Source organism: Prionailurus bengalensis, chromosome A2 (genome assembly GCF_016509475.1).
Source record: "Prionailurus bengalensis isolate Pbe53 chromosome A2, Fcat_Pben_1.1_paternal_pri, whole genome shotgun sequence".
Taxonomy (NCBI): domain Eukaryota; kingdom Metazoa; phylum Chordata; class Mammalia; order Carnivora; family Felidae; genus Prionailurus; species Prionailurus bengalensis.
The window spans coordinates 128,135,023-128,207,111 of NC_057348.1; positions in this window are offsets into that span (position 1 = coordinate 128,135,023).

Sequence of the window (72,089 nt, forward strand, 5' to 3'; positions counted from 1 at the left end):
ATGAAAATTTCTTCATGTTTTTTTTTTCTGGCTCCATCCTGACCTTTCTATAATCTAGTTCCTACCAGATATTTCTAAAGCATAATTCTGATTACTTTAGCTGCCTACTAATTACCAGAGTTTGGTATATAGTAGGCACTCAAAAGTTGGTGACTAATATTGTTATGACTACTACTGCTACTACTAACTATTGTTATTATTACTATTATATAATTTTTCAAATCTCCATATCCTGGGATTAATGAAAAATCCTTACCCGTGTAAAATGGTGAAATAATATTTTTTTCTAATTTATTCTTCAATTTTCATTTAGCTTTCTCTAAATTCTACTGATTTTTCTGTGTATACCTCTCTGTTATTTTTTCCTTACTAGCTTGTGCTGGGTGTTGTACAGAGTATTTCGGATCATTGGATCATTGGCCCTCTTTTGGTTTTTCTTTGGTTTAAAAGCATTTGTAAGGTTTAAGGGGAACTTTTTCAAGTAGAGCATGGCCAAGATATCTGGCAGTAAACTAACTGGAATATTAAAATTAAAATAACCTAACTATGGTCCTATTGGAATCATTTCCTAAGCAAAGAAATTTAACCAGGCCAGCTGAGTTAGAAATACCTGTTCTCGACTAATGTGACTATACTGTGATTTACTGAATGTGCTGGACTATATAAAAATTCTAAGCGGAGATTGTGCTTTAAAATATTTTGTGTTTTCTAAACACAAAACCATGCTTCTAAAACCATGCTATGTATGTGGGAGATAATAAATATTTAATTGATGATGGATTGTTATTCAGGGACTTGAAGTAATTAAAGTGTATCCAGAGAGGACTTAACTCATATTTTAAAGAAAGTAGCTTGAGTACTTGTAAGTAATCTAATTTGCTTGTTATACATTCTGATCAGAAGCTTTTGGATAGAACCTTTCTCTTTATCCATTATACTCCCACTTACTGTCAAGTACAAACTCTTTTCTAACACATATTATTCTGTCTTGCCATTATTTGTTTACATGTCTCCTCTACTCTTTGAATGCACAGAAAGTGTCTTATTCATATTTTTCCCTTCTCCTTGGTCTTCCAAGGAACTCAAATGTTTGTTGAATTAATGAACTAATTAGTGTATGATTTTTTTTAAGGCTGAATCAGTGCAGAGGGGAATAAATATATTTCATTGGAAACTTTCAGGATGATGGAAACTTTACCCCTCAAAAAAGAGGCCAATAGTATCACAAATTAATATTGGTCTGTTAAACCCAAAGTCTTGATAGTCTGATGTGTTTTGTTTATAATAATATGTGAATGTTTTTAGAGGAGGTATTTTTCTGGAAGCAGCAATCAGTATCTCTCAGCCTTCGTATAACACAAGTTCAATAAAACCTAGGTGTATTAAATACTCTTGAATATAATTTCTTTAAATGCTATGGCTCTGTGATTGGGATGTTATTAGGATTATTAATAACTGAGTGCAGGGGAGTGCAAGAGGAGAAAATCATGAATCCAAAAAACATAGCTTTTTACCATAGGAAAGCTCATGGTGCTTGGAAGGTAGACACAAGAGGGTAAGGGAGGGGTTTTGGCTCAGTAACAGCACTTACAAACACTCTGTTCACTCCCCCAATAGTTCAGCTTTTCACAGTGCAGCCTAGAGAGAGAGACTCTTTGAAACTAAATGGAATTGTGTACTCAAATTACAACATACACCATAGGGAAAAACATAGAGATTCATGGCAGGAAGAAAAGACATACTAGGCAATGGTCATGTGGAAAAATAATTTAAGTTTCTGAGATTTGAAGAGAAGGTGAGATATTTCTAAGGCCATGTAGAATCATATTAACCCAAATTACATCTTCTGAATACCTATTATGAGCTATATGTTGTGCTAGAAGCCCTCATATGCGTTTCCGTATTAATCTAACTCTGATAGAATCCTAAGTATTAGATTTGGGCGGAAGCGTAATACCATATCAAGACTAATCTTTCATGTCTTCAACTGGTTCTGGAAAAACTATTTTACGTGAACAATTCTTCTGGGATTAAGGAGAGTCTACTTCTGTTGGCCTTCCTACTCAACCCTAGTTGAGTGAGAGGTGATGCACACTTAAAATCAGAGCAGTTCGAGAAAAGAACAGAGAGGGATATTGGTAAAACAAGTAGCATGTTAGTCTTTTGCATTACCTTCCTTGATGTGCATTTGTGAAACTATTATCCTCAGACTTTTGTAGTAAGAGACAAGGACTGAAATAATTAAATTGTAAGATTTTCCATAAACAAACAAACAAACAAACAAATAAATGTAAGATTTTCCTCAAAACTAACAACATAACAACTGATTTAACACTACTATATCCCCTGGTCCAGAATCAAAGCAATAATAGACATTATTCCTAGAAGGGGAAACTGAATCACAAAATTTGTCTCTTTGTCAATATCAGATTGGACCAGAGGGGCTAGGATGAACCTACTAGATGGTTTAGAGGACAGATGAATGACTCTCAGCAGAGGCACAATGGTTTAATGTCAGCACCAGTGGTTATAGTGGTCCATGTGCAAAGGGCAAAAGAAGAGAATCAGACGAGCGAGAAGAATGGCACACACCTTAAAAGAAAATCAGAAACTAGAGTTACTGTGTAGTTCTTTGGTATCAAGCTTGCCATGCTTAAGTGCCAGTTAATTTGAAGCCCAAACTCTCCTCCCGGGTTCCCTGAGATTCTCTTCAAACAAACAAACAAAACCAAAAAACCCTGCCCTACCCTTGTTTGAATGGCATTTCTTTTTCCTTCAACCCAAAAAGACCCTGGCTAAAACAAGCTCATTATCTCAAAAAAAAAAAAAAATCTTTCAATCTCATATCAGAATATTAACACATCAGTTTATCAAGTATCTAATGTTTAAAAAGCTTCAGTAACAGTCAGAGGGTTGTTACTCTCTTCATTTTTGTGTCTGAAAACATAGATCTAGGTCCAGTTGTACTGATCAATGTAGTTATTTGCTAAGAGTCTTTCATTACTAAACTTCTGAGGTTTTGATTGTTAAATCTTTGTTATAAGCAAACTTTATTTAATCTGTAACTGATCAATATTGATTTACATTTTGACTTTGGGGATGTGCTATTTTATACTTTGTCTGAACTTCAAGTTCAGAAGCCTGAACCATTTTAATCAGTGTACTGCACCTAGAATTTGTGATTGTTTTGAGGATATTTTCCCCAATTTAGTTAGTCAAACTCTCTACTTATTTTCCTGAGATGTCTTTATTTAATATTTGACATATCAGAAACCATGTATCTGAATTTCTTTCTTTCAACATTTGGATAGGTCATGTCCTCTTGATGGCTTGTTCTCAGGCCGAATATGTAGTTTTCTTTTTTGAATATGAAGCTAATATAACTCTGGATAATCTGTAAAGGATTTGGTATATCTGAATTAAAATTTAGATTTTTTTTGCATAAGCCATTTACCTTTTCTGCTAAGTTGACATGAGTTATATCTTTGTATTAAGAAAAGATTCTCTTGATATTTGAGATATGAGTAGTGCACTGCTGAGAGACTTTTTCTGAGCCATTAAAAATGTCAGTGTAAGAGGATGTCAAAACTGGAATTTCAACTTAGGCATCAAGAAGCAGTAGTAGTCACTGAAGGCACCAGGTCAGTATTACAAAAGGAATGAAAAAAGATTTGGATCCAAGATTCTCAGGAAACCCTCAGGCAAAGGCATAAAAAAAAGGTATTAGATTTGGAGAAGGCAAAAGATTTCTTAAGAGAGTGTGTGTGTGAGTGTTCTGTGTGTGTAAAAGAACTGTTGTCATGCTTTGAATGAAGATTGAAATATTGATTAATATCTTACACTGAACACTTCTAACCTCTAGATTGAGACCATGTTTTATAACTTGAGATAAATCTTGAACAATTTATTACTCTAGATTCAGCCCAAAAGTCATAGAGCACACATTTTCATCCAGTGAAAGGAAAAATAAGCTGCCCTGGTGAATAAAATTTAAAAATAAAATTATGTTTTGTTTACATCCATAGGGTATACTTTTTCAACAAAATGGCTACATAGATGTTTATTTAGATAAAATATGCTGTTGGAGAGTTATCTCTCGTGTTTCATGTATCAGGTGATCAGGAAAGGTCATTAAAAATAAAACAAAACACAGAACAGATGAACATAAGGGAAGGGAAGCAAAAATAATATAAAAACAGGGAGGGGGACAAAACATAACAGACTTTTAAATATGGAGAACAAACAGAGGGTTACTGGAGGGATTGTGGGAGTGGGGGATGGACTAAATGGGGAAGGGGCATTAAGGAATCTACTCCTGAAATCATTTTTGCACTACATGCTACTAATTTGGATATAAATTTAAAAATTAAAATTAAAAGAAATAAAAAATAAAAATAAATAAAAATTCCTTAAACTATAAAAAAAATTAACAAAATTTAGATTGGTCTGTAGCAGATAATCACTCTTGCTGTAATCCACATTTTATCAGAATATCTTATTTTGTGATTGATAGAATAATAAGAGATGTATTCCTTAAATATCAGTAATTTTTTTCAAATGACTTGTTCCTTTTTGAAAGCATAGTTGAGTGGAACAGGGTATATAAATGCAATATATTGGACTCTTGAAGCAAAGGAATTCAGGTTGGGGTTGAGATTTTTGAAGACAGCACAAGAAATAAGATGCTCCAAGGAGGCCCAAAGTAGGAAAGTTAAGTATATTTCTGTGAGGAACTGAAGAAAATAGAACTCCAATAATTCCAGTACATGAAAAAAGAAAATGCTAAAGAAAGGACAGGGATGGAGCACCTGGGTGGCTCAGTGGGTTAAGCGTCTGACTTCAACTCAGGTCATGATCTCACAGTCCGTGAGTTTGAGCCCCGCGTCGGGCTCTGTGCTGACAGCTCAGAGCCTGGAGCCTGCTTCTGATTCTGTGCCTCCCTCTCTCTCTGCCCCTCCCCTGCTCATGCTCTGTCTCTCTCTGTCTCTAAAATAAATAAAAACATTAAAAAAAATCTTAAAGAAAGGACAGGGAGTACCAGTAGGTTCTGGGGAGTTATGAAGAGAAGCCAGTGAGGGTAGATGAGTTTGTCATTATAGTTAAGCCCAGTTAGTCGACAGAATAAGAGACAGAAGGAGAGAGCAGCTGCCACCACTAGAAAAGAATGTCCTAGTGCTAAGAGACAATTATCGAGACACTGTTTTCATTTCACTGAATATACCATTCTCTCAAAAAGCCATTTTAACAGCCCATGGTTGATTTTATATGGGTCAGAATTGATATAACTAAATTGACGGAAGAAATAGACAATAATAAAAATAGTGCCCTTTTATCAAGTTTGCCATCATTAAAACATCTTCATGCAGTATAATGCCATAGTTGACAACAGGGATCTGAGAAGCTGTGGATAAATGGAGAACCGCCTTAGTAATAAAATGTAAGTGAGCTATTGACAACTGCATACCATTTATTTGAGAAATAGAGTCACATAAATTCAGGACAATTAACGTTTTATATTTCACTTTTGGGTTTCATAGCCTGACTATGTGGCACTGGATTCATAGAGCACCCCCACCCCGCCTTCTCCTCCTCCTTTCTGTTGATGGCCACTTTTCAATCATTTCGCTTCATGTCAATAGGTCCATCACAGTGTGGGAGGAGAATGACAGAGAGGCTGTAAAGCCAGAACCAGTTTGTATTTGTAATTGCTAATAGTACTGTTAAGAGCTTACATGGAAACAGATTCAAAATACTAACTAAAATTACATTAGGGTGTTATTTGTGGCTTTTAATCATCCATGCAATTTTTGTCTGTCATTACCACATATAATTGAGAAATGGCCACTCGTGAGAAGACAATAAAAGCAAAAATTCTTATCCCTTATGAACAGTAGAAACAAAACGTGTTAGCTAAGACTGTACCAGTTTTCGTTTGTAGAAATATCCCCTTTCTATTACATTAATGGATATTTAAATGTAAAGAAACCCAATTATTTCTGGAAAGCAGATAAAATTTATTGCATTCCTTCCATAGGCATACAATATTTTTGAACATTATGCAGGTGAATTTGTGAAGTCATTTTCCATGAATCCACAATTGTAAAATTAATTTATTTTATTTTGTTATAAAAAGGAACAGTCCTACAACTGAAAATATAGAATTTTCCCTTTATAATAGCATCCTTTTCAATTTTACTTCCTAGAGATAACCAACCACGGTTAACAATTTAATATGTAACTTGCCAAAATATTTTCCATGAACATAAAACATGTAATCATCCTACCTATGGGTAACCTGTTCATCAAAGAGTCATAATTCATTTGGTAAAACATAATGTGGCTTTAATCTTATGGCTTCTGTTTTCATAAACAATGTGTTTACATCACCCTGTGTCCAGTACCTCTTCCTTTAAATTTCTGACTACTTTTACTTATTAAAGTTTAAATCAGCATTCAGTACATATTAAGATTCTAATATCACATTTAATAGTTTTCCTTTCTCTAGCTTTCCTTACTTGTATTTTTCTTTCTTGTTTTTTGTTTGTTTTTTTTGGGGGGGGTTGTTTTGTTTTGTTTTGTTTTGTTTTGGTGAAGGGAGCAGGGAGAGGGGAAGAGAGGTTGTAGGACTTAAAATTGGAAGGAAAAGAGACCATGGCCTGCTCTTTCACTCCTGGTCCTGACCCCCTGCCCTGGGTCTAGACCCTCTAGGAAAGGAATGGGGTATGGGAAAAATAGAGATCAGGGTTTTTACTATGAATGGGAACTCACCACCAGTAATAGGTTGGTTTGCCCTGTTTCCTTCAGGTTTTCTCTTTTACTGGTGGCCTCCACTGGTTTGTAGTTTATGAGTTCACTATACGTCTGATATCTTGAGATGGATTTTAGCCTCACTCGCCATTGTAGATGTCATCTACAAACACCTGAGGGAGAACAACCTATGCTTTTGACCCTAACTGACATCTGTATCCTCTGTACAGGGCATGACTTCCCTGGGCATGAACAGCTCTTACCCCTACTCCAGGCTTCATGCTTCTTTGTGAGACCTTTTTTATTCTCCGGGAAGCACAGAGATTGATCATGGGAGCCTGTTGTCCTCATCTCAGGGATACTATCCCAAAGATCATTTTCAGCCTCTCTGTGGCTACTTCCAACAACCTCTACCTTCAGAAACCTCACGTAAAATGTAGTCTCCAGCCTCAAAATTCATAGTGACTTCCAAACTCAAGAAACCTCTGTTTGCACAGATAGTTTTACCACCATGTTTTGCTGTTTTGGCCACAAAAGAGAGGCCTGAGTTTTAGCAGTTGAGCAAGCACGAAGCAAGAAGGAAGAGAGGTGCTTATCTCATAGAAAGGCACTGTCCATGTTTACCAGTCAGTTTCTCAGAGCTATCCTTGCATTTGGCGTTGAGTGAAGTGGGATAGCAGGTGCAGCAGGTTCAGGGGAAGAATTTTGAGTGGAGATAACATTTTCAGAATTATTTTTCTCTTTCCTCTTTGTAAGCCTAAGAGAAGGATCTGGATCTAACCATCATTTGGGGTTCACTAGGAAGTGAGCCACCTAGCACAATGGTCCACAGATGTACACACTGATACACACATACACATGCATTCATGAGTACAATAGACATTCACTGTACTACCCACTTTGTTGTGCAAATTGGTATTGTTTAACATTTTATCAGTATTTCCTTCTCTATAAATAAAGTGCCACACATTCTGTTAATAGAATGAACCTGAGCCATCTCCTGGTCAGGATATTTAATTGCTGGTGACAGATCCTCCAGGGGTGTCCCCTCTGCCTCAGTGACTGGCAGATTTGAAATAACAGCTGCTCCATCAGGCAATGCCCTGAAGCAAGGAGATATGGAGACTTGAGGCATTAGTAATAAACAAACCTATGCGTTAAAAAACTCTAAGGTTTGGGGATGTTCATTATTACACCATAGCGTTTCCTATTCAGACACAATAAAAGCTGCAGTTATTTATTATGTCATTACATTTAATGTGTGCCATTTATTTCATTTCATTGACTCTTGCACTGTTTCAATGAATATCACTCTACATTTATCTTTGTACTTATGAATTGCTGGACCAAATATTTAAGCTGTGTTGCAAAGTGTTAAATTTGTCTCTAAAAGACATGATTTATACACTCACCAACAATATTTCAGGATATTTACCCCAAATATTATGAATCTCTTTACTAGGCAAAGAAGTATCTCATTTTAATTCATATTCTCTGGATTATTAGTAAGATTTAGTTCATTGGGAATACTTTGGTAAATTTTTCTTTGAAACCGTTTTCTTTTTTTCTATTAGATTGTTTTTCTTTTCCTATTTAGAATATTATAGAAATTATTTGAAATTATTTGAAAGTAAGGTCCTTTACCCTTTGTCTTTAAATAATTTTTAATACTTTCTCCACTGTAGATCATTGGAAAATTTTCAGGAATATTTTATTATATAAAACTTGACAATTTTCATAAGGTCATATCCATCATTCATTTCATCATACATGTTATGCCATGTTTCAGAAGGCACCTTGTGAAGGTTTTTTTATATTTTTCTTCATATGTCAGAAGCTCAACACTGACTGCTCATTATAATCATTAGGGGGGATTACCTTTTTCTTTTGTTTTAATTTTAGTTAGTTAACATGCAGTGCAACATTGGTCTCATGAGTAGAATTCAGTGATTCATCACTTACCTATAATACCCAGTGTTCATCACAACAAATGCCCTCCTTAATATCCATCACCCATCTAGCCCATCCCCAGCTCACCTCCCTGCATCAACCCTCAGTTTGTTTTCTATCATTAAGAGTCTGTTTTATTGTTTGCCTCTCTTTTTTTCCCCACAATGTTCATCCGTTTTGTTTCTTAAATTCCACATATGAATGAAATCATATGATATTTGTCTTTCTGTAATTATTTCGCTTAGCATGATACATTCTAGTTCCATCCACATCTTTGCAAATGGTAAGATTTCCTTCTTTTTGAAGGATGAGTAATATTCCATGTCTTCTCTATCCATTCATCAGCCAGTGGACATTTGGGCTCTGTCCATAGTTTGGCTGTTGTTGATAATGCTGCTATAAACATTGGAGTGCATGTAACCATTTAAATCTGTATATTTATATTCCTTGGGTAAATACCTAATAGTTCATTGCTGGATCATAGCGTACTTCTATTTCTAGTTTTTTGAGGAATCTCCCTACTGTTCTCCAGAGTGGCTGCACCAGTCAGTTTGCATTCCCACCAGCAATGAAAGAGGGTTCCCCTTTTCTCCACATCCTCACCAACACCCATTGTTTCTTGTGTTGTTGATTTTAACCATTCTGACAGGTATGAGGTGGTTTCTCATTGTGGCTTTGATTTGTATTTCCCTGGTGATGAGTGATATTGGGCATCTTTTCATATGTCTATTAGCCATCTGGATGTCTTCTTTAGAAAAGTGTATATTCCTGTCCTCTGCCCATCTCTGAACTGGGTTGTTTGTTTTTTGGGTGTTGAGTTTGATAAACTCTTTGTAGATTTTGGATACTAACCCTTTATCGGATATGTTGTTTGCATGTATCTTCTCCCATTCCATAGGCTGCCTTTTAGTTTTGTTGATTGCTTCCTTCACTGTGCAGAAACTATATTGATGAATTCCTAATAGTTTATGTTTGCTTTTGTTTCCCTTGCTTTCAACAATGTGTGTAGTAAGAAGTTGCTGCAGTCAAGGTCAGAGAGGTTGCTGCCTGTGTTCTCCTCTAGGATTTTGAAGGTTTCCTGTCTCACATTTAGGTCTTTCATCTGTTTTGAATTTATTTTTGTGTATAGTGTAAGAGGTGGTCCAATTTCATTCTTATGATTGTTGCTGTCCAGTTTTCTCAGCACCATTTGTTGAAGAGACTGTGTTTTTTTTTCTTTTTTTCCATTGGATATTCTTTCCTGCTTTGTTGAAGGTGAGTTTACCATATAGCTGTGGGTCAATTTCTGGATTTTATATTGTATTTCATTGATCTATATGTCTTATTTTTGTGCCAGTACCATACAGTCTTGATGATTATAGCTTTGTAATATAGCTTGAAATCCGGAATCATGATGCCTACAGTTGTGTTTTTCCTTTTCAGAATTACTTCGGCTATTCAGGATATTTTGTGGTTCCATACAAATTTTATGTTTGTTGTTTATGTTTGTTCTAGCTCTGTGAAAAATTCTGGTAGTATTTTGATAAGGATTGCATTAAATGTGTAGATTGCTTTGGGTAGGATAGGTATTTTAGCAATGTTTGTTCTTCCAATCCATGAGTACGGAATGCTTTTCCATTTCATTGTGTTCTCTTCAATTTCTTTCATAAGTGCCTTATAGTTTTCAGAGTATAGATCTTTTACCTCTTTAGTTAGGTTTATTCCTGGGTATCTTATTGTTTTTGGTACAATTGCAAATGGGTTGATTCTTTGATTTCTTTTTCTGCTGCTTTGTTATTGGTGTATAGAAATGCAACAGATTTCTGCACATTGATTTTATATCCTGTGACTTTGCTGAACTCATGTATTAGTTCTAGCATTTTTTTGGTGGAATCTTTGGGAATTTCTACATAGAGTATTATGTCATCTGCAAATAATGAAAGTTTGACTTATTTCTTGCCAATTTGTATGCCCTTTATTTCTTTTTGTTGTCTGATTGCTGAAGCTAAAACTTCCAGTATTATGTTAAATAGTAATATTCAGGTGCCTGGGTGGCTCAGGTTAAGCATCCCATTCTTGATTTCAGCTCATGTCATGATCTGAAAGTGGTGAGATCAAATTCTGCATTGGACTTCAGGCTGAATGTGGAGCCTGCTTTAGATTCTCTTTATTTCCCTCTCCCTTTACCCCTCCCTGACACTCTACTCAAGTGAGCATGTTCTCTCTCTCTCTCTCTCAAAAAAAAAAATAAATAAATAAGTATGGTGACAGTGGACATCCTTGTCTTGTTCCTGACCCTAGCAGAAAGGCTCTCATTTTTTCCCTACTGAGGATGGTATTAGCTGTGGTTCTTTCATATGTGGCCTTTATTTATTATTTTTTAATGTTTATTTTTGAGAAGAGAGAGAGAGAGAGACAAAGCACAAGTAGAGGAGGGACAAAGAAACAGGGAGACATAGAATCCAAAGCAGGTTCCAGGCTCTGAGTTGTCAGTACAGGGCCCGACATGGGGCTCAAACCCGCGGACCGTGAGATCATGACCTGAGCCGATGTTGGTTGCCCAACCGACTGAGCCACACAGGCATCCCATATGTGGCCTTTATGATGTTGAGATATGTTCCATCTATCCCCACTTTGTTGAGTGTTATTGAGAAAGGATGCTATGTTTTGTCAAATGCTTTTTCTGCATCTATTGACAGGATCATATTTTTTTTTTTTTTTTTTTTTTTTTTTAGTGTTTATTTATTTTTGAGACAGAGAGAGACAGAGCATGAACAGGGGAGGGCCAGAGAGAGAGGGAGACACAGAATCTGAAACAGGCTCCAGGCTCTGAGCTGTCAGCACAGAGCCCGACGCGGGGCTTGAACTCACGGACTGCGAGATCATGACCTGAGCCGAAGTTGGATGCTTAACCGACTGAGCCACCCAGGCACCCCCAGGATCATATGATTTTTATCCTTTTTTTTTAAATTAATAAATGTGGTGTATCACATTGATTGATTTATGGATATTGAACCAGCCCTGCAGCCTAGGAATAGATCCCACTTGATCATGGTGAATAATTCTTTTTATGTATTGTTGAATTCAATTTGCTAGTATCATGTTGAGAATTTTTGCATCCAGATTCATTAGAGATATTGGCCCGTAATTCTCTTTTTTTAGTAGGGTCTTTGTCTGGTTTTAGAATCAAGGCAATGGTGGTGTCACAAAATGAGTTTCGAAGTTTTCCTTCCATTTTTATTTTTTTGGAACAGTTTGAGAATAGGTATTAACTCCTCTTTAAATGTCCAGTAGAATTCCCTTGGGAAGTCATCTGGCCCAGGATTCTTGTTTGTTGGAACATTTTTGATTACTGATTCAGTTTTTTGCTGGTTATCAGGCTGTTCAAATTTTCTGTTTCTTCCTGTTTAATTTTGATAGTTTGTAAGTTTCTAGGAATTTGTCCATTTCTTCCAGATTGCTCAGTTTGTTGGCATATAATTTTTCATAGTATAATCTCTTATAATTGTTTGCATTTCTGTGATGTTGGTTGTGATCTCTCCTCTTTCATTCGTGATTCTATCTATTTGGATCCTCTCTCTCTCTCTCTCTCTCTCTCTCTCTTTCTGTCTCTCTTTACTTCTTCTTTTTCTTCTTCTTCTTCTTCTTCTTCTTCTTCTTCTTCTTCTGGATAAATCTGGCTAGGAGTTATCATTCTTTCAAAGAACTAGCTCTTAACTTCATTGATCTGTTCTGTTTTTGTTTGTTTGTTTCTTTCTCATTTATTTCTGTTCTAATCTTTATTACTTCCCTTCTTCTGCTGGCTTTAGGCTTTATTTGCTCTTCCTTTTCTAACTCCTTTAGGTGTAATGTTGGAGTATGTATTTGGGACCTTTCTTGCTTCTTGAGATAGGCCTGAATTGCAATATACTTTCCTCTTAGGACTGCCTTTGCTGTATCCCAAAGGGTTTGGGCTGTCATATTTTCATTTTCATTTAGTTCTTGTATTTTTTTTATTTCTTCTTTAATTTCCTGGTTAATCCATTCATTATTTAACAAGGTGTTCTTTAACATCCCTGTATTTGAGGGCTTTCCAAATTTTTTCTTGCGGTTGACTTCAAGTTTCATAGTGTTGTGATATGAAACTATGCATGGTATGATCTCCATCTTTTTGTACTTGTTGAGGGCTGATTTGTGACCCAGTGTGTGATCTACTCCAGAGAATGTTCCATGTGCATTCGAGAAGAATGTGTATTCTGTTGCTTTAGGATGAAATGGTCTGAATACATCTGTTAAGTCCATCCAATCCAGTGTACCATTCAAAGCCATTGTTTCCTTATTGATATTCTGCTTAGGTGATCTCTCCATTGTTGTAAGTGGGGTATTAAAGTCCTCTACTATTATTGTATTATTATCAATGAGTTTCTTTATGTTTGTTATAGGTCGATTTATATATTTGGTTGTTTCCAAGTTGGGAGCATAAATATTTACAATTGTTATATCTCCTTGGTGGGTAGACCCCTTAATTATGATTAAATGCCTTTCTTCACCTCTTGTTACAGTCTTTGTTTTATTTTATTTTTATTTTTTATTTTTTTACACTTTTTGTTTTAAAATCTAGTTTGCCTGATGTAAGTATGTCTACTATGGCTTTCTTTATATCCATTAGCATGACAGATGGTTCTCTATCCCTTCACATTCAATCAGCAGGTGCCTTTAGGTTTAAAATGGGTCTCTTATAGGCAGCAGACAGATATATCTTGATTTTTATCCATTCTGATACCCTTTGTCTTTCAACTGGGACGTTTAGTCCATTTACATTCAGAGTGATTATGGAAAGTTATGAATTTAGTGCCATTGTGTTACCTGTAGAATTGGTGTTTCCGGTGATGTTTTCCAGTCCTTTATAGTCTTTATTGGTTTGGTCTTTTTTTTTTCTCTCCACTCAAAGAGTCCCCTTTAAAATTTCTTGCAGGGCTGGTTTAGTGGTCATGAACTCCTTTAGCTTTTGTTTGCATGGGATACTCTTTATCTCTCCTTCTATTCTGAATGATAGCCTTGCTGGATAAAGAATTACTGGTTCCATATTTTTCCCATTCAGCCTGTTGAACATTTCCTGTCACTCACTTCTGGCCTCCCAAGATTCAGTGGACAGTCTACTGCTAACCTTCTGTGTCTATCCTTGTAAGTTAAGGACCTTTTGTCCCTAGCTGCTTTCAGAATTCTCTCTCTTTCTAGTTTGCAAGTTTCACTATATGTCATGGTGTTGACTGTTTTTGTTGATTTTGAGATTTCTCTGTGTCTCTTGGCTTGAATGCCTGTTTCCTTCCCCAGATTGGGAAGTTCTCAGCTAAAATTTGTTCAAATGAAACTTCTGCTCCCTTTTTTCCACTCTTCTTCTTCTGGGACTCCAATGATATGGATATTGTTCAGTTTTATGAAATTGCTGAGTTCCCTAAGTCTACATTTGTGATCTAATATTTTTCTTTCCCTCTTCTTTTCAGCTTCATTATTTTCCATAATTTTACTTTCTCTACCACCCATGCTCTCCTCTGCTTCTTATATATTCATTGTGGCCATATCAAATCAATTTTGCATCTCAGTTATAGCATTTTTTATTTTAGCCTGACTACTTTTTTGGTATTTTGTCTCTGCAGCAAATATTTCTTCTATGCTTTTTTTCAAACCCAGCTAGTAGTCTTATGACTGTTATTCTAAATTCTTGTTCAGATATATTGCCTATATCTGTTTTAAGCAAGTCCCTGGCTCTGATTTCTTCTGGACTTTCCTTTTGGGGACAATTCCTCCATCTTATCATTTTGGCTAAGCTTCTGTCTTTCTGCATGTTTTGAAAGCTTGTTATATTTCCTGCACCTGAGAGTAATGCTATATTAAAAAAGCATCATACTCTGTCCAAGGCCTGGCACTTAAGTGTTTCTGTTGTATGCTGTGTTGCATTTTGTCTGCTCTTTCCCACTGGCCAGTCCTCTGCAGAGCTCCTCCTTGTTTGCAATGGGAAGTGTTTGGAACTTTGCTATCTTAACTCCTTCAGGAGAGATTTTAAAAACATTGATATTCTAGTTCCATTCCCAGATATCCTGATTTAATTAGTCTAAGAGGATCTAAGAGGTGCTTTAGGGGTGTTCTGTGAAGACCAGCTGCCCAGCGCATTTTTCCAGTTATGTTTTCCAGTCCTTTATAAGACTGATGAAGTGTTTCCATTGTAATGAAAGAAGAAACACCATCTTGTGGGAAGCTTGCAGGTGCATCCCCCACCATGGGGGCTACTCAGATTTCAGCTCAGTTCTGTAGTTGTCCAGGCAACCCAGAGTGAGGTGACAAGACCATTTTCAAACATTTATGCTCAGGTTACAAGAACCTGGATTGAAAAAAAAAAGTGAAGGCAGAATTAGAAACAGATATTAATGTAGACAGGATCCTAGTAAGCAAGAATATGTATTACTAAGACTTAATAGTCGTAAGATTTTAAAATATGATAATGGTTTTGTTGCTGTTATTAGAAAGAAAACCTATGCAAAGATATCAATGTTTAAAATGTAGAGAGGGGCACCTGAGTGGTTCAGTCAGTTAAGCGTCTCAGTTTCAGCTCAGGTCGTGTGTTGTATATGCAAGGGATTACTACCCAGAAGTAAAAAAGAATGATATACAGACATATATTCTAAAATGTATAAATTGCAAAAGAGTTATGCCAGGTGAAAGAATAAAAAAACTTAATTCTGTATAAAATATGATTGCATTCATATGAAGTTCTAGAAAAGGCAAAGCCACGGTGGCAGAAAGCAGATCAGTCATTATCACAAGTCAGAGCTGGAGGGAGGGAATTATTGTAAGATGACATGTAGGGAATTTTTGGGTAATGGAACTGCTCTATGTCATGATTATGGTAGTGGTTGCATCACAGTGTGTCAGAAGGTTTAATTGTACAATTAAAATCTGTGAATTTTTATATATATAAATTGTACCTCAATAATACAATTGTTCAAATTAAAAAAATTTGTCATTTCTACAATTATGAATGAAATTAAAGATTAATCATATTTATTAGCATTTCATATTTGAAAAATTTTTTTAAATATTTATTTTTGAGAGAGAGAGAGAGAGGGCATGAGCAGAGGAGGGGCAGAGAGAGAGAGGGAGACACAGAATCTGAAGCAGGCTCCAGGCTCCAAGCTGTGAGCACAAAGCCCGATGCAGGGCTCAAACCATGAAGGGTGAGATCATGACCTGAGCCAAAGTCAGATGCTTAACCAACTGAGACACCAAGGTGCCCCTAGCATTTCATATTTTTTAATGAATTACTTTGTCATCTCTTTTGTCTATTTGGATGCTGTTTTAAATCTTAAATGATTTAAAAGAGTGAAATTAAAAATTATTTAAGTAATTTATTTTCCTGCTCAGCCAATATAGGCTATACCTCTGAAAGACATTTCTTATGAAATGAGTATGTGGTCAAATATATTACTTTGATTCATTATTCTCTTGCTTCTATTCTTAATATTTTTATTCTGATTCTTTTATAATGTCTATCTTTTAAACTTATCTCTGTGGCTGTCAGATTTAGAAAATAAAAATATATAAGACACTGCTAAATTAAATCTTAAGATAAAAAGCTGATGATTTTTAGTGTATATTGCATAGGATGTATATTACAACTTTTGTTGATTACCAGAAATTCTAATTAAATTATATGTACTGTACTTTATCAGACAAATCTATTTCATTTTGGAATTATTTGAGAAATTTGGTCATAATGATTTCTTCCAAAAATATTTAACCAAATGTGCCACCGATACAATTTTTAATAATAACTCTACTGATTTAAATTCCACCTTCATCGAAAAACAGCAACAATGTCTTTTATAGCTATATTTTTGGCTCTGTATTTTATTATTCTTATTTTAAAATAAATACTTTTAAGCTTTAAAATATCTCAAACATTATTAAAGTTGGAACAGCTTTGATTATATGCATTAATATGAAAAAATTATATCAATATTGAATTGCATACAAAAGGATGTTGGTGTCTTTACCTTTATTCAATCTCCTTTATAATTCTTATTAAAATTTTATTGATTCTTTTGTTCTGCCAATCAATGCTCATCTTAAGTTTATTCCAATGTTTGTGTGTGTTTACAATTTTCAATGTAATAGTAGTATTACAAGTATGTAAAAAAGCTCTTTCTATGAAGTTGAAAACTTAAAAAAATTTTTTTAATGTTTATTTTTTTAGGGAAAGAGAGAGAGAGACAGAGCACAAGCAGGAGAGGGACAGAGAGAGAGAGAGAGAGAGAGAGAGAGAGAGAGAGACGGAGACACAGAATCTGAAGCAGGATCCAGGCTCTGAGCTGTCAGCACAGAGCATGATGCAGGGCTCGAACCTATGAACCATGAGATCATGAACTAAGCTGAAGTCAGATGCTTAACCAAATGAGTCACCCAGGTGCCTCTGTGGAGTTGAAAATTTAAAGTGCCCATGAATAAAATTCTATGGAATTAGTCTTATTTATAACAGTTCAAATTTGATAGCTTTAGAATTTTATTTTATAGACCATTTTTTCTCATGGGAATATAATGCTCCAATTTTTTTTAGAATTCCACACAGTATTTTTTTTTTTTAATTTTTTTCAACGTTTATTTATTTTTGGGACAGAGAGAGACAGAGCATGAACGGGGGAGGGGCAGAGAGAGAGGGAGACACAGAATCGGAAACAGGCTCCAGGCTCCGAGCCATCAGCCCAGAGCCTGACGCGGGGCTCGAACTCCCGGACCACGAGATCGTGACCTGGCTGAAGTCGGACGCTTAACCGACTGCGCCACCCAGGCGCCCCATATTATCCATTTTATGTTCAATTTATATGTACTCATTTTTCTTTGATTTTTAAAAATTATTTGTCTATTGTTTTACTTAACAAAAAACATAGCCTTGGAGTTACTTATTCATTTTATTTTTATAATTCCTTATTTTCTATGATTAACTTGATTGCTCATCGTGTTTCCCAAAACCTTTGTTTCAGAGTTTCTGATTTTCATACTCTACAGAAATTCTCTTTAAGTTCAACCATATCATCACTTATTGTAAATGCTTAATGACACTATAAACAACTTTATCCTTTCATTGGAAGGTGAAAATTTAGAGATATAATAATTATGTCACCTTTAATTATTTAACTTAATTTATCTATGTCATTAATTTTTCTGCTTAACTATTAAATACTGGGGAAGGTGTATTAAATTTTTTTAATGTTTTCTGTGAGTTAAACGACTCATTTTACACATGTAAATTACATATAATATAGTTTATCATAACTTTTGTTTCTCAAGTAATAAAACCTCCACTTAGTAGATTTACTTCAGAGTCTATTTTGATTTGCATTTATATTTTGATTTCTGCTTTTCCTTATAAGCCTTTGGCGATGTATATTTTATTCTATATTTACTTAATTCTTTTGGTCTTTGTGGAAATGGTGTTTGTCTAAATTTTGGTGTTGTATGTTTTATTGAGGCTTTTAAATAATTTAAATTTATTGCCAGAACTCATGATAATTATTGGTTTATTTTCTACTCATTTCGACTCAAGGAACTCTACCAGCTCCTTGAGGCTTAGAATTGTGGTACTTGTCTGTACATCCTAAAAAACTTATATAATAGTTCTGATTCAGGGGCACCTGGCTGGCTCAGATGGTAGAGCACACAACTCTTGATCTCAGGGTTTTCAGTTCAAGCCCACATTTGGCAGACAGCTTACTTAAAACATACAAAATCCTGGGGCACCTGGGTGGCTCATTTGGTTTAGCATCCAATTGTTGGTTTCAGCTTAGGTCATGATCTCATGGTTTGTGAGTTTGAGCCCTGCATTGGGCTCTGTGCTGATGGCGCAGAGCCTGCTTGGGATTCTTTTTCCTTCTCTCTCTGCTTCTTCCTGAATTGTGCTTGCTCTCTCTCTCTCTCTCAAAATAAACTTAAAAAAATATAAATATAAATATAAATATAAATATAAATATAAATATAAAATCCTGGTCCATAGACCATATTAAAATTCTCAAATGAATGAGTGGCCTTCTATTTCTTCATTTTCTGTTTTTTAATTTAGACTATGATCCCAGTTTAAGTGTCAAAATATTCCATTTTAGTCCTCAAAACTTCCAATTTCACATGGTTTTTAATAGGAATTAGTTCATAAAATAGATCATTAAACACATTTCTAGTTGTGTATAAATGCTTAAATTGGTAATGCCAACATTTTAGAGTGTTTTATAGACTAGTATAGAAAATTTACTTTTAGAAGTATAAGCTTTAAATTTTTCTAAAATCATTGACCAAATCACTGGAAAAGGTGTTTATTTGGTAAAATAATAAGATTAGTTACTATTTATCCAAAAAATGATCTTACTGAGCTGCTGAAATGTAATAAATTCTGTTAGAAATCAACACTCTGGAAGTTTAGACACATAACTTAATGGACAAGTTATTTTAACATTCATTTAAAATTTAATCCTTAAACTAAAATTATTTTCACAGTTAATTATAAGGTTACACACAGAGTTATTCTGAAGAAGTGTATTAAATGTTACTTTTCTAGGCACTTGATTAAAAGAGCAGTAGGAGTTAAAGAAATATGAACTGCAGGACATTTTTCAATCAATGCAATGTCTGGAAATAGACCAACATATTGCCTTGAAGACAGAACTTAGTGTGTTTTATTATTTTCTACAAGTTACTCTGCATCTAAAACTGACATTTTTATATGTAAAATGAGAATATTATACATACTAATTACTATTTCAATTAGTTTTCAGGTGAGAATGAAATTACAAATGTAAAAAAAATTTAACATTTTTCTTGGATTTAGTAAATATTGTTACCAGGATTAAAGTCCAGGTCAGTCATCAAAACCTCAGGAAAGAAGGGAGAAATCATGAGTATTCCCACTCACACACACTCAAATGTACTCAATGAACTGACAAAAGAGCTCATGAAGAAACAACGGTCCCCACCAACAGGTCCTTGTGATTCTAATACTCTCTTTAGATTCTCCTAATAGTGGGATCCTCATGACTCTGATTTCCGATATTTAGGGCTAATTCTTACCTTTACTTTTCAGGTTTGGCCATGAATAAAAATGTCTCCTTTTTTTTTCCACTTAGATTAGAAAAAACAGAGAGAAATTATAAAAAATTTTGAAAAAAGACTTTACTGAGGAAATCATACAAAAAAAAGGGATCTAACAAAAGGATTGTGAAACAAAATGTTAATCTACAATGCTTTCTAAATTCTAATGAGAAAAGAATTAATGTTTGTAGATCTGAGTTCCATCCATTACCCTTATATAATCTGTCCCATGGTCTTTGCCAAGAAAATTTTATTTTCATATGTGTGAGTAATCATTCCTATTCATCTCATTTTCACCCTACATACTCTCCCAGAGTGGGCTAATGTATGAGTTAATTACGCTGCTGACTACTGCTGACCCTTGAACAACACGGGGATTAGGGGTACTGACCCCTAGAATAATTGAAAATTTGCAGATAACTTGATTTCTCAGAAACTTAACTACTGATATTCTACTTTTGACCAGAGCCTCACAAATATCATAAACAGTCGATTAATACATGCTTTGTTTTTTATGTATTACATACCATGCTTTTGCAATAAAGAGAACAGATAATGTTACAAAAATCATAAGGGAGAAAAAATACATTTATAGTACTGTATTTATTAAAAATTCATGTAATATGGATTGAATCATTCAAATCCATGTGTTCAGGGATCAACTGTATTTTCAAGATGTCATGGGCCATAGTATGTTATTCCTTAACTCATGTTCAGAAGCTTTTATTAACCATCTTACAAATCCCACAGCAGAATCTTTGACATATTATTGTATAAATTAATGCATAAGTGATGTATTAGTGATGTGTAAAAGTATTACTAGTGAATTATGTTTATCTAGAATGAGCAATATTTTGTACTCTGTGCAAATATATTACTATATTATCTTACCCTTTCTACTGATTACAGTTTGTATCCTTTCTAAATCTATGTCAAATTCTAAAGTTATTATTTTACACGTGGGCCTTAGTAACAGATAATTCATGATTTATATTGAGGATGTTTTAATATAACAACACATCCTCTTCCACCATCCAATTTCCACAAAATAATGGAAACATAATGAACATTTGAGAAAAGTGTCCCAGTAATAAAAATGAAAAATGTTTTCTTTCATATGCCATCCCAGGTAAAATTTCCTCTCAGGAAAATAAATGATAATTTCAAAGCAGAGCTAGAAATATAAAATTAATAATTTCAATAAACAAAATGAAGATAATGAATCAGAAGTAATAAACATATTTTCCTAGTCATACCTCAAGGAATGGTTAGTAGAATGAATATTGTATAATTTATTGTGCATCATAACGTGGAAGAAGTTTTAAAAGTGTTTTAAATGAGATGATGGTAGTAATTTGAAGGAGATAAAGAGAAGTATTTTATAATGAAAGTGGAATGTTTTCCTTTATCATTATTTGCATGAAATTAAAATATTGTGAAAACATTATCAAATTAATATGCAATTACTTTGAAAATCCTTCACACCTGAGCTTTTATGGATTTACAGACTATGCTTCTTTATTATCATCATCTCTGTTCTTTGTTTAAACCTTTTTAAGAGCTAAGACCAAGTGTTGTTTTTTTTTACAGAGTTTTGCAAAACTTTTCTCCTCAATTCCTCTGTAGCACAGTGTATTAAAATGGATAAGAGCTTCAAAAGACCTTCTCTTAGTACTCGTTACTTAATGTAGCTCCACTGACAGCCCTCACCGTTTTTCCACAGGATAAGAGTGTAAACTGTTTATTCTGAGCCTATCTTATTTTTCATGTGTAAAGTTGGAGACAAAGCAGATTTTCCAGCTTCTGTTGTAATTAGTCTATGAAAGTAAGACAAAGCAGCAGCATGTTGGTTGTTACCATGCTAAAATCATTCCTGTGGGGTATTTTGAGAAGGCACAGCTGTTACAGAAAAGAAACTGCAAAAAAAGAAAAAAAGAGTTAATGTAAATCTTTTGAGGGGAGGTAGATGAAGAGTGTTTTCCCCACTATTGAAGAGAGACAGCTTCAAATATGGACAGAGAAGCGGCTGCAGTTTAAAATTAGGATAATGTGAAACTTTTCATTCTTTATTCTCAAGGTAGTTTTTAAAAAGGCTCAAATTATCTTTCTACAATATGTTAAAATAGCAGTAAGATATTTTAATTTTAGTTTGGCAATCAATGTGAATTTCTATATGACGTGTCGATTTTTGATGTCTTTTTTTTACAATATTAATGAGCCTGATTAACTCTAATAGGAAAATCTTATGTAAATCTAATAAATTATATACCCTTCTAAAAATAATTGACCTTCATTTAATTCATTTATTCTTATTATTTGAAAATGCCACCATGACCTAAAGTAAATGCCACACAATCACATTTTCTTTTTTAAAAACAACTCTTCTCCTTTTATTCATATATTGCTTAAAGCTCATAAAAGTACCAAGGAAAACAAGTGAGTAAGCTTTATTCTCTACCTAGACTCAGGATACTGGTGAAATAGTCAGTATATTCCCTAACACTTTGTTAAAATTGTTTCAGAAATGCAGTGAAATGGGTAGTTTTTCTGTTCAAATAGTATGTGATGCTTTTATTTTATTCACTTCCCTGTTATTACAGCATACCATCTAACAACTTCCTAAGAAACTGTATGTGTTAGGTAGATTATTGGGGTCTATGTATTTAGGTTTTTTTTTCATTTTATTTTGATGTTCTACCCTCAGACGTAAATGATAATGTAGGTAGCATAGAACACTAGGTTGAAAATAATTTTCTTCCAAATTTTAAAGATATTTCATCACTCTTATATATGTTTCTGCAAAGAAATACATTTCTGCGGAGAAATTGATTCCATTCTGATCTTTATTCCTATGCTGGAATCCAATTTCTTGTTTGTTGGTGGTGGTGGTGGTGGTGGTGGTGTGTGTGTGTGTTGCTCTTACTCTCTGGTAAATTTTCTTACCCTCTGTTTACATCCCGGTGTTTTTAAGTTTCACGATGAAGTACTGTGTGCAAAATATTTTTTTTTATATTTTATTAATTATGTTGGAAGATAAATGCAGCCATTTTAATCTCAATGTTTGTGTTTGTCACAGGTGGGATTTTTTGGTGCTTATTTTTCTTTTATTTTTCAAAGAATTTTTCATTTTAGTATAGGTTTAAATTTACTGAAAAGTTACAAAATAGTAAACAGGGTTGCCATATACCCCACACTCAGTCTTCCCTATTATTAATGTCTTGTATTAGTATGGTGCATTTGTCAAAATTAATGAACAAGTATTGATACATTATTATTGGTTGAAGTTCATACTATATTCCAATTTCCCTCATTTTACCTAATGCCCCTTTTCTGTTCCAAGATTCCAACTAGGATGCAACATAAAGATTAGTTGTCGTATCTCTTCTTGGCTCCAAAAGCTTTTCAGACTTCTTGTGTTTTGAATGACCTTCACAGTTTAGAGTAGTAATGGTCAAGTAGTGTTGCAGTGTCCCTCAATTAGGATTTTTCTGATGTTTTTCTTATGACTAGACTTGGGGTTATTTTTCTTTTGGTATTTTTAAGGAAGATCACTGAGGGGAAGTGTCATTTTCACTGCATCGTATCAAAGGTATACACTGCCAACACAACTGACTTATCATTGTTAGTGTTAATTGTGATCACCTGGTGAGGTTTGTCCCTGTAATTTTTTTTCCCCTTTACGTGCCATAGTGTTTGAAAGTCAATATGAGTAGACCACACTTACAGAGTAGGGAGTAACACCACTCCGCCTCTGTGAGGGAAGAGTATCTATATGAACTATTTGGAATTCTTCTGCCTGAACAGTTTTTCTATTCTGATTTATGTATGCAAAATGTTTTAGTATCTGTAAGAGCTCATGTATATGCATTTTATACTTGATATTTTAATCTACTGCTGTTTTATGTAATGTGTTGCTCAAATTGTTCCACTTTGGCATTAGGGAGCTCTTTTATTTGGATTCCTGTGTCCCTTTGGCATACCTCCATCCCTGTAAAATTTGTTGAATACTTCCTAATTTTCTGCCACTACAAGATACTTCAGGCTCCTCTCATGTATTTCCTGCCCCAGTCCTAGAATCAACCACTTCTTCAAGGAACCCTGGTTCCTTTCACTGGAAAATGATATTGGAATCCAGGATCTGAGCACTGAGTGTTCTTCTTGCTGTTGGTGTATCACTGTTTTCAAGCCCTTTCAGCTGACAGAAAAGGAAATACATGTGTGTATACAAACCCATATATACACACCTATAAATGCTTCTGTATGTAATCATATGTGTCTATATTAAGTTAAATTGGAGTTTATACTGATGTTTCCAACTCTATCCATTACCAGACAGATCAGTCTAGTCTTCTCCCCTTGTTTATCTGCAACCACTCCAACAGTTAGAAGCCTGGAGCTCACCATCCACCATTCATTTACTTCATTGTTCAATTCAGAGTATGTATGTACTGTGTTTTCAGAATTGTTAACCCTTGCCTGTGTGAGAAACAAATTTATCAACTAGAATACAGAATACCTGTGGTTCACTTTGCCTTTATTCTTGAGGATTCCATGTATTACCAAAATTATGTAAATCAGCACTTTTCACCTTCCCTGGGTGAGATTGTTTCATACATTTGCCATACAGTTTTGGGTAACAATCTGCATTCCATTCTGGGATTCCCCAACCTCCATAGTGATTGCTGTTCTTTTCTTAAGTTTTACATACAGTGAGGTGCTCTTTGTGTTGTAAAGTTAACATGGATTTTAAAAATTCATAGGGTTATGTATCTACCACTACAATCTCATTCAGAATAGTTTTACTATCTTAAAATATACCCTGCGCTTCACTTATTTAGCCCTCTTCCTTGAACCCATAGCATCCATTGATCTCTTTACTGCCTTTATTATTTTACTTTTTTCAGAATGTCATATAAATGGACTCACGCAGTACTTAGCCCTTTCTGATTGGCTTAATATAATGTATTTATTATTCATTTCTTTCTTTTCAAAGCTGATGGTTCATTCCTTTTTACCCTGAATCATCTCATTTTGTGGGTGTATCAGTTTGTTTATCCATTTAATTATTGAAGGATCTCTTTATTGTTTCCAGTTTTTAGTGATTATTAATAAAGCTGCTATAAAATATTCTTAGTGCAGGTGTTTTTGTGGGCACACATTTTCAAGTGAGTAGGGTAAAAACCTAGTCATGGAATTGGTAAATCAAATGGTATTATTCTGTTTAGCTTTGTAAAAAACTCTACCCTGCCAGAACCACAATGAGATTTCTCTTGGAGCGTAGGAGTCCCCCCTAAGATTATGACCTGAGAAGTTTTCACTCATACTGGTCCACATATAGCCTGCAGTAATTTGGCAAAAATAGTCATTTAAGTGTTTTATACCAGTTTGTGAATCTATCAACTTCTGGTCCAGATAATCACATCATAGCTGCATTTCTCTGAGAAATAGATGTAGTGTCTGTCTTCTCAGATTTCTAGAGTGTTGATTTACCTTGGGTATAATAAAAGTCATTAATTTTCAGTTTGTACAATTTTTTCCTTGATGTAAGGATAGGAATGGCAGCTTCTAAGCTCTTTACATGTTGGAGCTGATACAAATAGATTTTTTTAAATTTTCATAATTTCCCTTTTTACCATTTTTTGTCTTTTCTCTTCTCTTATTGTCTAGTTCCTGTGAGAGTCCTTAATTTTTAACTTTCATGAATTTTCTTGCTTTCTAATTATTCCGCTTTACTGTATCCTCTTTTTGATTATGAGTGTATAATTTATTTTAACTTTCTGCAATGTAAATTATAGTCAAATCTGTCTTTTGCTCTCTGTACTATCTCTGCTTTTTATTTACTCCTGAGTTCTGATTTTATTTCCATTTGTCTCTTGTTTTTATTTCATGTCTAATTATTGTTGATATCTGTTCAGAATTATGAGTAGAGCTTTAAAACTGTGATTTAATATTCCACTTAGGTAGGTAGTGTTTCAGTTTTAGAAGGTGAAAGAATCTATGTGCCTGGATGCAGAAGCATTCAAGGATATCCTCCCTGGGGTGGGCAGAGAATCTAGCACATAGAAGGAGTGTTAGAGCAGTTTATGTCAGGGCTGGCTGATGCCTTTCTGGAAGGGAACAGAGGAAGTTGCTGAAAAGTCCTTAATTTAGGAAAAAGACTTACAGGGGTACCTGGGTGGCTCAGTCGGTTGAGTGTCTGACTTCAGGTCATGATCTCGTGGTTTGTGGGTTCTAGCAGCTCAAAGTCCTGTCAGCTCAGTCTGGAGCCTGCTTCAGATTCTGTGTCTCCCTCTCTCTCGCCCCTCTCCTACTCCTGCTCTGTCTCTTTCTCTCAAAAATAAATAAACCTTAAACAACTAAAAAAATACATTAAGCCTTTTTTAAAAAATGTTTATTTATTTTGAGAGAGAGAGAGAGAGAGAGAGAGAGGGAGAATGAGCATGAGTGGGGGAGGGGTAGAAAGAGAGGGTGAGAGAGAATCCCAAGCAGTCTCCACACTGTCATCGCAAAGCCTGACCCAGGACTTGATCTCACAAACCATGAGATCATGACCTGAGCTGAAATCAAGAGTCAGATGCTTAATGGATTGAGCCACCCAGTTGCCCAAGCCTCCTTTCTTAAGTCCTCTGCCCTCCATCTGCCTTGGTGGCCTTGCATCCAGAGTGTTTTTTGTTGTTGTTGTTGTTGTTGTTGTTGTTGTTGTTTTGGTTTTGGTTATTCAGGAAGTCAAATCCTTTTTAATTTCAGCCTTTGAAATTTTGATTTAAATCTTTATTCAGTTATGCTTCCCCCACCTCCCTACCCCGTCTCTTATCCTTTTGGGCAATTTTTTTTCTTCTATAACTATAATTTAGTTAATATTTATTAGGGAGAAGAGATAAACATATGGTATCAGTGTGTTTAGATGTAAACACATATAGGGTGCTAGCCACACATTTATGGATAATGTCTAATTTTATTTTGTTGTTGTTTGAGTACATGCATCTAATGATTTCTGCACTAGGGAAATTATTAATAATAATATAAAAGATTATGTGATTCTTAAAAAATATAATAGGAAGTTGAAAAGTTGTCATTTTCTTAGGATATGTAATTAAATATCAATCTAATAAACCCATCTATATTTGACTGGTACTACATGCACACACACACACACATATACATATATTGTAAATCCATTTTAAAAGCATGTATTCTTAATGCAGTCAGGCAGTCTTTGAATTTTAATAGGGAAATTTAATCCATTTATAATGGTTGTCATAAGCGTTATTTTGGTTGTCTATCATGTACTTTGTTTTCTATTTTTACTCTTTTCATTAATATAGTGTGTTTTATAGGCTATCTTTGAGAAATTTTAAAGGTATAAATAATGTCTCTATACTAGTAAAAAACTTTAAGCTCAGAATACATTATATAATTACTAGGGATGAAAAAGTTGTTAATTTCATATTTCATATGTAATATACTTTATAAGTTTAATTTTACTTCCATGTCATTTTTCCACACCAGTTTTCTTGTTTCACTATGCGATTTGGAATTTTAGATCTAGATTAGCAATTTTTTCTTTAATGTTCTATATTTTGATTGCAGACATTATTTTGACATATATTTGGACATATGTATTTTTAATGTTTATAACAATTATTTAGGAATCTTTCTTTAATATTTTTGGACATCAAATCTCTCTTTTTTTATTTTCTAATGTTGCAATTTTGAGTTAATGTATTTTTTAATGTTTATTTAGTTTTGAGAGAAAGTGCATGTGTGAGGGGAAAGGGGCAGAGAGAAAAAGAGAGAGGATACTCTGAAGCAGGCTCTGCACTGTCAGCACAGAGCCTGAGGTGAGGCCTAAACTCATGAACTGTGATCATGACCTGAGCTGAAATTGAGTCCGACACTTAAGCTAATGAGCCATCCAGGCACCCCTTAATCTCTTTAATTTGTGCCTTTATCTCTCTTTCTCTGCCTCTGTCTCTCTCTCTCTCTCTCTCTCTCTCTCTCTCACACACACACACACACACACACACACACAGCTGCCCCAGCTCAAAATGAAAATCTTACCTAAGGACCCTGAGACCCACATGCAAGAATATTTTGTCTGTGTACAGCCTATGGCCTTCACTCTTGTCATATAGCTTCTCTAGGCAATTAGTAAAACTGGCATGTGATGAACACGTAAGGTGCAAGCTCCCTGGAAAGCATGTGTGTACGAGAATGCACAGCACAGCTGCACAGCTCCTGGCCTCCTCCTTGATGACTGCACCGACTTTGCGCTGGGAGAGCCAATCCCTCCAGGAGCCCAGCAGAGCTCTCTGCCCCCAAACCACATGGATGTGGTCCTTTAGGCAGTCGAAGAGATATATATTGGCTGTAGTTCTCTTTTTTTATAGTGTTTTTATCTTGTTTGGTATCAGGGTAAATCTGGCCTCATAGAATGAATTTGGAAGCTTTCTTTCCTCTTCTATTTTTTGGAATAGTTTGATAACAATAGGTATTAACTCTTCTTTAAATGTTTGGTAAAATTCACCTGTGATTCTCTCTGGTCCTGGAGTTTTATTTGTTAGGATTTGTTTTTATTACTGATTCAAATTTCATGGCTGGAAGTTGATCTGTTCAGATTTTCTATTTCTTCCTGATTCAGTTTTGGTAGGTTATGTATTGCTGGGAATTTATTAATTTATTTTATGTTGTCCACATTGTTGGCATATAATTTTTATAATACTCTTATGATCTTTTGTATTTCTGTGGTGTCAGTTGTTATTTCTCCCTTCGTGTCTGATTTTGTCATTTAAGTCCTGTCTCTTTGTTTTTGTCTTTTTTTGTTTTGTTTTGTTTTGTTTTGTTTTGTTTTTGTTTTGTTTTGTTTTATGATGAGCTGGCTAATATTTTTCCAAGTTTGTTGATCTTTTCAATGAACCAACTCCTGGTTTTATTGGGTTTTTTTTTGGTGTTATTTTATTTCTGCCTTAGTCTTTATAAATGTCCTTCCTTCCACTGTTTGGGGGTTTTGTTTGTTCTTTTTGCTAGCTCCTTTAGGTGTAAGGTTAGGTTGCTTATTTGTAATTGTTCTTCCTTCTTGAAGTAAGCCTGTATTGCTATAAACTTCCATCTTAGAAGAGCTTTTGCTGCATCCCAAGGATTTTGGACCATTGTGTTTTCATTTTTAAAGGAATCATCTTTAAGTCTTCTTACTTTAATCTCTTATAATTCCATCACACTTTTACTCTTTTATCTTAAGTCATCCATTTTTTCTTTAATTTCCTAAGAATACAGAGTAAACTTATTTCTAAAACTTAGTTATCTTTCCCATAGTATGCCTTTATCAAAAATATGTTTTGCCTTGAAATTTGAAAGACTACTGTAGTCCTTCATATTGTAGTTTGTTTGTTTGTTTGTTTGTTTGTTTATTTATCCTTGAGAGAGAGAGAGACAGAGAGAGAGAGACAGAGAGAGACAGAGAGAGACAGAGACAGAGAGACAGAGCACAAGCAGGGGCTGGGCAGAGAGAGAGGGAGACACAGAATCCAAAGCAGGCTCCAGACTCCGAGCTGTCAGCACAGAGTCCGCGTGGGGCTTGAACTCATGAACTGTGAGATCATGACCTGAGCCGAAGTTGGATGCTTAACCGACTGAGCCACCCAGGCGCCCCTGTAGTTTATTTAATCGGCTAAAGAAATGTTCTTGTTTATGAGTTCCTTGTTGAGTGAACAGCAGTCCATATAGTCAAGGTGACTTTTTTACTACTTGTTCTCTCTTACTAATGGTCAAGTTGTTATTCATATCCTGCCCTCAGACTTAAATATTTGAGTGTTTAATGACATAAAAACCTCTTGAGGGAGGTTAACACACTAGTAGCCATCTCCCTAATCTGTCTTCTTTTTTCCAGTTCTATTGAGATATAATTGATACATAATATTTTATAAATTTAAGGTGTACTTAATGATTTTATATATGTATATATTGAGAAATGATTACCACAATGAATTTTGTTAACCTCCATCTCCTCACAGAGATACAATTTTTCCCCAGATTGACTTCTTTCTCTACTTGATAATCTAATTGTGGAAATTGTAGAATAACTTAATTCACATTAATTTGAAGATCTTTTTTTTCACCAACCTCCAGATACTCATAAATGCCACAAACACCAGGGCAAGAACAACAGTTATAAGGTTCTTTCCATCATCAACAAAAGTCATTAGTATTTATTACAGAATTTTAATAAATATACTTACAAAAATACTTTGATAATTACTTCATAATTATCACCAAGGATATTTGTGGAATTTTGGAACTTAAACTGTTTTACATATAGGCACTCCCAAAGTCTCTCGATATTATCATGACAGAAATATTAAGTAAGTATAAAATACCCAAATTCAGTGGTTTAAGTTCTTCATTTTTCAACTGTTTAATTTCCAATGATTCAGTGTGGCAATAACTACCTAATTCCAACCCAAATCACATGCTATTATTAAGAATTATAATGTCACAAATAACTGTAGAGCAGAGAGATCTTAATGATGGAATTGAGATGAAGAGAAATTGCCTTGATTGCCTCTAAAAGACCTTTCCATGCCTTAGGGATATGACTTCTCTCCCTTAAACAGTGAATATTCTAGGTCTTTAAACCAGGAATGTTCCTTAGGTGTGGGTGAAAATCTGATTAGCTTTCTAACTGGTCATGGTGTTTTGCTATGGAACTTAATTTCTGCTGTCATTAGTAGGAACTCCTCTTGATGCCCAGCAGATTGTAGATTAATTATTTCAATTTCTCTGGTGCAATTTTGCATTTTCTCCATTTTTCTATAGATAATTTGATGAGGAGTTGGAGGATTTCAAATTGGACACTAACTAGCTACCACCTTAACTCTGAAATTTGAAGAAAACTTTTCAAATAGCAGTACATGATTCCACATTGAAATATACAATGTAACTTTTGTGCACAAAAGAGTTAGAACAGTCTTGTCAAATATTAGATAGAATATTACAGTTAGGCAATGGCTATCCAAGAAATGGGGGATTTATTTTTTTAACATACCTATGATCTTCACTTAATATGTGTATCTCTTAAAGACTAGAACTTTCCATTTTGCTGGCAATTCTCTAGACACAAAGATTGTAACTTCTCTGAAAATGAAGGTGACCCTTAGTGCTTTTTTTTTGCTTCAAAAAATTGTCGGCCTGAATGTGCCAACTAACACACATTCGTTTCCTCCACTGGATACTCAAATACTTACTTACTAGCTTGTACCTGTATTCACTTTCCATATACTTGTGCATACATTCCTTATCACCCTTCCTCTCTATCTTTGTGTACAGTGGATAAATCTGGATGAGTTAGAAAGAATAAGATGTCTTTATGTTTACAGTGATTTGAACTTTTGAATACCAAGGAGCATATAGGCCACAGGTGGGAACATGACATGGCCATAGGAGTGGTGGGTTCAGGGTCAGGGCAAGGAAAGCCCTGGAGTATTAGATCTATACAGTCAGTTCCAAGAACCAAGGTAGGCTATTCCCTTTAGCCTTTTACTTGGTCATTTATTTTTTCCAATCTATCAGGAGATAGGTTCTGGGCATCCCCTTGGGCATATATGGATTAAGTCTGTGCTCTAGAAGTTGGCCCTGGGCCTCCTGATTGTCTGGATTATCTTCTACTTTTGCATATGAAATGGAGTCAAGTCCATAGGCAAGGTGAGGCGTTCTGGCTCACCCCTAGAGTCCCTAGGCACCCTTACAGAGATCTCTTTGAAGAACTCAGAGAAAGAGTAGTTTAGGAGAAATACATGATGAAAACAGGGGAGTTTCTTACTGTGCTTACTAATAATTAGAGTGATTGGGTAAATGAATGTCTGTGATGGTTTGCTAACAATAATGGGAAAATTTATGAAAATGATCATGTCAAAGACTTAATGAAACAGTTCTCAAATGAATGGCAACTAACAGAAAGTACCAAAGACTCATAGCATCAGGAAGATGTTCTCTGCCTGTGAAATACCGTGTCTGCATAGTTGAAACATATTTCTTATTTCCTAACCTTTAAAACAGACTCTTGATCAAGGGAATAGATCCTTATTTTATGAATAATCAGTTGACAACATGTTAGTTTGGAGAGATTATCACTTTTTGCCAAAGTCTACACCATCTGTTCCACACTCTAATTACCAATAAAACAAGGACCTAATTCACAATTGCATCATAAAAAAGTTAGATGTGATTTAAATGCATTTGTTTGTTTTTTATTTAAAGAAGTTTCAATGATGCATCTGTTACACATTTTTCAATATTTTGACACAGATGATAAGAAAAAGATAGGTATATAGAGGCAAATATGCAAAGTTTCCAAATGGATAGTTCCTGTCAGTATATGGACCTACAAATAGGTGTTATTAACCATTGCATTAATAATTGAATAAGAGAAATTTATTATAAAGTTAATACATATTTTGAAACAGCATTTAATTTGTTTTAAGTTTTTAAGAATATTTGTTTCTTTTTGAGAGAAAGATAAGACTGTGAGCAGGGAAGGGTCAGAGAGAGAGGGAGACACAGAATATGAAACAGGCTCCAGGCTCAGCTGTCAGCACAGAACCAGATGCAGAGCTCAAACTCACAAACCGTGATCTGAGGCAGAAGTTGGGACACTTAACCCACTGAGCCACCCAGGCACCCCTAAAAAAATTTAAATTCAGATTACCTAAGAAATTATATCTGTGAGTTTACAAACTACTATATTTCAAGAAGAATCAATTAATTTATATTAGGATTCAGGGCATTTGGAAGTTAATTAGGATTAGATAAGCTCCTGAGAGTAGAGCTGCCATGAATGGGATTACTGCCCTTATAAGGAGTGAGGAGAGAGGTTGCTTCTTCTCTCTGCTTTTCATCATATGAAGATTCAAGGAGAAATCAGGAATCTGAACACAGAAGAGAGCTCACCAGAACTCCACCATGCTGACACCCGGATCTGGGACTTGCAGTCTCCAGAACTGTGAGAAATAAATTTCTGTTATTTATAAGCTATCCAATTTATGGTACTTTGTTATAGTAGCCAGAACTAAGCATGTGAGTTTGGACTACTTTGGGGCCACCTTTAGGCTCCATGAGGAAAACAGAGCCAGAAGGTGGGGAGAACAGATTTCCTGTTGCCATTTTAACCGTTTGACCAAGCTGTGTTGAAAACCAAGTAGTACTTAGACATGTCAATTATATAATCCAGTAATTTTATAAATTATACAGGCTTTATTTTAGTCTCTAACCTCACAACTGAGTCCTCATTAATCATTATTAAGAGCTCATTAATTTAGAAACAAAAAGTATTCAAACCTTTTACACAAATCATTTATATAAAATTAGTTATATATCATTAGGAATTTAGAAGGAAATGTAAAAGGTTTTTATAGTAGTTTACTGCTCTTGATTACCATATGGATTCATATAAGAATAATATCATTATTGGGGGCCATCATGTGATTATATCCCTGACAATCAACATATGGTAGGTTCTGAAAAAGATGCTTTTCATATATTATTTAATTTAATCTCTTTCATACAATAAAGTTCTCAATTTAATTTTTAAAAGTTTTCATTATTTAACTTATTTAAAAATATTTCAAATATAGACATAAAAATATAAAAGTATACTGAAATCTCTGCATGCCATCCAGTTTTATAACATATATGCTTCTAATACTTTTCAAATACAAACATAAAATACACATCACAAAAAAAAAAAAAAACCTGAGGGCTCTTTCTCTAGTCTCACTTCTGTTCATCTCTACCCAAGATTACCATCCCCATCAATGTTTATCTTTTCCTGTATGGTTTTATACTTTAATCACATGCTTATATCTAATAATCTTCTATAATTGGATTATTTATATTTTAAACACTATAAAATTGTGTCATATTGTGTGGACCCTCAGCTTAGCTTTTATTTGTTTACTCTTCATTATTTTTGGAGACTGGTCTAAATCTTAGTTTATTCCTTAAAAAGTGCCATAGAGTTGTCTATTTTATACATGTGCCACAATTTATTTTTTGATGTCAGCATTACCTGCATACTGAAAATTGAAAAGATTATACAAAAGGTAAAATTGCAAGTCACACTCATTAAATAACTGAGATATAGAAATTCTAAAAAAAAAGAAAAAAAAGTACTAAGAAATCACATTTACCAGTATGTGAATAGGATAAATCATTCTGGAAAAGTTGGGTTGATTCTATGAATACAAGATTGTCTTAGTATTTTCTAAACAACAGAGTAATTAATATTTTAGCAAAATAAAGAAAAACAATCAGATCATATCAGTCGATGAATAAAAAGTACTGTATGAGTTTTGTTATCTATTCTAGGGAAAAAAATTAAAACTTTGCCTTTAGTTCTAAAATAAGATAAATAAGCCTGCTATTATCAATTCTTTATAATATTTTGTCTTCCGCCATTGAGGCATGCAAAATACAGAAACAAATATTATAAGGATTCTCATGCAAGAAATAAAAAGTTATTATTTTCAAAGAATATTATGTTCCTGTGGTTTTAAAAGAAAATAAAAGTCAATGAATATCATTACAGTGACTTAAAAAGTTGCTAGATACCAGATCAATATACAAAACTCATCTACATTTCTCTATACCATCAATAAGCATACAATAAAATAAATATATATGTGCTGTCTAAAATTATGGCATCGAATTAAAATATATATGAACAAATCTAATAAATAATACCTAAGACATCTTCCAGAAAACAATGAAGTATTCATAAATACTAAGTCTCAAAAAGACTAAGTAAATGAAGGAAGTTTCCTTGTACATGAACTAGAAGATAGTCTCATAAAATGTTGTTCTCCATAAATTGATTCATTGATATACTTCCAATAAAAATCTCTGTATGTGTTATGTGAAAGTATGAGTGTACTTGAAACTAATTGCAAAATATACATAAAAGCTTAAAGAACATACAGCACAGTCACTGTTGAAGAAGTAAAAAAGAGTACTCGTATAAGTGTACAAATTGATCAATGTAGCAGAACAAAGAGCTATGAAACAGCCCTGGACATATGTGGACCCTTGATTTATAGCAAAAGTTTACTGCAGACAGTAGGGCAAAATAATTATTGTCAATATATAGTATCAAACAATTGGATATCTATGGAAAAGAAAAAACAAAAACCAAAAACTTGATCCTTGCTAGATACCAAACAAAATCATGTCAGGTTGGAGGAGGGGGAAGTTTACCTAAACGCAAAAAAGTAAAGCTGTTACAATTCTATAAAATAATATCGGAGATTATTTTCTTGACTCTGAGTATGGAAGCACTTCTTAAGTAAGCATCAGAAAACTCTTACCAGAAAGTGAAAGGTGGATAAACTGGACTACCTTGAAATTAAACCCTTATTTTCTTTAAAAGAATCCACTAAAGGAATGGAAAGATAAACTAAGAAATGGAAAGATATATTGGCGCGCCTGGGTTGTTCAGTCAGTTAAGTGTCCGACTTTGACTCAGGTAATGGCCTCAGTTTATGAGTTTGAGCCCTGCTTTGGGCTCTGTGCTGACAGCTCAGAGCCTGGAGTCTGCTTTGGATTCTGTGTCTCCCTCTCTCTCTGCCCTTCCCCCACTCATACTCTATCTCTTTCAAAAATAAAAACTTAAAAAAAGAAATGGAAAGATACATTTACAATACATATATCCATGATATACATATTACTACTACTATATTTTCATTAACAAATACAAGAAGAAAAATGGGTTAGAGTCATAAAAGATATTTTACAAAAGAGGATATCCAGTGGTCACAAGCCTATGAAAAGACACTCAACTTCATTAGTAAGAAGGAAAATGGGAATTAAAACTATAATGGATAACTCTACAACACTTACCCGAATGCATAAAATTTAAAAGTCTGATGAATGTTAAATGTTAGTATGATGTATAGGCGAGGGTGCTCACATAAACTACTGCTATGTGAGGAAAGTTTAGTATTATTTACTGTAGTTGAAACTTCATGTCTTATAAGAACCAAAATCATACACCCAGATATATATAGCCAACAGCAATTTATGCACATATGCACCAAGAAGTGTATAAAAAATTGCCCAATGACAGCAATATGCATAACTGGCATAAATTGGATTGTCCATCAATATTTAAATGAATAAGCAGATTTTTTTGTAGAGTGAAATAATATTCAGCAACGGAAACAAGTATCACTACATGCAATAGCATAGTTAAATCTCATAAAACAATGTTGAACAAAAGAAGCCGGACAAAAAATCTAAATACTCTGTAGTCTATATATTTAATGTTTAAAATGAGAAGAAACCAAACCACAGTGTTTAGACAAATACTTAGTTGGCATCTAAACACCTAAATACTTAGTTGGGTTTATGAAGTAAAGTCAGGAGCACTTCCATAACTGCTGGACTAGTGGTTACCTTAGGATGGGAAGGGAGGGTTAAGTGGTTTAGATAGGACAACATGAGGAGTGGGTTCTTGAGGGTTCCATTTGCTCTTTTTTCTCTTGATATGGGTAACTATCACATGGGATTCATTTTGTGATAAAGCACTGAATAAAACAAAACACAACAAGAAGTACACAGTCTTAACCCTTACGCCTTACCAAAATATCATTTAGATTATCTGGACTACAAGGTATCGTGTGGCAGGAATGTAATAGGTATTTCAGGTAAGAGTTTTCATGATCTAATACAATTTAGGTGTGTTGTTGTTGTTGTTGATGTTGTTGTTGTTTTGTTTGTTTTGTTTTGTTTTGTTTGATTAGCTATACAGAAGATGGAAGTGATGGTCTAAATGTCCATCTCATTTACAACTTGTTAATGACCTGCTGAGCAACAGCCTTAGGCAATCTTTTGCTTTTACTAAGTCAGTCATTAAGAGAGGAAACTGTAAATGACCAGCAGGGAGTAAATTGCCCTTAGTTAAATGGAAATGTGTTAACTTCATTTGACTAATAAAATTACTTTTGGCACTAAGCCACAAAATGGGAAATAGCTACAATTCCTACTAGGAGCTTGAAGTAAAAAAAAAAAAAAAAAAAAAAAAAAAAAAAAGACATTATATACTTTGATTCTTCTGAATTTGAAATATCTTAATTGTGTTTAATTTATTTCAAAAGACTAGATGTTTCTTTGTCATTGGCAAATAATAAATAATTTTTAAAAAGCATAGGAGCTGTACTAAAGCAGTATACAGCATTTTGAACTACTTTTGTTAAGTAAATTTTAAAATAATTTTTAAAAACACAAATTTTATTCAGGAAAATATGTCTTACTTTATTGGCGTCTCCTCTTGAGGCAAAATATTGACAATTAAATCCTTTGTTTTCAAATGTGCTCTACAAATTGATAACAATGTGCTAGTGACCTTTAACATTCTTGCTTGCCTCTCTGCCTTTGAGCCCTCTGTTTTCTCTAGTTGGAAAGACATCCCTTTCTTCTCACTTTTCTGTTTTCTTACCTATGGCGCAGCCTTGTTCCAACGCTAAGTGTTCTTCCCCTTTTGTTCTTAGTCTAAATGAATAATACCATGCTTTGTTCCTGGATCCCTGTGTTTACATTTCCACTATGTAAAATATAATCAGAGGTTTTTTTTTTGTTTTGTTTTTTGTTTTTTTGTTTTTGTTTTTGTTTTTGTTTTTATCCAGGTATGTTTCAATGGCACTAGATTATAAAATGAGGACAGGGACAGATCTTATTTATCCTTTATATCTGTAGGATGCCAACTTGGTATCTTAAAAGCTTATTTATTGAATTGCTTATTTATTGAACTAAATTTAACTAAGATAAAGAAGACTAAAGTCTAAGATAGAGTGCAAATTTCATGTTTTCTCCTCTCAAGATAAAATCATTTTCGGCTAACGTGAGAATGCATCCCTGCTTAGTGACAAAGTTAGCTCTACCATTTTTCAGTGGCCCATGTTTAGAGATTTATTATTTGGACAATATTAAATCCAAGCCAGTGCTTTAAGGTGGCTTTAAGGAGCCACATTAGGAAGGATACATGATTAAATTCATATTTATTATTTACAGATGCCTCTGCCATTTTAATAGCTAACATTTATTAAACACTATGTGTCAGGTAGTCCAATAAGCACTTTAGTTGATTTATTTTTTTCAATCATATCACAGACCTGAGGTTGTACTATTTTATCTCCATTTTATAAATGAAGAAATGGAAACTCTCAGGCAGTAATAACAGGCACAAAGTAGCTGAGCTGGTAATGGACAGGATAAAACAATAGGTAAGGTCATGACCTAGGTTTAACATCCTAAGATAGAAAAACCCATTCTACTACCCTGAGTAGTGTGAATGCTTTCAAATGTTATGATAAGCTCAAATATGCAAATATATAATGAAAAATCTCCAAAATGCCTAGGCATCAAGGTTTGTAATTTTTTTTACTTGATAATATTACTAGTACCAAGAGGTTTTATTTAAAAACAAACCAGTGTGTTTGAAATGGGTGAAGGTTAAAACAAAAAGTGCTGAAAGCTAAATAGATATTGATAGTTCAAGAAGGTACATAATCATGAATGAAATCATAATTAAGTTTTGTAGTATAATGTGGTGAGTTTAAAGTTAACAGTAGCTTCAGTTTTGCCCTATTGTAAACTTCAGAACAAATTACTTGACAGAAAATGCGGAGGCTATGGTATTTCAGGTTATATTTATAGGATTTATGAATTAATATTTGAAAAATGTCTTTAAAGAACCTGTGACTTAAGGAAATATATGAAGTTATAATCGTATGATCTTTCTATCTAAAGCAACATTTATGATGACAAAAATATATCAGGTCTATTTATTTATTACTCAGGAGTAGAGGAGTTTCCTTAAAATGTCAATTAGAAAAAGAGCTGGTATAGTGTTTGCTCTCAAATGCTTTACTTACTAAGATTTCTGTAGACAGATTGATAAGAAATCTATGATCTTGAGAGGGCTATTGTAGCCACACTTCTTTTCATTCTAATTCAGATGACATTTATTGAAACAGGGGTCTGAATCATTTAATAACTAGACTTGCTCGACTTTAGTTGCTCTTAAGTAGAGTATTTTCAGACTAGCTAGTTTTTGAAGGGCTGGTTATATACAATGTCCAAAACAAAGTAACAACTCAGAAACTGTTATAGAATGATCCTTTGGATAAGGAGTAAGTTGGGGAACGTGTAATTACTGTGACATGAAACTAAGACAGATAGAGATCTAAAGAAGATTGTAAGAAATCAATTCTGCTCATGCCCCAAGAAATCATAGTAAAGCAAGTGCCCGTGGCAATATGTGAATTCCACGATAGTCTTTGCACTCAGACTTGTGTGTTCTGAAGTGAAATAGTTCAATGCTTATGGGGTTGTAAACATGTCTATTTCTCATAGAGCTCCATAGTCCAGGATTCAGCTTTTTACAAGCAAACTTCAGAGCACAACATGGTATTTTATGAACTACTGTTTTAGCAACTTAGTCTAGGTGGAGAAATTCACAAACCAGTTCAAATCAGTAAAATCTGGAAGGATCTTACATCCTCAGAAATGGTTCAGGTAGAACAATTCTAGTTCTAGTCTACCCAAAAAAGAGCATACAGTTACTGCTTAAATAAGCAGATCTACCTTAGTACTATTGTGGCTGAAATTGTGGAATAATTGGTATGGTTCTCCAATAGTGCAAGATTGACACTTCTACCTAGTTGGTGCTCTGCTTGAAAGTGGAAAATATACTTTCACACATTTACAAAGAATCAGCAGGTGGCCTGCCTATCTTACCTCATTTATCAACATGATGCAGTAAGACAAATCCTATTTCTCAGAGCTCTCTGGACATTCTGTGGTTTCTAATGCTACTAAAACTTTTTACTTATATCTCTCCTAGAATAGCCTCCATTGCACAATACACATCTTATACAACTCGAAAAAAGACTATAAGGTCAAAAGGGCATCACTCAGGTGTCCTGTCCCAATTTCTTACTAAAATAGAGTGAAGATACAGAACAAGATTTTAAAAGGTCACAAATGAAGACAGACAAAATAAAACCGAGGTATTAGAAAATGAATGCAAGTTTCTCTGATTATAAGACAGATGAGACTATGTGACAGATTCCTGTTATGTAGGTATATCTGGCTTCCCTTTACAGAATAAAGATAAGACTGCCTGGACAAATATAAGAAGAGAAGGGCATCCTGTAACACATGCCACTTGGGCCATTATCATTGGAATCTTGATTCTGAAATGCAGAGCCCAACAATGGATCTTAGCCTCTGTCTCTACCTTTTTGGATGTGTTGTGTAATCATTTTTGTGCAGGAAGAGATTCCAAATCCCTGCTACAAGCAAACAAAAAACATGTCAGGAAAAAGTGGGAGAAGCAACCGACTCTTGGTGATGATCTGCAGGATTGGAGTTATAATTCCTGTTAGAAAATTAGAGTTTTCAGGAATGAATATAGAAAAAACTGTGGAAAACATACCATAATGGTTCATTTAAAAAGAATGACAAGAGGGGCGCCTGGGTGGCGCAGTCTGTTGGGCGTCCGACTTCAGCCAGGTCACGATCTCGCGGTCCGTGATTTCGAGCCCCACGTCAGGCTCTGGGCTGATGGCTCAGAGCCTGGAGCCTCTTTCCGATTCTGTGTCTCCCTCTCTCTCTGCCCCTCCCCCGTTCATGCTCTGTCTCTCTCTGTCCCAAAAAAATAAATAAATGTTGAAAAAAAAAATAAAATAAAAAAAAAGAATGACAGGAAAGATAGTAAAGATATTAAAATGTTTTCTATATTTTCTTTCTTTAAAGTGTGGTTATATTTAAATTACAGAAGTAATTTGTGATCATTGTAGAAAAACTAGAAAGTTCATAGATTATGGCTAAGCAAAGTTTGAAAACTTGTCCCTCCTCTACCTTAAAAACCTTTGACGGTTTTTAAGTTTTGGAATTAAATTGTAGCATTTTTACTATTGATTTCTAGTTTGTCTTGGCTCTAAAATATTTACTATATTATTCCTATATTAAACATTTTAAATATTGCATATAACTTAGAAAAAGTTATCTAAGTTTATGGGAATCATAGGTTCCCTTTTTATGTCTCCATCACATCAAGACTAAAAATCATAAGCTAAATTATCCTAATATTATAATTCTATTATTAATTTTTCTCATATGCTTCAAACTAAGGCTTACATGTAAAAATTTGAAATATTTACACTTACTATAAATTGAACAATTTATCTATATAAATGATACTGCTTCTCATTCAACAATTTTATTCATTATATATTTCTTAGTGTTACTATTGTAACTGCTATTGTCTTTTCATATTTCCATACCTGTGCTGTTACCCATAAAATCCCAATCTTAACACTCAGGTCTTATTTTCTACATGATCTTCCTGGTGATCTGATCTATTTTCATGCATTAAATGCCAACTTTATAATGATAACTCCCTACGTATTTATATATGTAGTCTGTCTTCTGAGTTCCAGATTCATATTTTCAGGTGTCCATTTCACATATCCATTTTGATATATCACAGACATCTCAAGTATAAGTATTTCAAAAAGGAAGCCCTAATTTTTTCCCTACTCAATTCCTCCCACTACCTATCTATCTACTTGCCTTCCAGTATGTCTTATGTATGTCAGTAACTAGAATTAATATCCACCCAGATGATAAAAACAAAAGAAAAAGTTTCTGGTATATCAGGCTAGCAGCAGAAAACAAAAAGTACACCCAAATTGGGTAAATTTGAAAGAGTTTAGAGTTTAATAAAGTTTTACATGCATATGGGGGGGGGGGGTTAGGAAAACCATGAAGATAGCGAAGTATCCCAGGACTAGCAAAAGTGGGAAGATAACACCACCTGAGACTTGAATGGGCTTGTTGAAGGGCATTTATCAAAATATGGGCAATATAGCTGTTTGGAGATAGCTACCCTTCGCAGGAGCTGTGGTTTCAATAGAGGGTTATGTCATCCCATCATGAGTCATAGAAAGAAATCTGAAGGAATAAACACCGTGCCCTTGTTTTCTTCCACTCTGATCTCCTGCTTGTACCTGCCATTGACCAAACTCAGTAAGAACCCAGATAGTAAGGGGATTCTGTTGATATAGTCCATGAAAGTCAGGCTTTCAAGGGCACAAAGCAGGATAGAGTAGAGTAGAGGGGAATTTGAATGGACAGTTTAAAAAGTATGAGTATTAGGTATATGGTTCAAAGACAATTATCTCTAAACTATAATATGAAGTGAAAAAATGAAGTTTTAGAAAAATATATATGGTATAATTGCATTTATTTAAATCAAAATTACTTAAAGAATACTGCATATTATTCAGAAATATGTGAAATAATTTACAAATGTTAACCAAATTCCTGCTTATGAGGGTCTCAAGGGAAGTGGGGATAGTTTAATAACTGTCTTTATGAAAGGAAAACTCAGAGGTTATTTCCACTTTCTTTTCTCAAAACAACAGCAATAACAAATCAAGTTAATGTGATGAAATATGTTACAACATTTATTTTTGTATTTCTATTAAGAGGTTTCCATCTGAAAGTAATTTTCATCAAAAAATAAGGAAGTATATATCATATATGTATATCCATTTCTTCTTCTGAAACTCCATTTTCATTATAGTCACACCCTATTCTCCCCTGCCCTCAGCCACTGAGAGCCATTAGTCTACCTTCTGTCTCTAGAGATTTACCTATTCTTGATATTTCATATAAGTGAAATTAAATAATATGAGAATTTTTGTGTTTGGCATTTTTCAACCTTAGCATGATGTTTTCAAGATTCATTCATGTTGTACTATAACTTCATTTCTTTTTAGAGCTGAATAATATTCTATCATATGAGACATCATTCTCAGACTTTGTCTTGACTTTCAAGGCATGGTTTTCTTTTCTTAAAAAAAAATCTATTTAAAATAGATTTTGTCTTTGTCTAGTAAGTCCAGTATCTGGTGTTGCTAGAGACAATTTTTATTGACAACTTTTTTTTCTCCTGTATGGATCATGCTATTCTGTTTCATTGTTTTATCTCCTAACTGTTTAAGCCTGGCTATTTTAAATAATATGGTGTGTAAACTCTGGAAATCAGATTTATATCCCACGTCCTGGATTTGTTGTTGCTGCTTATCACTATTGTGCTGTTTGTTCAGTGATTTTTCCCGAATTAAATCATTAAATTCTATATTCTTTATTGTATCCCATTACTAAAGTTTCTTTACTATTAATTTCGTAGTCAATGGTGATCATACAGAGGCATTTTCTTAAATGCCATAAGCTAATATGTCGCCCAGCCTTTGCTAAGGAACTTAGTCCATGTTTTGGGGCAAGCCTTCAAAACTTCAATGGGCTTATCCAATGGACTTAATACAAGTCCGCCTTATCCTTCACTTCCTGCTTGTGTAGAACCTTAAGGTCAGCCAGAGGTGAGATCTTAGGACCTTCTCAGGACTACTGTCTTTCACTTTCTTCTTGTGTAGAACCTTAAGGTCAGCCAGAAGTGTGAACTTAGCACCGTCTCAGGACTGTTCTGGGCATGTGCATAGCCTTGTGCATATGCATAGGTTTATAGATTCCCAGTATTATCAAAGGTTTTTTCAAAGGATCGTACAGACATCTCATTACTCAATATGTTCTTTTAAGTTTTTTAGTTAGTTTCTTATTAGTTTTAATTTTAACACTGCTTCAGCAGTGACCATGTTAAACAATTATTCGTTGTTTTTTTTAATGTTTACCTTTTAGAGAGAGAGAACACAAGCAGGGGAGGGGCAGAGTGAGAGGGGAATCTGAAGCAGGCTCCAGCCTCTCAGCTGTCAGCACAGAGCCCAATGCAGGCTTGAACTCATGAACTGTGAGATCAAGACCTGAGCCAAAGTTGGATGCTTAACTGACTGAGCCACCCAATTGCTCTGTTCCTGATTTTTTTTTTTTTCACACACTCTGTACTTAGGGCTGTCCACATAAAGTGAGTCATGAGTCAGTTCAAACTAAAGCCCTAAGAAAGGAGCTCTTCAGAGAGTTTTCAGATAGGTCAAATGGTGGCTATTCGCTAGGGATGAGGCTTTGAAGAACTCCAAGCCCATTCTGCTGTATCCAGGCTACCAGGCTGCTGTTTTTCACAGCTACCATGTTTGCAAGTCTGTTGGTTTATAAGGATGCCACAGAGCTAAGGAGAGAAAGATAGAATTACAGCAAAATAAAATGCCACATTGCTTACTGCTTATACTGAGATTTAGCCATTTTTCTTGAATAAACACTCCTCAGATTGTTTTAATTCTTTCTTTAGTTAATATCCAGAGTCCTAAAAATTTTTTTGATATTTTTTTTCCAAATATCATTGACTTTACGAAAGGCTGAATTTTCAGAGATCCTTACTATACTGTTCTGGAAGTCAGGTCTTGCCTCTTTTTAAAGTTAAAAAGAACTGAATCTAAATCAGTTCCCTGAATGTTGCGAGCATTCCTAAGAACATATGTAATTTGATTCTTTAAACAAACACTTCCTTGAGCTGAAGGATGTCACACACAAAGCAAATGATTCATGAGCCATTTTATCCTGACATTTGGTTTGGGTATACAAAAGATAATAAACTGGGATGTTCTCCAGTGAGTTATGAAATTAAATAAACAGTAACTTAAATGTAAATCTACATATTATTTACAATTAGCAACATTTAACATTCCCCTCATTTGTAATATGTGGAGCAAGTTTTGCACAAAAGGCAAGCAAAAAGGCCAGAGAGTAGCACTATCTCAGCTAGAGTCCAAATAGATTTTTATATAATAGGAACAATAATAAGATGACTGAAGCAGCTTATTAAACAAAGTAGACAATTCCAGAAAAATAAATTATTTAGTATTAAATCAGAAAATGTCCCTGTCCTTCTTGAAGAGTATTTAGAGTTTAGAATTTTGGAGCTCCTTATTTCATAAGATCCAGACTTATATAAAGCATATTTTTTTGGAAAAACATTTGAGCTTAATTTACTAACAAATACATAAGGTATGGTCGTAATGTCATTGTGTTTACTTTAGAGGTAAAGAAGCAAAGATATTCAGTTTTCCAAAATAATGAGAAAGATTAGGAATATAGTATATGAGGAATAAGTGCAAACCAAGTTGATGTGACTCAGTATAAACAAAATAATTACATGACTGATGACGGAAGAGTCCTGGGACTTACATTATCAACAAAAATGTTTATTAGTTCACAAAATCATCAAGTTGAAGATGTCACAAAAAGAGAAATATTCTAATTGTACTGCCACTGCCATATAGGTCCGTTTTCTCATAATTCATTTATTTATTCATTTTATTAGTTTTACGGTGATCCTTTCTCCTTGGTTGGCTCCCCAGTAGCCCCAGAATACATTTCAAGCCCTTGTGTTGGTTGGTATAAAGGGTTCTTCATCATATGATCTCCACATACTTTTCCAGGCTCATCTCTCATCAAAGAGATGTCTCCAAAAGCCCAGTCTTCCAGTTACGATCCAAATGCATCTGTGCTTCTGCTTCTGATTCGTTTTACATACTTTTTTTGTTTTCGGAACTACCTTCTGGCTCCTTGCCTTGAGTACCCAATTTAGATGTTACTTTGTGACATCTGTCCGGACTTCAGAGAAATCTCATAGTCTAGTGACTAAGAATGAACATCCTTGGGGTGCCTGGTTAAGCTTTCAGCTCAGGTCATGATCTTGCGGTTCCCAAGTTTAAGCTCCGCATTGGGCTCTGCACTGACAGTGTGAAGGCTGCTTGGGATTCTCTCTCTCCTTCTCTCTTTGCCCCTTCCTGTTTGTGCTCTCTTTCTAAAAATAATGCATATTAAAATTTTTTTTTTTTTAATAATGAAGATCCTCAAGTGGCTGAAACTCTAGGTACTCCAAGTTTCTTATCTGAGAAAAGGACATAGTAACAGTACCAACCTCATGGATTTTTTGTGAGGATTAATTGTGCTGATACATGTAAAACTTCTAGTAAACACCATACATTGCTAATTCTACCTCTGTCACTACCACCAGCAACACTTTTGGACTGTAAGGGGAATAGAATTGTGGAAGATGAAACTGGAATGGAAAATACGTGATAATTTCTCAATGGAGTCCGAAGAAAAGAATTAAGAGACAGTAACATGCTGGAACAACGGCGTGGAAAACAAAGACCCATGCTAGGAAGAGCAGGATTTGACTAGAATATTGGGAAGGATTCTCTCAGGGCATGAATTTCTGCTGCTGCTAGTTCTCTGCACACTGCAAAATTTATGATTATGTTGCCCCTAAAGGTATGTACAGTCTCATGTTCCTATTACATCCAATTTAGCTTTATCTGAACAGGAAGCACAGAAATGATGTTTCCATCTAGGAAAGAAAAAACTGAGCATGCTGGCAGCATTTTTCACAATAAATTCCTCAGAGACCTGCTCCCCTGAGATGTTCCTTGAGGAAGAATATTACATGAGAGGCTAAGTTTGGGAAATACTGCATACTATCAAACTATATTCCTCTCTTGGTATTTCACACATTATATTCAACTACTGAAGAATCTGCAAGGCTGTAGTAGAGTATCTCCTTGATGCCACCTAACATAGTGTTTCACAGATTTTTAACCATTGAAAATGATATTTACGGGGCGCCTGGGTGGCTCAGTCGGTTAAGCGTCTGACTTCGGCTCAGGTCATGATCTCGCGTTCTGTGAGTTCGAGCCCCGCATCCGGCTCTGTGCTGACAGCTCAGAGCCTGGAGCCTGCTTCGGATTCTGTGTCTCCCTCTCTCTCTCTGACCCTCCCCCATTCATGCTCTGTCTCAAAAATAAAATTAAAAAAAGAAAATGATATTTACTCCTTGTTTATTTTTTGAACATTGTTTAACACGGATTCGCATTTTGTAAAAAGAAAGTTTGCAATTTGTAATCTTTCATAAGGATTTAAGGAGAATTTTCTAATACAGATTTTCATCTCTATCACTATAAGGCCCTCTTTTGGGCAGAGTCTTGGCAAGTGCCACATTGTAACACAATTTGATGTCCTTAGTTATCAGACTGTTCTCAAAATTAGTTAAAACCCATAGGCCTTAACATATATACAAGTGGACACAGCAAGGGTATACTGCTTAAATGCAAATTTAAAACTACTAATTTTATACTACTAATTTTAAAGTTTGAGAAGTCTGTCCATAAATGATAAATTGGAAATATTACCATTACGTGTACCAATCTTTAAACTCAAACTTTAAATCCCCCAATAAAATCAATGACCAATTCACATGGCCAGAAAAGAGAGAGAGAGAGAGAACAAACTTCGTGATTCTATCTCCAGGGCAGCCTGAGGTGATACAACATATTCTATGGTCCTTACTGAGTCATTACACTGACTAGAAATTCCTCATTTCCTTCTCTTACCAGTCAATGCAGATGGAGTTTCAAGGATGTCACCTGGCCCTTACTGTCCCCCTCGCCTTCCTCCTCTCAGCTCCCACTACTACCACTTCCTTCTTCATCAGTTCCAAACAGGTTTGGAGTCAGCTCTCAAGTGCATTTTTCTCATATGCTGGGTTCGCTATTTAAAGAGACACACTTTGCACACATTTTCTAGACCACATTTGAAATTAGGAATTGAGTATACAATTCAGTATCAGGTTTTTAACTTTTTTCATGAAAATTCCATCCTCCAGAATAATTTGACATGTTGAGTGTGTAATATCACCTAAATGTTGTTAGAACTGCAGTACAGCATCATGCCCAACAAAGACTTAAGTTCTCAGTGTGAGAGCACAGATAATGATCTGAAGGATGCAAGCGATACACTTCAAAGGCTTCAGAAAATAGTGAGAAACATAACTATTCTGCATCAGATGAATGTAATGCCATAAATTGTCACTAGAGATTCAGTGTGCAGGAAAATAGAAAGTCTTAGGCCTAGAAGGCACAAGGTCTGGGGCTCAGCCCTGAGTCAACAATCACAAGTCCAGCAGACTGTGTTGCATGAGCTTTGAATGGCAAATTACATCTTTTCTTTGTGCCTCAGTTTCTCAGCACCATAGTCATTATATTATTTCTGCCTACCCCATATGGTTGTTTCAAGGAACAAACATTTGGTATTTGAGGATGTCACATGAGCAGGGCAAAGACTTCTCTAATTCCTCTCCTCTCTGTCAGTCATTACTTTTCATTCTCTCCTTTAGATCTCCCTGTGATGCATCTCTTAAATATTTTGAAAGTGCCCTTGGTTGTCTTGTTCTCTGACTGCACTGTTCATGCTAACTGTCAAATCCTCAGCACTGCATTAGTTCTGCTGTTACCCTTTTTTCTTCCTTAGCTGGGACTATGGAGTCCTGCTGGAGAAAAAGAACATATTGGTGCTGCTATACATCTGTGTCTGCCAACCTCAGCTGGATTCCACCACTGTCCAGTCATCTCTCTTTATTTCCTGGGTAGGGAGTTGTCCACAGTGGTATTTCCAAGCTATGTCCACTTTTCCCAAATACTCACCCCCTTTCTTCCTCATTTTTGTCTCTTTCTTAATAAAAAGTACGAACATCCACATGAGAAGTCCCCCAAGTTTTATCTTTATAAGCACTTTACAAGTATAAAATTACTTACAACATAACTCATCTGTTCCCCATTTTCAATGACACAGTGGGAAAGATTACCTTACTCTTCACCTGTGCTTTGAATCTCCTCATCCCCTGCTTCTTCAGTGACCCTAGCCTGTAGATTACCTCTTCTCTTTTATAGCTTCATCCTCTTCATTTCTTAAAATAGAATTTATTCTTTAAGGAAGTTTGGGGTTCACTAGTCAAAAAAATATGAGAGGAAGTATAGAGAGTTCCCATATACCCTCACACCCACATAGCGTCCCCACCATCAATGTCCTGCATCGGAGTGGTACATCAGAGTGGTCCTGCATCCGAGTAAGTCCAAATGATGCACTTACGTTGACACGTCATTACCATCCAAAGTTCATAGTGTACATTAGGGTTTACTTTTGGTGTTGCGCATCACATGAGTTTTGGCAAATGTATCCACTAATATATTATCATATAGAATAGTTTCTCTGCCCTAAAAATCCTCTGTGCTCTGCCTATTCATCTCTCCCTCTCCCCAACCTCTGGCAGCTACTCATCTTTTTACTGTCTCTATAGTTTTGGCTTTTCCAGAATGTCATATAGTTGCAATCTTACAGTATGTAACCTTTCCAGATTGGCTTCTTTCACTTAGTAATATGCATTTAAATGTCCTCTGCATCTTTCTATGGCTTAAAAGCTCATTTCTTCTTAAAGCAATCCTCTTTATTTTCACTGTGTTCTTTTTAACTAGGGAAGTAAATACCCCTTTATTTAAGTACTTTAAAATCTCATCAGTCTTTAATACAAACAGACCAACAAATTAACACAGAAAATGACCCTACAAACCCTTTTGTCCTTCACAGGTCATCCTTTCTTCCCCTTTCTCTAATAACACAAATTCTTGAGTTATTTACAGTCACTCTTCATTTTCTCTCAGTTTACTTGCCACCCACACACTGAAATCTGACTTCCACTCCCATATATCCACAGTTGTTTTTTGTTTGTTTGTTTGTTTTTGTTGTCTTCTTTTTCATACTGACATCACTTTTAAAACTTTTTTTCCTGGGGTGCCTGGGTGGCTCAGTCGGTTGGGCATCTGACTTTGGCTCAGGTCATGATCTTGCAGTCTGTGAGTTCAAGCCCCACGTCAGGCTCTGCACTGACAGCTCAGAGCCTGGAGCCTGCTTCAGATTCTGTCTCTATCTCTGTCTGCCCCTCCCCTGCTCTCACTGTGTCTCTCTCTGTCTCTCTCAAAAATAAAATAAAAACATAAAAAAAATTTTTAAAGCCTTTTTTCCTTTGACTTCCCTGAGAACCAAATCCTGATTTTCTCTTTACTCTTCTTCATTCTCCTTGAGTTACCTCATGTGATCTTCCTTTTGAATGGGAGATAGATAGATGATTGATAGATAGGTAGATAGATAGATAGATAGATACAGATTTCACTCTGCACATTCTCCTCAGACAATCTTATCCACACCCATGCCTTTTGTATTACAATATAAATTATAGGCAGTCTTTGCTTTCCATGATACCGTGTTAACCTGAAATGTGTACACATTGGAATCATGCACTTTGCATGGTTCCTATCTGCATGGATTTTAATTAATACAATATCATGCAAAGTGAAGATTGCCTATATTAATTATATACCACTATCTTTATCCAGAGCCCTGCACATAAGTATATTGTTTTCTGCCAGTTTTCTCCCCTGGCTTTCCCAAGGGCTCCTAAATATTTGTAGGTCCAAACCTGATTTTTGCAGCCTCTATCCACACTCTGCCTCCCTGCCATATTCTCTATCATAGGCAATCAGTCAGTAAACAGATATTATTAGCACGTGTTATTGCCAGGAACTGTGCTGGATACCAGTGATATGGTGATAATAATATTTAAACATGTCCTCTTCTCTCATGTAATTTACAATCTAGAAGAAAAGGAAACTTCCCAATATAATAAATGCATATATAATGATTATAGTTATCCAGTGTCCTGTAAAAGAGTTTATTACTGAAAGAGAAGATGAATATGGCTGATTTTCCTGAGGAAGTAATAAATAAGCAGGGATGTGAATGTTAAATCAAAATTAGGTTTAGAAAAAAAGGATCAAAAGAGTATATAAGGATGGGAAACCACATATGTAAAAGCTGAAAGCAGGGGGAAAATGGGCTCTCCAGGAACTGATACTATAATTGTCATGGTAAAAGTCAGAGTAAGACTAGCACATAGCAAATCTTGAGAGGTGAGTAGGAAATAGACATGAAAGGTCTTGTGATTACTACTTTCTTTTGTGTTGCTCAAGTCATTTTTCCCTTCCCTCCACTGTATGTAAGCATTCCATCGCCAAATTCCATCATCTCTATCTCCAGAATACCTGTCAAACATATTAGTGTCTTCCTTTCCCATTTCCTCACTCAGAGTTCTAACAGAGTATCTCACAGTAGATGAAGGCCTAGAAAGGTGTCTGGATGGGTCAGTGTAAGTGTCTGACTCTTGATTTCATCTGAGGTCATGATTTCATGGTCCATGGGATAGAGCCCCACGTCAGGCTCTGCACTAACAGCGAGGAAGCTGCTTGGATTGATTCTCTCTTTTCCTTTCTCTCTCTGGTGTGTGCTTTCTCTCTGTCTCTCTCAAAATAAATAAACTAAATAAATAACATTTTATTTATTTATAAAATGAAAGAGAGAGAGAGAGAGAGAGAGAGAGAGAGGTGCCTGGGTGGCTCAGTTGGTTAAGCATGTGACTTCAGCTCAGGTTATGATCTCACTGTTCATGAGTTCAAGCCCTGGTCGGGCTCTGTGCTGATAACTGGGAGCCTGGAGCTCCTTCAGATTCTGTGTCTCCCTCTCTCTCTGCCCCTCCCTCCTTGCACTCTGTCTCTGTCTCTCTCTCAAAAATAAATAAACATTAAAAAAATTTTTTTAAGAGGTATAGGTCCAGAAATTATGTATTCAATGTCATTCATATCGCTTTACTTCCTCTTTTTTATGTTTGGAAATGTTAGGACTCATAAAACAAAGCACTTCTGCATAAACATTACATAGACTTAAATAGTTAAGAGACATGATCTGTTTGGTTCCTTGATTTTTTTTAACTTTTTCAGTATGAGAGGACTAAAAATGGACATTATGCAGAACTCCACATGTTCATTTATTTATCATTCCTTTTATATAACATTTATATATATAAATGTTAGATAAAAATGTATAACTTTTATGCACGGTATTGTGAGATCTGAACATACAATTTTAATGCAACAGTAAACCAGAAACAGTAAGATTTTATGGTCATTTGTTGTAAGAGTGGCTATAAGGATAGGAAACTGTACTGAAACTCCCTTGGGAGATTGGAGACAAGATGTTGCAGAGAGAGAGAGAGAAAGAGAGAGAGAAGAAACATCATATGAGGGTTCTTCCTACCAGCAACATTGTTGAAGGTTTAGGCTTGTCTGTAGCTCAGAGAGTAGTAGGCTAGGTGATGACAGCCAATGTGCCTCCTATGGATTACTGAAAAGTTGGGAAGTAAATCTGCCATAATTCAAGAGATTTACCGGATGCCTCTAAGACTTAACACAGGTCGCAGAGAAAGAATAACTCTCTCATCCTAATAATGACTTGTGCATCATAATTTTGGTGGGGACAGAAGTCGGTATGTGCAGCAGAGTCTTGGGAAACCTACAGGGTACAACATAAAGGTAAATATCCCCCAAGGAAAGGCTTAATCTTCATCTTATGGTGGTCTGAGAATAAAATATTTGGATCTGATGAGCCCCAAAAGACATGTTAAGTCAGTCGTAGAGAGAATATTCTAGACCTAAAATCCTTAAACAAGAACAATTTAACATCCCACAGGTAAAAAAATATATATTAAGTAAATTTTTAACATTTTACATTGCTAGAAAAAAATGACTATGACTCATCTGACTAATATATTAGCTAAAGAGATTCTATTAAAGCAGAGTAAAATTTTTCATCTCCAAAGGTCCTGGTTTTTCTTACTCAGGCTGGTTATGAAAATGTTATGTATAAAATGAAAAATAAATGTAAAAGGTTTGATAGATTATGTAGCTATTTTATACTGACTACTTAAATAGATGAGTGGAAGCAATTTCTTAATTGTGGTTGGTTAAAGATACATCTTTTGCCTTATGCCTGACTTGGTTATACATATTCAAATACTAGTATTCTGTTTTTTAACTTCATTTTTTTTAATGAAAAACAGGGTGGAGAAACCTATAATAATGAATAATTAAATTAGATATTGTGTGTAAAGTAACTCATCTAATGCCCACAATATTGGCAATAATGATAGTATTATTCATTGTTTAAAAACATAGTATTTACCTATTTGTAAAATATAAGAAATGATTTTTTTGTTATTTTACTATAGTAAAGTATGTAAATCTCAAATGTAGATTGCTGAGTCCTGACAGGTGCATATACCTGTGTAGCTGACCTCTCAAACTAAGCCATAGGACATTTTATCACCCAAGAAAGTTCTCTCATGCCCTTTCCAGCCAATCTCCCAAGCCTGCTCTACAATAGACAACCATAGACAACTATGAGACAATGTCTTATAGTTGAGTGGAATTTATGGTGCATATCTTTTTGTAAAATGTTATCCAATTGAAGGCCTTCTGAATTAAAAGACAAAAATATTTCAGGTAGGAGGAAGATCCTCTTTTGAGTTAGTTAATTCGGTTAAAAATACCTGCCAATTAGACAACCAAGATTTGTTCTTACAAAGGTGATATGAATAGTAATAGACTTATACAATTAATACAAGGACCTTCATCCCATAAGCTCTCCAATAAGACAGAGGTACTAATGGGTAGAAAACTGGACTGTTTGAATAGAATATTGAATATGTAGGAATGTAAAGTGTCTCCCCTCAATAGATTTTGAACTCCAGAACCAAAAATAATGTCTCATTCAATTTTGAATGTCCTACATCTCCAAGTCATGGAAAATAGCTGATAATAATAATAAAAAAAATGTTTCCTGGATATTTACCTTAAACGTTCATTGATAAGAACCCTTTTGATGCCTCCACAGACTAAACAAGCAGAAAAAGTAATTTTTATTTTGGAACTCTACAGTAGGCTGGATTGACATGTTTGATTATATGTGCTAGAATTAGAGAGTTTGCATCATCTAAATCAAAAGTTGCATACTTAAGCATGAGTAAAGACCAGACTAATAGTGTATCAGAATGAAACCATTCTTATGGAACTAGTGAGTGCATAGCTACTAAATGGTAGTTGCTCATCAGCTGTGGTCAATAGTAGCCATCAGAAATTGTTACCATGCAGACCCACTTGCCATGAAAGAAGGGACTCCCTATAGAACTTGCAGTCATTTGAGAATTCAGCAACTACCAATGAGGGTCCCAAAGCAAAGAAGAAGTAGAACAATAACATTCTTAATCTCCCTTTCTTCCTGCCCTCTGATGTTTTGTGGTGTTTCCCATTGACCAAATCACATAAAAAACCAGTCAGTAATCTGCAAGGGTCAGCCACTTTGGACTCAGAGCACAGTGGAAAAAGATAAAGAGCAGATCTCTGGTGCCAAGTAGAATATAACCAGCACAAGGAGTAAGTGTTTCCCTTGTAAAAAGGAGAGGAAAAATGTAAATCACTGTTATAGTTATGCATTTCTCTATCTCATTTATATAATGCTGCCATGCTTTATTTTAGATAAAAAGGATGTGTAATATTTGGAACTGTGTCAACACATTGAAATAGGTATATGTGATACTGAAATAATAGAGGCACTGTTTTCAATTTACTAAATATTTACTATTTAACTACTATGTACAAAGCCTGCTCTGGGTTGATTGGATATTCTCTACAATCAAGGATAGAACAAGGAATAGGCTTAAAGTGCAAGATGAAGAATTTATCATTAATATTAGTAAGACTATGACCTCGTATTAAATATTTACCTGTCTGAGCTCACTTGGATTAGCACAGCTTGCAGAGAGAGCTATGAAATCTGTTTTCTTTATACCTAGGTGTTATTTTTTAATTTTTTGTAATGGAGGAATGATGCTCACCTAGAAAGGCCACAACTTAGTAATTCCTGCTCACAGGTCCAAAGTAATTTAATCTACTCATAATGCCAATTTATGTGAACAAATGTCATAGAAATAAATTGCTTTAGAATTTTTTCCTGTAAACACAAGCAAATAAATGGCAATTGGCATCATAATGTATTCTTCTACATGCCAGTATAGAATCACTCTGTGGGATTTTTTCTGAGCTTCAATGTCAAAACTACATTCAACAATAGAGGCAACTTCCAGAACAATGTTTAAATATTATGCTCTTGTTTACTATATTTTACCGTGTGTGACTCTACCACAAATAAAATGGACAAGTCTTTTTTGCTCACAATATTTGAGAAAAACACCTTACAAAGAAATCCTTTCTTCTCACATGAAAAATGTATTAGTTTCCTAGGGCTGCTATAACAATGTACCACAAGCTGAGTGTCTGAAAACAACAGACAGTTCTCATAATTTTAGAAGCTGCAAGTCTGAAATCAGGACCACCCTCCCTCTCAAACCCTCAAACCTGTAGGGCAATCCTTTCTTGCCTCTTCCTAGCTTCTGGTTGTTTCCAGGTTATCTTTGATGTTCCTGGGCTTGCAGCGACATATCTCCAATCTCTCCATCTTTGTCATCACATGACATTCTCTCTGTAAATCTCTGTCTTCACATGACTGTCTTCTTATAATGACACCAGTTATATTGGATTAAAAGCCCACCCTACTCCAGTATGACTTCATTTTAAGTAATTATATCTACATTTGGAGGTATGGGACTTAGGACTTCAACATATCTTTTAAGGGTGATAATCCATAACAAAGAATAAGTGATAAAATTTTAAGTACAGATCTAGAAATGGGAACTAAAGAGGTTTTTGTAAAATCATTTTATTATTTTCTATTTTTCTAACAAAAAAAGCCATTGCTGATATTTTCTTAAATACCTTTTGGTTGTGTTCAGTTGATTCAGGTACAGCCAGTTGAAATGTAAACAAATTAAATAAGTACTTTTTTTAATTTGTTCAGTAACCAAAAGCTACTTTAGATTTCTACTACCCATCCCATTCTATTGATAAGTTGTCATGGTGTTAGAAATACTTTATTTAGAGTTTTAAGAAGATTAATTAGAGGATAAATTAGGGTAGGATAATATTGGAGAAAGAAGTATTATTATTAGTGTATTGCTGTGTTTAGGCTAGAGATAATAGGGCCTGATTTAGAACTGAAGAGAAATGGAAAAGAGGTAACATGGTATAGTGTGGGACACTTTGGTGTTGATGTCTACTGGTTATGTTAAAAGATTGTGTGTGAATTAAGGATTTTCTTTGAAAATACCCCGCCCTTATAGGAAAGAAGAAAATGACTTTATTATAAGATAGATAACTCAAAGAATCTCCAAGAAGAGTAAGTGGGAAGATTAGACTTAAAAACCTAGAATGACCCCTTCCTGGAAATGGGAAATAAAAAAAGGACCTTTCGCATGCCTAGCAGGTTCAAGGCACAGCAAGGAGGTCATTGTGGTCGGAACACTCTAAGCAAGACAAGGTGTGCTGTTGAATGACAATGGAAGGATAAACAGGGTCTATATCTTGTGAACTCTTACAGATAATTGTAAGGACTTTGATTTTTACACAGCCCTAACGAAGCAGCATTCCTTAACAGGTACAGGTGCTATCGCTGCCATGTTTGAAAGGAAACACTGCACATCACTGAGGCAATTATGAGAATAAAAGTTCAGTCAAGAAGTCTACCATGACTGCTTCTGAAAGCTCAGTTTCTCTGACACCCTTACCAGAATCAATTCACTTCATCATGCCTTTTTTTCACCTTATTCTCTTCCAAACCAAAGTCTGTAATGGCTGAGTCTGGTTGTCAGAGTTTAGGTGACAAGCCAAGGATGGGGTAAAAGTTTCCAGTTTCTGCCCTAAAGTAGGTCTCACAGAGCAGAAATTCCTAAATACAGGTAGGGTTTTCAAAACATGACAAATGTCCAGTAGAGATCGAAGGATGTGAGAGGGTGAGAAAGAAGGAAAATGTAAAGTTAACCCTGAGTATTCAAGTCAGAGAAACAGGGAGATGATTTTAACTTGAAAAAAGATGTCAAAGGATGAGTAAATTTATGGCAAAGGAGGTGAATTCCAGTTGAAACAAAGGAAATTTAAGTTAGGCCACATCAAGTAGAAGTATTCACTAAGGAGTGACAGTGAATGTGGACAGAGGGATAAAACTGAAGCCATTGATGAAGATAAAGATCTTGAAGCCAAATTCATGGATTGCCCATGGGCGTGAAGTAAATATATATTCTTTTTGGAAATTAAGTAATGAGAGTTTAACAAGAATTGGAACTAAGAGTGCTTATACATTTTGTTGTTGTCAGTGGGGGATAGGAGTAGTAAGAAAATAAGATGAATTTGAATATGTTAAAGGAGAAAAAAGTATTTGGTAGAAAGATTGATAAGTTGAGAGTAAGAATGATAGAGTATGGTAGAGAATTTAAACAATTCAAACATTGTTGAAAAGGAGATTGAATCGAAGAGCATTGTGTTTTATTTTGTTTTAAAAAGAGAAAATATCTTTTCCTATCAGGCAGGTACAAAGAAATAAAATATTGTTTTTCCTCTGTTTTCTTCTAGGAGTTTTATAGTTTTAGATCTCACATTTGGGTCTTTAACACGTTTTGAGTTTATTTTGGTATGTGGTGTGAGAAAGTGGTCTAGTTTCATTGTTTTGCTTGTGGCTGTCCCATTTTCCCATAAGCATTTGTTGAAGAGACTGTCTTTTCCCCATTGTATATTCTTGCCTCTTTTGTCATAGATTAATTGACCATATAACCCAAATATAAACCAATTTACTTTTATTTTTTGGACTCTCTATTCTTTTCCATTGATCTAGGTGTCTGTTTTTGTGCCGGTACCATACTATTTTGATTACTAAAGTAGCAGTAGTATATCTTGAAATCTAGGATTGTGGTATCTTAGGCTTTGTTCTTTTTCAAGACTACTTTGGCTATTTGAGGTCTTTTAGTGATTCCATATAAGTTTTAGGATTATTTGTTCTAGTTCTGTGAAAAATGCTGTTGTTATTTTGATAGGGATTGTATTAAATGTGTAGATTGTTTTGGGTAGTATGGACTGGATATTTTAACAATATTTGTTCTCCCAATCCATGGGCATGGAATATTCCATTTGTTTGTGTCATCTTCAATTTCATTCATCAGTGTTTTATAGTTTTCTGAATATAGATTTTTCAACTCCTCCTTGGTTAAGTTAATTCTAGGTATTTCATTATTTTTGGTGCATTTCTACATGCTAAAAATTAAGCAGCAGAAAGGGAAATTAAGAAAGCAATCCCATTTACAATTGAACCAGAAATAATTTTTTTAAAAACAAAAAAGAAAGAAAATTTGAGCTGAGGTTTGGGAATTTTAGGGAATATACATTCTTATTTATTTATTTATTTTTATAAAATTGTATATGACCCTGGTTTTTAAAATGCAAATACTATACAAAGGTTTCATGTATAAAAAAAGGAAAATGCCCTCATTACATCCCCTTCACAAAGACTAACCACACTGTTCAATTTCACTATGCATTTGTGAGGTTGTGTACATGTGTATGTATGTGTATGACACATACATGATGAAAATTACATCTGTGTTTCCTTTTAGAAATTATTCAATTAGAATCACTACATTTGTCACATACTACTCTGAAGAAATACTAAAACAGTAGATACTATTGTATTGTATACTATTGTATACTATTTTTGAAATTTTATTAGTCCTGTTAGATTATCTTAGGTTGTGATAAGAAAGTATTCCCTAGTTTTCAATGGATTAATAAAACAGGTTTATTTCTTACTGAGGTTACATGTATAATTCAAATTAGTGGGAACTCAGCTCCATAAAATCACTCAAGGGTTCCAGTTGACAAAAACTCAAATTTTGTAGTTGTACCATCTGGGAACATGTAGGCTGTTTTTAAAGCTCCAATATGGAAGTGGCATACTTTACTTCCCTTCATAGCACATTGACCAGCATTGAGTAAGATGCTATGCCTTACAAAAATTGGGGCTCAGGTATGTTGGAAAGCAGAATTATAGTCACCTAGCAGTAAATAACTCTGCCATGCTAACTCACAGACACATCAAATTACTTATATAGTCCTTTCAGGTTTCAGGTTAAAGACAGTGAAATAATATATAATTATCACGGGATTGATAGGTAAATATCAACTTTCTGTGAGTACATAATTGTGCGACTTCAAGTGATTAGCCTTTTGTTTTCAAAAATATTTAAACAGACATTAATTCCTATTATAACATACACAACAGATAAATATTTTTCTTTAAAAACCAACCATGTAAAACATAACCTCCTTTATTAATAGCTATATTTCACAGGAAATAACAGTAAACCTTTGAAGGCTGGATATCTCAAAAGTAGAATATAGTAGTTAAATTCTTAATACTTTAGGAAGATCCTTATTAGCATACAGACATTGATAGTAATTTACCTTTATATAAAATCTATGTGGTGTCATATAACCATTCAGTAAACCTTTTCTTGTCTGCATATTAAAATGATGTTATAAGCACTTTAACATATATTAACCCATTTAGTTATATCAACAATATGTTGAATTAGTTGCTGTTTTTGTTCCCATATTTAGTAAGAGAACTGTGAGAGGCAGAGAAGTGCTTAATATTCTTTAACACCAACGTCAACAGTTTCACATTTGTCAAATATTCTTCATTAGATTGCTAAGTGAGATTTATGGCTTCTCTGCTTTCCTTTGTTTTTCTAGTCATGTTTGAATTAAAGAATACAGGGCTTCTAATTTTCTGTTTTCACAAACATACTTATATATTTACTTTTGCATAAATAAGAGGATAAATATTGCATATACTACCATTTTTATATCCCTCAGTTTTTGATTATTGAATAGAATTTGATTAACCAGTGCTCTATCAATAGTCAATTGAGTATTTCTCCCAATTTATTCAATTGCAAATAATGTTCCATGAATAGCCTCGTCTAAGCACATGTGTATTTTTTGTCAAAATCTCCAGAATTGCGAAAATAACTTATATATCCCACCTACAGTGTTTGTGTGTGCCTTTTTTTTTCTTTTTTCTTTTTTAATACACCATTGTCAACTGTGGTATTATATGATAAAAAAAATACATGCAGTTTTTCTCTTATGAGTGAACATCAGTGGCCTGTGTGCATCTTACTTTACAAACTGTTTTTCATCTTCTTTGCTTATATTTATATGTAGTTGTCATTGTCTTATTGATGTAAAGGTGTCCTTTGTATTTGTGGTATCCAAAATTCATGCCCTCCTCAAAGAGGTCTGCATCCTAATCCTCATAATCTGTAAACGTGTTACATTTTTACATATTTTTCAGATATGATTAAGTTAAAGATCATGGGGAAATTCTACTGGATTATCTGGATGGGCCCACCGTAATCACTAAAGTCATAAAAAGGAAGATGCGAGTCAGAGAAGGAGATATGATGACAGAAGCAGGATCCAAGTGAGGCCATTACTGAAAGAGAACTGTAAATCAAGGATGTGGGGTGGCTTTTAGAAGCTGGAAAAGGCAAGGAAAGGATTCTCCCCTAGAGGCTCCAGAAGGACTAAAACCTAGCTGGCAGCTTGATGTTAGCCTGTAGGGTCCACGTTAGGACTTAATGCCAAAAGTGTAAGATGAGTAGCTTGTGTTGTTTTAAAACACCAAGTTTGTGGCCATTTGTCTCACAGCAATAGGAAACTAATATAAAATATTGAGGCAGTTAGTCCTATGCCAGTTGATGTATGCAATTACTTCAACTTTGTCCTTTAGTCTTTACTTCTAAAGTTGGGTTTTTAGGGTTTTGCCATAGTGTATTTTAAAAAAAAATTTTTTTAATTTATTTTTGATACAGAGAGAGACAGAGCATGAGCAGGGGAGGGGCAGAGAGAGAGGGAGACACAGAATCCAAAGCAGGTACAGGCTCTGAGCTGTCAGCACAGAGCCTGACACGGGGCTTGAACCCATGGACCGCGAGATCATAACCTGAGCTGAAGTCAGACGCTTAGTCGACTCAACATGGATATTAAATCAAAATTTTTCAAGAAATTTTATGGTTTTGTATTTTTTATACAAAACTTTGATCTATCAATTTGTTTTGATGCTGCAGTTAAGGTGGGAATCGAACATCATTGTTTTCCTCCAAAACAAATCAGAAGAGATCACAACTTCCTAAGTATGAGTGATATGTTTTACAACTGTGATTACTCCAGAAGTCTATTTCTTGAACCAAATTGACAGTCAAAAATTATTGCTTTGGAAGATAATAGTGATTTTTTTTTGTGAATGTGATTTAGTTTGATGAGAGGTATGATTTTGACTAATTTCTCTTCAACCTGAATAAGTACGCAGCAGTGCAAAGGAGATGTGAAAAAATGCACAGAAACCAGGTTGAGTGAACTTTCCCCAATCCTTCATTGTGTGGTGTTTTAAAAAAGCACAAACTGAAAATCAGAATTTGTCCCTCTATTTCATATATGAAATATTCATAGTAGAATAATAATGGCATTAGTGTCAGGAGAGTAAATGATTGGTTTGGTTGCTTAATTCACTAGGTACCATATCACTTGGAACAACAAAGGTAAAACCAGACTAACTGATTATTTTTGTCACTTCTAACTCAGTGGATTCTTGGGGAGGCCTCTGGAGAAAAGCTGCCCAAATGATGAATAGGGATCTCTAGCCCCTGGATTGTATGCATGGATTTTAGTATTCTAGCCATCTCTAATTATTTCCTTTCTATTGTGTGTTCATTTATAAATCTCTTAAAAAGATGTAAAGAGACAATCTTCTTGGTGAACATTAAAAAAATAAGGAAACCAACACAAAGCAGGTACCACTAGCTTTTTATTAAGTTGCTAAAAATAAAAGAATAGGTGGAAATCTTTACAGCCTCTTCATCAAGCTACAAGGAAGCGTACTGAACTCTAGGCATGCTAGTGACTTGGAATTAATGTGTTTGGTGCAATTTCAGTAGAATTAAAGAAGAGAAATGCAAAATGTGAAAATGCTTGTTTCTGCTTCTCAAAATATTTCCCAATAGTTTAGAAAAAATGGTTAGTAAAGAATCCTCATCATTAGTGTTTAAAAGAAGTTCTGTGTTTTATAATTAATTACATTGTGTTCACAAGTTAGTGTGAAGAACTCTTTTCCAACAACACAGATATTCAGAGTCATCTTTAAAAAGAAAAACAAAGTATTTTCCAATGACTACTGGGAAACATTAGAATGACAGAAATGCGGGTATCTAATTAGTTTATAAATCCAAACTAGCATAAGTATGTATCAGACAGAAATGAATTGACTTCAAGCAAGATGCATACCTTGCCAACAGCATTAATGGTCACTGAAAGTTAACATTAAATACACTGTTCATGTTTGGGAGATCAGTGCATTTGGTAATCTGAATATATTTTTGGAACAGGAATTAATATTGCTAACTAAGGAACTTCCAGTGCCTCTAAAAATCCATTATAGCCTCTCTCTTCCACTGTTTGCAACTAAAACTCTGAAAAAAATATAAAAGACACTTCTTAAGGACTCTGAACTGTTAACAATAGTAAGACTGGTGAGGAGAACCACAACTTTTAGAATAACCTATAACCAGATTGAGTTTCCTGTTTTGTTTTTCTTTTCCTTTCTCTTTTATCTCTTAGCTTTATTTAAGGGTGTCCCTAGTATGGAACTGCAAAGCAAGTATAGGAAGAGAAATACTATGATAACCCCTGTCTTTCTGGTCGGAAGATAGGAATAAGGAACCTCTGCAAGCTGTCACCAGCCGTAGGGGATAAGATTACCATATTTTCTTCTTCTTTTCCTCTTCTGGCTCTTCCCCAAAGGAGCCTCAGCCACAGATCTTCAGTTTAGTAATGGCAGCAGATCTAAAACCCTAAGAGAAAACCCATCTTTCTGACCAGATAAACTGAGGAAGGGGGACCGTGATGTCCAAAGAATGATAGGGTGAGGGCTTCATTTTTTGTTTTTGTTTTTGTTTTTGTTTTTGTTTTCTTTTTTCTGTCACTGTTTTGCTCCAGGATAGACCCAGTCATGCAGAAATGAGCAACACAGCAAATGGCTAAAATTCTGAGAGAAGCTCTTTCTATCTAAAGGATAGGTTGAAGGGGCCCCTAAAGGTTTTGAGTATGTGAGAAATCCTATTAGGGAAGATAGCCAGAGAAGAGGATCCCCTGACTCTGTGTATGAAATAACACAAGTCCAGATTCACCCGTGAAATGCAGTGCATGGAACAGACCAAAAGCATCATATCAGAGTCCATGAGAGTTGAACTATAATGTAAACTGAAATCCAGTCTCATGTGGCTCCCTAAAAGGTATATGAATGAGATGGACCCAAAACAGCAGAGCAAAGCCTTTGAAACTTGAGCTTCCACAGCTGGAAGGGGAGATAGAACTTAACTAGATTGATTGTCTGCAACAACAAAATAAAATAAAATGTACTTTCTTTAGAATATTTTAACAGGACCTAAGTTTCACAAGATAATATACAAAGTGGCTATGGTACAATCTAAAATTACTCAATATTCAGAAGACCAGGAAAATATGAGAGCTTCACAAGTGAAAGGAATCCACAAATAAAAATCCCAGGATGACCTAAATGTTGGAGTTATCAAAGACTTTAAACCAATAATTGAGGTACTATTAAGTTCCTTTGAAATTAATGAAAAATTAGTATTTCCAACAGAAAAATAGAAGTTACATTAAGAACCGAATAGAAATAATTGAATTGAAAAAGTAAAATATCTGCAATTTAAAAATTCACTGGGTGGGCATAAAAGCAGATTAGAAATGACAGAGGAAAGACTCAAAGAAGTTGAAGACAGACAGAAATAATCCATTTGTAAAGATGCGAGAAAAAATATATTGAACAGGGGTGCTTGGGTGACTCAGTCAGTTAAGCGTCTGACTCTTGATTTCAGCTCAGGTCATGATCTCATTGTTGTGAGATCGAGCCCTGTGTTAGGCTCTGCGCTGAGAGTGGAGCCTGCTTGGAACTCTCTCTCTAAATAAATAAATAAACATTTAAAAATATATATTGATCAAAATAAACCTCAGGGACCTGTGACAATATCAAATTTGGAAAGTTTGTTCATTATATCTGAATTTCTTTTAAAAAATGTTTCCTCTCCTTTTAGGAATCCATAGCACAAAAGTTAGACTTTTTGATACTGTATTTTTATTTTATAATTTGTTTCCTGAATTCACAGGGTTTTGAATATCTTATAAAAGTTCATTTTAATAACATTATCACGTCTTTATAATTCAAGGAATCCAACTGAATACGTTTAATGAATAGAATTTGAAATCCTCTTAGGTCATAAGCATTAGTCTTAGAGAAAGAAAATGTAAAAACAGTTTAGTTTTTAGAGTTTAGTTTCTGGCAGTGGATGCATCTCAGACACTCAGGAGAATAAATAAACCTTTAAGAATTCTGGATAAAATAAAACAAAGTTTCTTTTAAAGGCACTATGAGGGGCGCCTGGGTGGCTCGGTTAAGCTTCCGACTTCGGCTCAGATCATGATCTCGCAGTTCGTGAGTTCAAGCCCCGCGTCGGGCTCTGTGCTGACAGCTCAGAGCCTGGACCCTGTTTCAGATTCTGTGTCTCCCTCTCTCTCTCTGACCCTCCCCCGTTCATGCTCTGTCTCTCTCTGTCTCAAAAATAAATAAACGTTAAAAAAATTAAAAAAAAATAATAAAGGCACTATGAATCTCATTTTGAATTAGGGGAATCTCCAGAGAATGAAAAAAAAAAAAGTTGCTCAAAATTTAAGTGTTTTGTTAGCCATACTGAATGAATTTACCAACCTTGGTGGTAATGGACCCTTAATATTTACAATTAATTATTATTAACTGTCAATTACTAACACAGAAACAGCTGTAAAAGCCTTGGGCAGCATGAACTGGGAGAGTTGGAATGATTGGTTACTGTTGGTATCCTCAAATAAGGAGATACTAAATTATAAAAAAAACAATCCACAATCATAAACAAAGATGAGATAACAAGTTTTGTTTTGTTTTTTTGTTTTTGTTTTTTTTTGTCTTAAATTGAACTCTGGGAAAAAATAATGTCTCTTTAAAAATCAGAACCACAGGCCTGTGGTTTACACACAGTGTGTACCCAATACACACTATTGGGCATCTAAATTTATACTAATATTATTATGGTAAATGAAAATAAAAACCAAGTCTCTTGTAGTAACTTTCCCATTGTACCTGGCAGAAAAACAGATTAATTATTTTCAAGTTTATTTCTTTTGAGAGAGCTAGCCAGGGAGGGGCAGAGAGAGAGAGAGAGAGAGAGAGAGAATCCCAAGCAGATTCTGCACTGTCAGTGCAGAGCCTGTTGCAGGCCTGGAACTCATGAACCATGAAATCATTACCTGCGTAGAAACCAAGAGACGGGTGCTCAACCAACTGAGCCACCCAGGCACCCCAAAAGATTAATTTTTTGTATTGAGAAACATACCTCCAACTAATGCATTATGAGATTCTAATATAGGAAGTTCCACCAAACTTTAGTAAGCAATCCAAAATTACAAAGATGTATGAGGAAATTTTATAGGGATTATCAGTATGAACTAAAGAGCAACATTTGATGGCAAGACACTTAGAAAGTAATAAATGAAGCATACAATTTAAGAAGCATAAAAAAATGCTAAGTTTGATTCTAAGAAATAAGCCTACACCCCATTGTAGTGATTCTGCAGAACACTAAAGACATAGCAAAGATCTTAAAAGAAACCAGAGAAAAGAATGCCATGACAAAGAATGTTAATTAGACTGAAAATAGAATTTCAGCAGAACAAAAATATTCTAAAAGAGTTGATAAAAATAACTGAAAATGCATGATTTTCTATCAAGGTAAAATATTATTCAAAGAAGATATAGAAATAGAGACTTTTTCAGATAATCAGAATTTAGAGAGATAATTGCTAGCATTATCAGATCGAAGAAACTTCCACAGATATCTCCAAAAAAAAAAGGAAATTTTAAATAACATATTATATTGGCAATTGGTAGTCGGATTAAATCACCAGAAGGTTAGAGATATTATTATCATTTTAAAATCAGAAAGATAAGAAAGAAGAAAAAACCCTTTATTAATCTAAAGCAATGTACAAAAAGGCAAAAAAAAGACAAAAAATAAAAGTAAATAAAAATCACAAATATATGTTGTAGAAACAAATCCAAACATATAGTGCCTGCAATGAAATAAAGTTGCCTGTATAAATGACTGTTTTTAGAATATATTTTTGAGAAAGAAATCTTCCATTCGTGAGTTGTTTATAGATACATACCTCAAACACAATATGAAAGAGAAGTTGAAAATATGGATAAATATGTAGTATAATAACCAAAATAAAGCCTGTGTATTTCTATTAATATCAAATAAGAATTTAAGGTGATTGGGCACCTGGGTGGCTCAATTGGTTAAGCATCTGACTCTTGGTTTTGGCTCAGGTCATGATCTCAGGATTCGTGGATTCAGGCTCCCTTTTGACAGTGCAGGGTCTGCTTGGTATTCTGTCTCTCCCTCTCTCTCTGCCCTTCCACTGCTCTTTCTCATTCTCTCTCTTGCTCTCAAAATAAATGAATAATCTTTAAAAATGTATATATTAAATAAAAATTTTAATCACCTTAAATATTTTTAAACGATTTTTTTTGTTTATTTTTGAGAGAGAGAAAGAGAGAGAGCAAGAGAGCGTGAGAAGAGGCTGAGAGAAAGGGAGACAGAGAATCTGAAGCAGGATCCAGGCTCTGAGTTGTCAGCACAGAGCCAACGCGGGGCTCGAATTCTGCAAACCGTGAGATCATGACCTGAGTCGAAGTCAGACACTTGACCGACTGAGCCACCCAGGTGCCCAATCACCTTAAATATTAATAAACATGATAAGGGACAACTAAATCATGGAATATCCACACAGTGAATGATATATAGCAGTGGAAAGAAATGAAATAGAGCTAGAAGTTGAATAATAATATGAATTAGTAAAGAATAAATATGGTATTATATGTATGTGTAAAACATTAAGAATGAATTTAACATAATAGGGGCATAAATAGTTGCTTTAATGAGTTCTTTACCTGGATGATGAATACCTAGGTAATTGTTACATTCTTTGTATCTTTTTGTATACCTATGAAAGAACAATAAAATAATGTGAAGTGAAAGAATAACAGATTCTATAGTACTAAGAGTTCCTCTGGCTTATATAAGCCTTTTTCTGGGAATGATAATATTATCTGGCTTTCTTTGAATATGAAAGAATAAATCATTAGAGTCATCTCAAGATTGATTTGCCAACAGCATTTTTTTTTTCCTTCAACCCCGACTGGCTGAACTGTGTCTAATTTGTAAATCCCAGGATGTATTGCTGTCCTTTTGAAGAAGTCACATTATTTATTTTCTACAGACATTAATTTTATTCTGGTTTCTTTTTTTTGTGGGTAATTAGAGCATTTTCAAGTCCAACCCATTATTCATTTGGGGGTTGACAAATTCTTCTGGAGCCTAAACTGCCTTTCTAAATTTGAATCTGCTTTTAAGGGTCTTTAGTCTCCCTTACACTCCAACTGTCAGGACGTGTACTTGAAAAAAAACATAAATATTTATTTATGAAACTACAAATCTCAGTTTTATTAGCATATTCATAACCAGAATGATTCTGATAATATAAAAAATATAAAAGTAGTGCATGTTCTGTATGAGTATATATACATGTAGACGCGTTATTGTATATATGTATGTTATATTTGTGTACATAACTTGTACACATATACATGTACATATACACATATATAACAATTTAATATCTATTATACATATGAGTGTATACATATACATACATATATAATATACATAGTACAATCATGACCTAGGTTTAGTTCAATTTTGCTTTGTTTTCATTTTATTTCACCATGGTGATATTATAGGCTAAGTTTGAGGTTCCAGAAACCATATTTCCTTTCTCTCTAACCTTCCTGCTTCAGCTCAATAACCTTTATAGATTTTTACCTTACTATCACAATGATTGATGAACAGAGTAGATTTATCTCTTATGTGTGTGTGTGTTTGTTCATGTTTTTTTTTCCTGATATTAATTTGATTCTTTCCTATGGTAAACTTACTGTAATTTCAATTTGTCAGGCCTGTCTCCATGTCCCTGGCTGCAAATGCAGGTGTATGATCATAGATGGGTGAATAAAGAACGTCATTATCCTCATTGATTATTTAATTAGGGTATGTGACCAAAGACTAGCTTTTTTTTGTTGTTGTGACTTACTAGTCAAATATCAGAACAGACAATCTCTCTAAGCCAAAGTATTTGAGTTTGTGTTATATAAATATGGGGTCACTGGCAGCCATCTGGCCTGCTAAGAGAAGAGAGACTGTCATTTATAGGAGGGAGGGAGAAAGAAAAATGAGAAGAGAGAGAGAGAAGGCCCTGGTGACATCATTCAAGCACCCAAACCCAGTAAGGAAGCAAAGGTCAATAACCTGGAAATACAGAGCCTGGACAATGCTATATGGTCCAGATTTGTCTGAACACACCTGTGTCTAGTACTTCTCAATCACGTGGGTAATTTTTTTCTCTATGTAGGATTGGGATTCTGTCACTTGCTATGAACAGATTCAGAATAATACTAATTTTTTGAGCCTTTTGTTGAAGTATAGCATACATACAGAGCAATTAAACATCATAAATATTCAGTTTGTTACGTTTTCATAAAGTAAACACTTCTAGTAACTGGCACCCACATCAAGAAACAGAATACTCTTAGGGTTCCCCAAGCCCTCTTGTGCCTTTTCCAGTCATTGTCCTTTCTAAGAGTAACTATGATTCCATTTTTAATTTTTCAACATTGTATTATTAAAATTTTCGAGCATATAGAAACTTTGAAAACCTTTTACAGTGGACATTTTAGTAACCACTATGTACATTCTACAATTAACATTTTACTATAGTTGCTTGATTACATATCTAGTCATCTGTTCATCTTTCTATCTTTTAATCTATCTCACTTTTCCAATGCATTCAAGGTAAGCTGCTGAGATCACTATATTTCTTTGCAAGTTCTTCATCACATAAAGCCTTAAATAGAATCTTTGTCTTCTTTTGAGGAAAAACTTATATAAAATGAAATGTAGAGTCAATCCTAGTCAATCCTTGAACTCCTTCAGAAGCAAACATGTTTATGTTTTGTTTTTGTGGTATTTGGATGGGTTGTCTAAAACCAAAAAACATAAAGTCAGATGGGTGATATGTCTACTATATTTTAGCTAGACCATCTAGGCACTTAATAGCACTATTTCATATAATGATTACATTGTCTTTTTTCCTCTTTGAATAATCCAGGAAATGTATAAGAATAAGATTGCATAAGAATACTTATATTAATTATAACCTAATCATCTTAATTATTTTTGATATAGACTAAGTTGAACTGGATCTTCCATTTTTAGGCAATAGTTTTCTCTAGAAAAACTGTTTCTGGGTGACTAATATCAAAGCTACGGTAGATATCCAACATGCTCAGTGATCAGTCTTCATTCTATTAATGGTTCTACTTTCTGTTGATATCCTTTCACTCCAAAGATGACCAGGAAAGTAATAGGTCTTTTGAAAAATTAAAAATATAGTCTGCAGTCCTTGGTATAATATTTTGAAAGGAGTCAGAAAAACCAGTATTCCATGTATTAAATTAGCCCTTGATTTACTGGGTTAATGACTAAGTTCAAATTATTTGTGTGTTTATTCTCACTTCAAATTTCTAATAAGTTCAACATATTTATAACAGGAATGTTTTGAAAACAGAATGTGTTGATAAATTCAGCATGTTTTTGAACCATAAAATAACCTATTTCATTTCTGTCATCTTTTTACTGATGTAAAAACTGTATCAGATGTTAAATGTTAGAACCTATATTTACATCTCAGGCTCTGTTGCTATTTCTGGTGGAGACACCACTCAAGGGTAGGGATGCTGGGCTTTTATTCTCTAATATACCTGACATGATTCTTAAGTGTGGAACTGGATACCACTTCCTAATGGTATTATACCATTGAGTGCACTCAATGGAATCTATTGTACCATAGAATCCACGTTCTCTGTGGGCCACTTTGCATTTCCAGCCTCTTCTCTAACTTCCATTGCACCCTCTGCCTCTAGCCAGGATGGTTTCTTGACTCTTCAACTTTCACCGTCTTTAGGTCCCTTGATACTTGTTTGTTATGTACTGTAGAATGTGATTATTTATTTGTGCTGGCATTCTTTTTTTGCCTATATGCAGTCTTTAAATGTACTTAACTATTTTTTTTTAATTTTAAATTTTTTTAATTTATTTTATATTTTATATTTTAAGGGGTTAGGGTGGCAGAGGGAGAGAGAGAATCCCAAGCAAGTTCCACACTGAGTTCAGAGCCTGACTCAGGACTGGATCCATCGACCCGGAGACCACGACCTTAGCCGAAATCAAGAGTTGGATGCTCAACCTGTGGTAAAGCCCCTCCCTAAGGAATGAGGTGAAAACCTCAAGGCAAGGGAAGGCAACCTGGCTATGTGCATGTGTTCGACATTCCTCATGACTTTGTAACATAGACCACCCATTCAGACTGTATGTTACCATATATGGGAGACAAAGGAGCAAAAATTGTACAAAAGGCAACTTCCTGCTGCTCTTGGGGCTCAGCCTTTTGGGTCTTAGCCCACTGAGCCCATGCTGGAACGGATAAAGCTACTTCCTGGAAAGAGGAGCCTCATTGTCCAGACTCTCTGTGTGTAACTCACTGCTACAAACCAACTGAGCCACACAGGTGCCCCAGTATTTAACTCTTCTTAATAAGATTGTATTTAGTACTTATGGACTAAATTGAGATCTCACCAACAAACTTGAACATAAACAAATATAATTTTCCAGTGAGGGTTAAAATATAATATCTATTCATAATGAAAATAGCCAAAATAACTCAAAGTCATGATAAAAAAAAAAAAAAGATTGAGGATTGATTGGCTGCAAGACCAGTACATTTTGATTATAATGCTTTTGAATTCATTCATTTATTTATACAGTCAACAAACCTTAGTAAGCATTTTCTATGTGTTCAACACTGTTCAGAGTATTGAGGGTATGAATGATACAAAAGTCTTTACCTTCATGGAACCCACGTAGAAAGAGAAAACAACTAGTACGAAAGGCCCAGGAATAGAGGGCATGTTTGTGAAGCATAATGAAAGCCAGTGTAATGAGAGTAGAGTGAACAAATGGGAAAATGGTAGGAGAGGAAGACAGTGACTCTTCCTGGGGCTTATGGGCATAGTGTTATGGACTACATGTTTATGTCATCCCAAAATTCATATGGCTCTAATCACCAATGTGATGAAATTTGGAGATATGGCCTTTGGGAGGTAATTAGTACATAAGGGTGGAGCCCTCATGATTGGACTATTGTCCTTAGAAGAAGAGATAGGAAGGTGTGCTTGTCTCTCTGTTCTCTGTCATGCAAGGACACAGCAAGATGGTGTTATCTGCAAGCCAGGAACTTGGCTTACTGCACCTCCCCCATGCTGGCACCCTGAGCTCAGACTTCCAGCCTTCAGAAATGTGAAAAATTAATGTTTAAGCCAACCAGTCTGTGGTATTTTGTTACACCGGCCTAAGCAGACTAAGGCATATAGTAAGTATTTTGAATTGAAAGTATGATGAGAAGCCATTTGGCAAGTTAATCAGGGGAATAACAAATTGACCAAACTGGTCTTAACTGTCCCCTCAAATTGACCAAACCTAAAATTCTTCCTGCCTCTAGGCCCTTGACCTCTCTTTTCTTAGAGCTTTACTTTGAAAACTTGGGGTTGTAATTTCTTTCTCTGTCCCTTTGAGATGTAAATCTTTTTAAAAGCCTCTTGTCAGTTTTACAGCCCAGGAATGCCTTTCTAATAGGTCATTAATTTCAGGTGATTGTGTGTGAGGCAGGATGGCTCCTACTGAATATAAGGTAGCCCTATGACACAGGGAATCATGGACATTGAGAGAAAAGGGGACGTTCTGAGAGGCTGGAGCCCCAGAGAAAGGAAGAGCAAAGTGCAATCTGAAATGGGAGTATTAAGTAGGGACCAGCCCATGCAAAATATTATAGACTACCTTACATGTTTGCATTTATCTAAAAGCAAATGAAACCATCAAAGTGTCTGGACAAAGAGAAAGGTAGGACTTGACATAGTTCAATTTATCTTTAGGGAAAAATATAACACTCTAGTGGTGGTGTGGGAATTAAATAGAGAGGGATAGAGTATACAGGAAGGTTTAGTTAGCAGGCCAGTGTGGTAATTTAGATAAGACAGTAGCTGGTCAGAAGGTAGTAAAGATAAAGAAGAGGGAGCATACTTCAACTATTTATGAAGCAAAGTAGACAACTTTGGGATGAATTAAATGGAGGAGATGAGAGAGAAAGAGCAAAAAATGACTCTCAGGTTTGCAAATGAAAGTGAATAGAGCAATAGATTAATTCCCTAAGAAATAGAATTTGTGATAGCATCAGTGTTGGGCAGGAGGAGGGGCTGAGTTGGGAGAAGTATATATAAAGTGTATATAAAGA